The following is a 70457-nucleotide window of genomic DNA, read 5'->3' as shown; positions in this document are numbered from 1 at the left end:
AGAAACCTGCCCATATTCCTGCTCAGCTTTTGTTTTTTGTCAAAACAGGCCAAGCCTCTTTTTGTTTGCTGAGACTAGAAGGGCTTTTCAGCTTCCTCGTACAGGCTCAGCTTTTTTCTACACGCGCTCAGGTTTGAACTCCTCTTCCTTTAGGGTGTAGGAAAGTAACAGTACCCTAGCTGTGATTGGCAAACAGCGTTCCAGCTCCGCTAGAAACATTCCAACTCCCTCAGCGGTGGAACAACTTTTCTTTCCCCCCTGCTCTACTGATTACTGTACAAATAACCCAGATCCTTTTCCTCCCCTTTTCGCCGCGCCCGCCCCCGCTCCTCCGCTTCAGGCGGGCGGGGAGGGGGAGCCCGTTGGTCGCCTCAGCGCGGGGAGGCGGAGGCGGGGCGGCTGCGCGGCAATAAAGGGCGGGAGCGGGGGGGCAGGGAGGCGTGCGCGTGAGCGTGAGCGAGGCCGGTGAGGCGGCGGCGCGGTGTGCGCGGCTGTGGCTGAGCTGACCGGTGAGCGGGGCGAGGCGGGCCGGGCGGGTTTGACGTCTCCTGAGGGAGCGCGTCGGAGATGGGATGGTTAACGATCATTTTGGGGAACAGCCGCTCGGAGCCGCGTATGGCTCGCTGCTCGTGGTTATCTAATTGGCTGGCTGCGGTCCCCGGGTGCGTTCTGAAGGAAGCTGCGTCCCTCAGCATTTCGGTTCCTGTTAAAGTTGACGCTGTGGTGTCGGAGAGGTGTCTGCCACGGCTCTGAGCTGAGTTCTCTAGGTGTTGCGTCCTGTTACACGCTGTTGCAGGGTGCTGTATCCCTCATCGCGACAGAAACGAGTCTCGCTTTCACTTCTCCCGCCTGTGACTTGGGCATTGCATGTGACTGGAGCTATGGTACACTTGAAGCTGGATAGCAAAAATATGTAGGGCTTATCCCGGCTGTCTTTCCAGTGGACGAGCACCTCCAGGTGTCTGACCTTGCGGTGGCAGACAGTGGTAATGAAACACAAGCATGCAAGCCTCTAGTGTTCCAGATGTGTTAATCACTAAGGTCCTGCTGTCATGAACTTAAATCTTGCAGAGCAGGCGACGCACGAGTGATTTAAGGGTGAGATGCTTCGTCAGCTGGCAGCCCAGGAATTAAACTCTCCCCTGAATGGAGGAGGAGAAATAGTTGATCTTCTTTTCCAGCAGGTGCTGGCAGAGAGAGCATGTGCGCTGTACCTCAGCCCAAAGATCCTCAAGCAGAACCAAGTACGCATGATGAGGTGGAAAGCTCTGCTCAAGTCCTCTCTGGTTGCCTGGAGCGCTGTATGTGTTGTCTTGGCTGCTAAGGAGCCCGCAAATGGAAAGGAGGAGCTTAGACACTTGCAGCTTGAAGTCAGGGGAATCTTGTGTTCTCTAGTGATCTGAAGGATTTAATGGAAGTAGTATTTTTGGGGTGAAAGTGTACTTAATGTCTCTGAGGGCAACTCCTGTCAGCTGTGATACCAACTGGGATTATGCTCTGTTGGAGCCCCAAGGGTTGAGTTTAAAGAAGCTTCTGTTTTATCCTGAACTAGTTATTTTAAGAATCATGGGCTTGTTTTATGCCTACTGAAGCTGATGTGGTACACACAGCAGCAGAGCTTGTAATGCTGCAGCTTGTGCTCAGGGATGGAAATTGCATCCCTGGGAGTTTTGCTTGCTTCACCTTGCTGTGTGTCTGACCTAGTGTTCCTCTTCTCCTAGAGGAGGTGACAGTTCAAATGATCTATCTGTTCAGAAGCTGAAGCTAATAGACAACAAGCAAGAAATAACAATAGCTACTGTTTGTATCTTGCTTAAAAAGCGCTCCATACGCTATCCTGATGCATGCTAGAAAAATACATGATTGAGTTTTAAACAGTTCTTGGTAGGCAAGAGTTAAGTAAGCTAAATCTGAATAACCTGACCTTGGCAGCTGCAAATACAGCTTTCACAAGTGTTTGAGATGGATGAATATGAAATTTCAGTCCCCAGCTGTTAGGGAGCACCTGGCTATTACAGAAACCTGGAACAATTGAACAGGGAAGAGTGTATTAATACAATTTGGAGTTGCACAACTGTAGAATATACGTAAGTATCCACATACTTCAAAACAGGTCATTGAAGCGCAAGGGAATGAAGAGGTCAACTGTGACAAGATTCCTTCAAGTGCTCAAGCTTGAACTAGTTGAGGTTCTCAAGTCCTTACTGTAATGTTAACAAGTGTGCCTTAATCCCATCTGAATACATGCCAGCTCTTATGAACTTGTTTTTCCTTCATAAATGAACAAAAGGACAGGGAAAGTATGAGTATTTCCAAAAAGGTAGCTTAACTGTGTAATGTATCTGAAAAAGAAAAGGGTTGCTTACAGACTGGAAGTGCACATTGAAAAACTATGTTATCTGATTATTATTATTATTATTTTTTTTAATGGATGAAATTCTGTCCAGATGCTGAAGTTCTATCAGTTTTTGCAGAAGCAAGGTAGACTTGACTCTTATCCTGTCAGAGCTATATGCTGGGTGATTAAGAAAGGGAAAGGGGGGAAAACAAACAAACAAACAAACAAACTTCTATGAGAAGGAAGGTCTTTTCTCTCACGTAATCCACTGAAGGCACTAACTGGATCTCTAAGCTCTGAAACTAGTACCTGAATATCTTTTACCATCATGTTATTTCAGATAAGTGTTTGAGCTTCAACTATAACAAAGCAAGTTCAGCGTTAAGCACAAAACACTTCCAAATGCTATGATTGTCACTTGCTTTAGCTGGTACTGCAGATGATTTTGGAAACTTGTATGAGGTTTATGCATTATTCATTGAGGCTTTCCCTTTGAAACGAGCTACTTCTATCCAATTCTTAATGCTATCCCATGAAAAAGGACACTGACCACTAAATTTTGAGCCCATACTCATGGGGCAGTTGAGAACCACTTCAGGTGGAAGGCTTGCTGACGACAGTCCGTAAAGTTATTTCTCTCTTGTTTGTGTATGTAGACAGAAAGCAGAGCTAGGCAGTGCAAACTGAAAGTCTGACTTGTTTTTTGTTTTTGTTTTGTTTTTTCTCCCACTTCCTTACAGTTTCTTTGGAGAAGAAAAACCTTAACATGGCAAGCAAAGGAAGTAATACAGACTGCATGTCATGCAGTGTGCTGAACTGGGAGCAGGTCAGCCGCCTGCATGAAGTTCTTACAGAGGTGGTTCCAATCCATGGACGGGGTAACTTCCCAACACTGAAGATAACTCTGAAGGACATAGTTCAGACAGTTCGAAGTAGGCTGAATGAAGCAGGCATTGCAGTACATGATGTCCGTCTGAACGGCTCTGCAGCTGGCCATGTCCTGGTCAAAGATAATGGTCTGGGCTGCAAGGACTTGGATCTCATTTTTCAAGTTTCTCTTCCAAGCGAGGCAGAGTTTCAGTTGGTTCGAGATGTGGTGTTGCGTTCCCTCTTGAATTTCTTACCGGAAGGAGTAAGCAAACTGAAGATCAGTCCAGTAACACTGAAGGAAGCCTACATCCAGAAGCTAGTTAAAGTGTCTACAGAGTCTGATCGTTGGAGTTTGATATCGCTTTCCAATAAACATGGCAGGAATGTGGAGCTGAAGTTTGTAGACTGCATAAGACGCCAGTTTGAGTTCAGTGTAGACTCTTTCCAAATCATACTGGATTCCCTGCTCTTTTACTACGACTACTCAGAAAACCCCATGTCGGAGCACTTCCATCCAACTGTGATTGGGGAGAGTATGTATGGAGATTTTGAAGCAGCTTTTGATCACCTCCAGAACAAGCTGATAGCTACCAAAAATCCTGAAGAGATCCGAGGTGGTGGGCTTCTGAAATACAGTAACCTCTTAGTGCGAGACTTCCGGCCCATGGATAAAGATGAGATCAAAACATTAGAGCGCTACATGTGCTCCCGGTTCTTCATAGACTTCCCAGACATCCTGGATCAGCAGCGCAAGCTAGAGACCTACCTCCAGAACCACTTCTCCAAAGAAGAAAGGAGCAAATATGACTACCTCATGATTCTGCGCAGGGTGGTGAATGAGAGCACTGTGTGTCTCATGGGACACGAGCGAAGACAGACTCTCAACTTGATTTCTCTTCTGGCGCTCAAAGTGCTGGCAGAACAGAACATCATCCCTAACACCACTACTGTTACCTGTTACTACCAGCCAGCACCTTATGTTAGTGATGTAAACTTCAGCAATTACTATCTTGCAAATCCTCCGGTGCCATATAGCCAGTCCTACCCCACTTGGTTGCCTTGCAATTGATTGCTTCACTTGAGCGTTCTTCAGCGGAGGCTTCTAAAAGCTGAATGTACATAGACAAGTGATGGACATTTGTAGGTTTTCTAATAAGTAAGATTGTTGGACTAATTACTTCCTGGAATGCAGTAGTAATATGCGACCAGGCAACCCGTGAGGAACCTTTTCAGTTTATCTCTACGAATGCCGAGAAGCCTTATTACCTCTTCACTGGGAGAAGAGAACCAGCAACCAAATATTAGAGGAATAGTTACAGGACTAGGTACTTGTCTTGGAAGTGGCTGTTAACTTGTCATCTAAGTGGAGTATTCAGTGAACTGTGTTAGTTAATAGAGCTAAGACTGGGAAATATATTGAGCAGAAGCTGATTTAAAACCAAAACTTTCTATTAACAAACTTCATTACTTTATACATCTTCTGTTCAGATTCTAGCCAGCCTTCAATTGAATTGTTGTGTAAGAGTGGTCTTGTCATGCTCGGGCTGCTTCTACTTTTTGGCTGTGTGGAACTGGTAACTGTGTGGATAATGTCCCTCTTGTAGAGGGTCTATTGGCTGTTTCCTGTAGCGCATGGGCGTATGTGGTCCTGCTTCAAGTTCAAGGTTTCTTGGAAGTTGGAGGTGGATTAATGAGCCTGTCTCTAAAGCACGAGTTGGCTAGATTCTTCTGGAGTATGGAAATATGGAAGCTGACTTCTCTAAACATGCAGCAGAACATGATCTAAACAATTGCTAATGTGAAGTCCTTGAAATGAGGAAATAAAGCCTTTAATAGAATTGAAACCACTGCTTGAATAGGATGGGAAGAATGCTATTAAGAAGAGGCTCAAGATAAAGCCTTTTTGACTACATCTTCTAAACAGTTATTGGCACAGCTGAGAAATAGTGCAGCTCTTCCACTGAAGTTTTGAGTTTCTTTGTTGTGGGTCCACAGCAAGCAAAAAAATCCACCAGCCTGTAGGCTGATGTGCACTCCTGTCAGTGTGAATTTCTAAAGTGCCGCCTTGTTTTTTCTTGTACAAATTCAGGCAGGTCCTGCAGGCTTGCCTTTGTCTCCACTTAAGAGTCAAGCTTTTTGGTTTATCGTTATCCCTCGGTCATTGTGTAGTATGGTCTTTTGGGAGGTTAAATTCTTGGTCTATTGTGGTCTTAAACTTCACTTGATGAGGTGTATAAACCCTAAGCAGAGCTCTACACAGACTGTATATGAGGAAAGTCTGCCCCTAGTTTCAGAATAACCTCTGGGAGAGTATCTACTTGGAGGCGTAGGGGGCTGAACTTCTTAAAGGGTATGTGTTGAACTGCCTGCTTTGACGCTTCTGTGCTTTGTAAGGATGGTTCTGTATATAGCAGTACTAGAAACAAGGTAATTGCCTTGACTGGTAACTTTCACTCAATTGCAGTAGTAAAATTCATAATGTAAATGATTTTGTTTCTTTGCTTAATCAGAAGTAGACTAGAAAGGCAAAAGTTAGAGCTATTTAATGTACTGGTGCAATGGTTAAGGATACTTAAATACTTGTTAAATCTTGTCATCTTGCTGTCTCCCTGAGTTATGAGACCAAAGTGCTGGATCAAACAAATGATTTAAGTGTAGGAAGAAAAGCAGATGAAATAAAACTATACGGTTGCTGTTAGATGTGAAGAACGATAGCAGAGCAGCATTTACTTGACAGTGGAAAAGCTGCCTGTTCTTGGTAGGACCAAAAGCTTCTTGTTATGTTACAAACTCTCCGACTTTTTTGTAACTAATGCATGATGGCCACCTTAGTATAGCAGCAAGGCTACTTTACTTTTTTTTTTTTTTTTTTTTTTTTTTTTTTTTTTTTTTTCAGGCTTCATTTAGCTTGGGAAAGCAGGGAGGGATAGGATTGAGAAAGCAGGCTGCAGCCAGGTATGCTTGATGTCAGTATCTTATACAGTTTTATAAGCATCTTCAGTAGCAAACATTTTTTTTATTAAAGACTCTTGAATAGTCAAAGTATTACTTCCAAGTTTTTCTAGGAATTGAAGCTTGGACTTGATGCAGTTTACAGCAAAGCACTCCTCATCTGGAATACTGACTACTTGGAAGGCTTATCTTAAAACTGATGTGATGTCATCTGTGTCAAATGTAATGCAAGCTTACTGATGGAATGAGTAACTTCTGCATGCAGAGCAATAATTGGCCTATTAAAGAGCATTGCTAGAAGGAAGTCCTTTTGTTTAAGAACTTGTAATTGCTTTCATCCCTTAAATAGCTTCAGCTGACTCGGGGGGGGGGGGGGTGGGGAGGGAAAGCTATGCCTGTTCCAGAAGTAAACCAAAACCATTGCTTAGAGGTACAAGTTTGATTTGTGTATCAGCTTAGACCCAAGTCTTGTGGGATTGCATAGCTGGACTTCAGAAACTGTGTGTATCAGCTCATGAAGAAGAAGCAGTCAATACTCAAGAGGAGTCCTTAAGTTTGAAGAAATTCTTTTTCCTTACTAGCCTTTGAATGCCTTGGCTGCTGAGTGTCAGGCCACATGTACCTACTGGGAAACAAAGTGCTAGAATAAAGCTCTCCTGTGGTCCTACTGAGGCAGAGCTATGGACACCTAACTCCTCTCAATAAATATTTGTGCTCTTGCTGATGTAACTTATTGCTGAGGCCTCTAAGGAAACTCTGTGTTGAATGCCTGCTCTCTGAACAGCTGACTCTCTGGTATAAGCTTTGTAGGACTACTGGGTCTAAAATTGTTCTGGCATATTACATTACTAATGCTTTTCAGCTTGGATGTTAAGTTCTTGAGTAGTTAGACTGTAGCCTGAAGTTGCTTATTACCTAGTGCCTTGGCACTAAATAAAAGTAAATGTTACTGGGACAATGTTCTGTTTTTGGGCATGTGAAGAATCCTAGTTTGGCAATTCAGATAGAGCAGAAATACTGAGTAGGTTTGTCAGGGTGCTACCTGCAGTCTACCCCTTTCTGGTTTCAAATTGTTTTGGCGGCCTGATGTCCCAGGTGGCAGCAGTTCAATCTGGTGTGCGCTAGTTGGTTTGCGATCAGGTTTACAAGGACCCTGCAGCTGGGAGTAATATGAGAATGAGTGCTAAGGCAATGACCCATGGCCAAGTTCAGGCTGCCTGCTTGATTCAGTCTCCTGTGGTGCTGAATGGTGCAAACTTCTCTGCTTGCTTCTGTATCAAGTAGAAGTTTGAGAGAGGCTGCTAAACTTCAGGCTATTACCTTAATGCATTCTTTCTAGGCAGTGGCATCATAGCAGAACTGCAGAAATACTGGACTGCAAGATTTGTGTCAGCACATCATTCCTGAGGACTAGGCTTCTAGGAAACTAGACTAGTTTAAAATAGCAATTTTCTTCCTGTTGCTTAATCTCTGCAGGGCTAAACCAGTCTGAAGCTAAGCATCTGTTTGTGAATATTTCTCACCAAGTTGCCTTTAACTTACAGTTTATTGATATTACTTCCTCATCATAATAGATAAAATCTTTTAATTTGATAAAGATGCTACTAAAGAAACCTGCTAGTAAAGAGCGTTTCAGTCACTTTTGTGAAATCCCTGTGCTAACCACCAAAATTCTGAAAAGTGATAAGGTAAAGCATACTTTATGCTCCTCAGCTCAAGATGTAACACTGTGTTTGTTTTCAGCTTGTTTGCTATGCCACTAAGCTGGACATTGCTTCTGAGCAACCATTTTTCACAATCTTTTGTTTTAACGTGAGTAGTCTGTCTACAGAGCAGAAGGTTTAAACCAGGTCTCAATTAGAACTTGAAGTATTTGAACTATAGATATCCATATTGTTGGACTGAATTATGGGGTTAAGCATGTAGGTGTCATGGGATTCTGATAGAATAATGCTGATTTTAGTAGTGATCTCTGCGTATCGCTACATGAGAAGTTCAAGTCATTTCTAAGAGGCTTTCTCCAAACAAGCTACTTCAGTTTTAAACTGCTGGTGTGCTGATAGTGCTTGTGTAATGAGAGGTATAGAAAACTGATTGAATTGGGTGCCAAAATTGTTAGACACAGGAATAAGCAATAAGCCAGTCATTGTTAGTAGCAAATGTGTGATTTGGGCATTGGGAGCCAAATGCATACTTCTAGCCTTTGCGCCTAAGTCTTGCTCAAACCATTACTGTCAAATGTTAAATATGGTGAACTGTATTTCATATGGGCTATTTAATTTCAGTGGAACTTGTTCAGAGGTGGATTACTGGGCTGTAGTTATAGAAGCTTTGGGAGTGGTTGGAACGCTCCAGCTTTTCTTCTTCACCGGAGGAGGCCACTCACTGAAGTGTTTGCATTGGGCTTGTCTCTCTTTCTGGTTAAAACTGCACTTTTTGTTGAAATGTAAAGGCTTTTTTTCCTGTTTATTTTCTAAATTTTACTATTAGAAGTCAGCTCTTGAAAAATCTATCTTGTACTTGTTTTGGAAAAGTGATTTTTTTTTTTTTTTTTTAAGCTGGCAGAACAAGATACTAGAAAGATTTCAATTTGTGCTGAGCCCAAATGTGAGATTAGTTACAGTAACTACCTACTGTCCTGCACTGTGGTGTTCACTTGTCACCCTTGGAAATTGGGTTTTGGAGCTTAATGATTCTGAAATACTTGTACAAATAAACTTGTGCGAAACACTGTTTGCCTCAAGTTGTTTTTGCATCTAAGTAGTGTTGACTGGAAGTATTCATGGAGCTTATTGTCTGTTCACAGTACTGTAGGGGTTGGGAGGGCCCCCTGGAGACCTTCTAGCTCAACTCCCTGCTAAAGCAGATTCCTTAGAAGAGAAGCATGTAAACACACTGAGAGGGGAAGAAGTAGTGATGAATTCATACATTTATACAGTAATGTTTTCCTTCTAGGCCTTCCTCAGGCAAGGAAGACTTCTTATCATGAGCATATTCATCTGCCTCTTGACTGACTGAAGATTAGTCAGTTAAGCAGAATACGGTTAATCTTTGACTTAGTTTATAGTGATGGTTTGTAGAGAAGCACTCGGTCAATGTGGGTTGAACGGGTCAGTGCTAAATAAAAGTTAGGGGCATGTGGCAGTCTATTTGTTGCTCTAGATTCAAAAATAAATGTTCTATTAAAAGCATACTTGACATGATGTCTTTGCTCAGGCAACATCTATCCTATTAGTTAAGTAACACTAGAGAAATTCCAGCCTTCAGGAGTTTGTAATGGCTGTCAGTGGAAGCTTCTCCAGAGACTAGCAGGGAGTGCTGTAGTACTATGAAGACAGTTATGAAGCCTGTGCAGTTGCAATTTCTTTCCCAGACTTAATTGGTGAGCTGATAATCCAGCTGTATAGAAGCTGGATGGCACAGACCACTAGTTTGTCATTTGAAACTCTCTTACCTCAGCTCCTCAGTTTATCTTGTGATAAAAGCTTCAGAGGCTTTTTTCTTTTTGGTGGGAGAATGCCATCCTTGGGTTTCTAGAACACCAGGCTTAAATTTGCAGTCAGATACTGAAACAGCAAGACAGCATGCATAGCAAGTGGCTGTATGGATGCTCTCATCTCTGAAAAGTGAGAATTAGGAGAGTAGATGTGTACGTTGTTCTTTTATCTTGCTATTGCAAGTAAATGCATATTTCCAAGCATCCAGTTTCTTTGCTCTGCCAGAACCTAGTGTTATCTATGCTGTGCAAATGATCTTAATTTTGTGTTGGTGAGGCATTAGAGGACTAGTACTCTGAACTGTTCCACAGTTCTGGCAGCTGCAATTATTGCTTACTTTTCTTTTGTGTTAGTAGTTCCTGTCTGAAGTTAGTGTTCAGTGTATCCTTTCAGGCAGGTCAGATGCTTGTGTAAAAGACTGTATGCTTGCTTATTTTGAACACTGCCCACTATGCTTTTAGCATATTTAGTGTACTAATATACAAAGTATGTATAGCTGTTACCTTCCTTAGTAAAATATTTTGCATTTATCCAGCCACTAGAAAGTGAGGTATATCGAAGGATGCAAAACACCACTGGAGCATGGGTATTAGAAGCACCAGTTATGTTCTGCTATAGTGGCACTACTGTAATCTTCTGCTTTGGCTCAATGATTAAAAAAAAAAAGCCCTGTATCCTGTAGGCGAGGTTGCCCAGTGGAAGTAGTAGTCAACCTGCCAAACCTTAGTAATTTTCCTAGTAGGAAGGAGTTGAGTCATCGTGCTGGAAAAATAGTCTTGCCAAGACCCATATGCAAAACAGCTGCTAGATGTGAACTATCAGCTTCAGTTCTGAAAACTAAGGAAAGTTGCACTATCTGCAGTAGATGTTACCACGTTATTTGACTAGGGGCTTCAGTGAACCAGTAAGAACCAGTTGCCTAGTCTGGCTTATCCAGCAAAATGCTGTATGGAGTTCCCACTGCTGCTAACTGGTGTCTGGGACCCAGCATTTTTCCTGTCATTCTGTGGCACGTTGGGTGCTTCTGCTTGCTTAGTTATTTGCAGTGAGTTCAGAGTCCATCTGCTTTTCAAAGCTGCCTCTTCAATCTGGTATTGACAACATCTGTGTTCCTGGCTTCCAGATGTAGTGTTTTGCATCTGGCAGTATTGAAAAAAAACATTTTGTCTGAATCCCACAGTTGAATGCACACAAAATAAATGGACAAAATGTTGTGTGATGGCTGGAAATGGCAAACACTCACAATTCTGCATTGCCCTTGCATGTGGTAGAATATATGGTAGGTGGTTGTGGGTACTTTGTTTTCAACCCACCTGCAGGTTTCAATGTCAGCACAGAGGTGCAGGGTGCAAGTTATTTTAGTCTTTCTTTGTGGATTCAAGGTACAGACAGCAGACAAAGCCTGTGTTCTCTCACTGTACTTTACAGCAGCTCTTCAGTCCTTTCCTCTGAAAGCTCTTAAAATATTTTTACATCTGTAAGTCATCACAACATCTGCCTGTCTTTTTTACTGTTCATGTGGGGCTCCCCTAATGTTGTATACTGCTGAATAATTGCCAGGGCTGATGGAGGTTTATAGACCTCATGAGCTGCCTTCTGCTCACTCCTCCTGGGCAGCTTTTCCCAAGACCAGGGGGAAGCAAGGCTATTTTTGGAGAGAGAGGCTGCTGCCAACCCCATGTCCCAGTTCTCTGTGACACCAGAAGGCTTGAGTCATCAAAAAAGGAGGCTGGATCTGCTCACAGATCAGTGTGTTCAGGGCTCTTGGCTTGCCAACAGGCTGTGCTGGGATGCATTGCTGTCCAAAAAGGTTGAAGCCTTTGGGCTTAAATTCATGGAGTTGATCCAGGCAAACAGTCATCTGTCTGTGTTTAAGAATAAATAAATATACATATATATATATATACATATATAGACTATATATACATATGGTGTGTTTGGGATGGAAGGAAACTAAACAGAGAGCAGTGTTCTAGCTGAGTGTATAGGCACGTTGCGTGGGTTGTTAGCCTCCCTCACCACAGCACTTCTTTGACAGCAGGATTCCTGTTTGCTACCATTCTGTGGATCAAAAAAGCAAGCCCTGAGGAAAAGCAGCACTGTTAGGTAACTCAGTGACATGCTGACAGAGCTGGGAGTGAATATTTTGGAAGCCCTCCATATTGACTGGATTGGGAGAGAAGAGTGGGGGTACTGGGGCATCTATTTCACTTCAGAAACAGGATACTCCATCATAGTATAACAATGGTATGTTAATCACTATGACTATACCACATGTTACAAACCTGCCTGTCCTCACCAGCTCTGAGTTTTGGTACTCTCAGCTCTTTGGTGTCTGGTTAGGTGTAAGAGAGAACCCTCTGAATAGAACTGCTTGTATGACTAAGAGTCCCAACTGACCATCCCTGAGCTTTTTGTTGAAAATCAAGCTTCACTGGAATATCAGTTAAAAATATACATTTAGTTAAAAAAAAAAAAAAAAATAAATAAAGGAAATATATTTCATAAATAATATGGGCAATATGGTATTTAACAGAAATCTTGCCTTTAACTGCAAAACTGCTTGCAAAGTTATGATCTTTAGTTCCAGAGTTACTCCTATTACTCTGTAGGCCCATACTACCTGATTAGGGATTTTACTTATTGAAAACAAAGGAGTAGTAAAAGAATGTACAATTGATTTCAGGAATCATTTCATTTTTCTTGCCATATTATATAACCCGTCTTATTAAAGAGTGTATATCCATTGCTGACAAAGCCTGCAGATCAGAGACTTCATTGAAAAGTAGTAGTACTGCTGTCATTCCTTATATCAGTCTGTACATGAATAGAAGAAAATCACAGAAAAACAGTTTAGTTTCCTTATGGTGGTTGCTCTTGAGGCTGTGTGAGGCACATTTAATAAATCACCATGTATAATTTCTGATGGGGTTATCTTAGAGGGGGTCTTTCACCTTTGCTGTTGTAGTAAATAAAAAACAGGCTGCAATATAATGGTACTGCTGTGTGTAGATGTTTGAAGCAGCCTGAACTGAATGTCTAAGCCTGTAAGATTGTTAAAGGTCCAGGTGCCCAGTGCTACCTAGAATCTGATAGCTAGCAATGGGAAGGGAACCTGTATACCTGGATGTTTTCGGAGAGGACTTGGTGCTTTAAGGCACAGGGCCCTTGATTTTCCTGCCTTGTCTACTGCGCAATGAAATAAATTAGGCATAAAGTAAAATTTTCCTTCCAAATTTCATTGCTCTTGTTAATCAGGATTCATAGCAACCTAACATACTTCTTTTATTTTCTAGTTCTTTAATTTCCTTTTTTATTTCCGTAGACGTGGATTCTTGAGAATCCAGACATGCCAGAATGCAATTAGACTTCAACCAAATCTTCATTCTCACAATATGAAGCAGCAGAGAACTCAAGCACTTAAAAATAAAATGCAAATGCCACATAAATATTACAAACTTAAACAAACAAACAAACAAACAAAAAACAACAAATATACTCACAACCCAAAACTGTTTTTAAAGCTCAGAGAAATCTATTACTGAAAACATTTTGAAAAACTAAAATCCCACATTTATGAGGTAGTTGTCATTTTAGTTTTTTCTCCCTCCCATTTCTGTTTGTGTGCCAGGAAGCCCTGCTGTGATGACAGGAGCAGAGTGTTCAGGAACAAAGTTTTTAACTCAGAGACTAGAGCTTTGTCAGAGAGAGAGATTCATATCTTTCATGTACGTTTAGCCCATTCTCTTAGCCATTTCCTCCTACTGACTTTGGTCCAAAGATGGATGAAGTCATTGTCAGTCCTGTGAACTTCAAGGATTGCTAATTCCCAAGGTAGAGAAGATGGCTTCAGAACATCTCAGACCAAGCAGGAGAAAACCAGTCCTGGGAAGTGCTGGTGACTGTGCAAACAAGACTGATTCAGACAGGATGGAAACTGTGTGACCAGCAGGGAGGTGATGTGAGATAGCCAAGGAGCTTAATTTTCATGTTTTCCTGAAAGATAGTAGGAAAGTGTTTAATTTTTGGAACAAAAATTTATTTTTCTTAGGGTACTTTTTTGGAGGTAATGCTACTAATACATATTAAAAACAATGGAAGTGTTTAATACTTCTTTTTTTTCTGGTTAAATATTTTCGCAAACTGCCGAACTACTCTTGAGCTCATTAGCTGTGAGAGAAAATTATGAGAGATCAGCCACTTGTGATAGGAGCTGGCCAAAGGGCAGTTTGGTTTGCTGATGGTGGCGTTCAGTCTTGGATTACTGAGTAAATTCTGTGAGAATTAAAGCATATGGCCTCTGTTTCAGTACTGTAAGAAGGAACCTAGAAAGAATCACATAAATCCTCATTTCTGACTCCAGTTCTAAAGGTTAGTCCAATAAGTGCCTTGTCCTTGTGGTCTTGGCATGTGAGAGGATGCATCCAATGAGAATCACCATACTGACAATGAAATATATATTTTTCTGGACATGAATCTGAAAGTGAGCTAAGGAGAGACAACACAAGGTATCCCTTTCATTTTGTGGCACCAGCATAAGGAGTCTAATAGCTACAACTGGTTTTCTTTAGAGGAGCTAGAAAATGTGTAAGCCCCCATCCAGCCTCAGCACTTGTGGACAATCCTGTCAGCACACCCAAATTTGAGGTCACACATTTCGTGTTGGAGACAGCAGGAAGCCTGGTGTCAGCTCTGAGAGCCCTTCTGCAATTTTTTTTTGCCATAGGGGTTCTCCACACTTACTCTTGTCCCACTCGGTAGTGGCAGTGAGGATGCATACAATAGTGAGCCAGCCTCATCAGTCGCAGCACTTGTCACAGTGTGCACAGTGACTCTGTTGAGTGCAAGGCAGATTTTTCCTTCCTCAGAGACATCCTGAGTGCAACAGGCCTTTACAGTGTCAAAAAAAAAATATTTTTCTCTGGCAGTCTTTAATGTACACCAGGAATCTTCAGTAGCTCAGCCTCCTGACCTCGGGGAGAGAAGAAGGGGGGCCAAACCCGCGGAGCATCTCAGCACCGCGGACAGCGCCAGACCCGGCTCCCGACGGCGGTGGGAAAAGGGGGATCGGTGCGGGGCAGCCACCGCCATCTTGCTGGGAAGTTCCCTCAGGGAGAGCTGCCACACGAAGACCCAGCCTAACAGCTGTGCCAAAGCAGCTTCCCTTCGGAGCTGAGAATAGGGCAGGTCAGTAGCAAGCAGCAGAGCCCGGTGCTGTGCTTGCACTAGCCTGCAACCAATGGAAGGAATGAAGCTGGAGACTTGCCTTTCAAAGTGTGTCTGAGGAGAAGAAAGTTCTCATGGGCTTGCGGGTTGTGCCTCATGTTCTCGTGTGATTATGAAGAGTATTTTTATATGATACGAAAGGAAGCTGAGGGCTCATTTCCAGCTTTCTCAGGGTCTTTCTAGTACCCGTTGCCTGGACATGTCCTGTGCCCTGACTTACCTGCAGCTATGGTATGTGTATACCAGTCCCTCAGCCTCAGTTGATCAATATTGTTTCATATGGTTCATTTCCCTGTGAGAGTCTTATAAGGATCCATTAATTTACCTTCCAGCATGAGAGAAGAAAATATTTTCATTCAAATTTTCATTGGTGGAGACTTGTGAACATAAGGAAAGAGATAAGAATTGAAGCAGTCACAAGGAGTTATATCCCTTCAGGCTCACCTCTACAATACAATCCTCCCTGCAACTTGGAACAGCAAGGGTTCCTGTGCTCCTTCATCAAAAATCACAAAGTCTCATGGCAAGTCATTTATAGGAGATGCCTGCACAGAACAGGTAACTCAGGACAAATATGAGAACAGCTTATCCTACTACTCCTACCTAATGCTCAGTGTGTGCTGGTCCAAAGTCCCTAGAGAGTTCATAATATCATAGAATGACTCCAGGCTGGAAGGGACCTTAAAACCCATCCACTTTCAACCCCCTGCCATGGACAGTGTTGCCACCCACTAGATCAAGCTGCCTAGGATCCTGTCCAACTTGGCCTTGAATACCTCCGGGGATGAGGTATTCACAGCTTCTCCAGGCAGCTTCTTCCAGTGCCTCACATTCTCTTAGAAAATTTCCTCCTACTATCTAACCTAAACCTCCTCTCTTTTAGTTTAAAACCATTTCCCCTTGTCATATCACTATCAGACCACATAAAAAAGTTGGTCCCCCTCCTATTTATAAGCTCCTTTTAAGTCCTTGAAGGCCACAATGTGATCTCCCTGGTGTCTTTTCTATCCTAAGCAAGCCCAGATCCCTCAACCTTTCTTCATAAGGGAGGTACTGCAGCCCTCTGATCATCTTCATGGCCTTCCTCTGGACTCACTCCAACAGCTTCATGCCTTGTGCTGGGGGCACCTAGGCCTGGTTGCAGTACTCCAGGTAGGGCCTCATGATAGTAGAGTAGAGGAGGACAATCATCTCCCTTGCCCTGGCCACTTCTCTTTTGATGCAGCCCAGAATACTACTGGCCTTTTGGGCTGCCAGAGCACACTGCTGGCTCATATCCATCAGGACCCTTAAATCTTTCTTGGCAGGTCTGTTCTCAATTAGCTATTTTCCCAGTATTAGTTATTTTCCCAGATGCATATCTCCGACTGCTTTGACCCTAGTGCAGCATCTTGCACTTGGCCTTACTGAATCTCCAGGAGTTTTATCCAAACAGTTGAGAGCATGTAAAAAGCCATACTTACTTGACTGCTGGGTTTGCATAGCAGATTATTTCTTTTCTTCTGATGTCATGGTGGGTGATCATGATGTTGTTTCAGCCCACTCACTCTCTGGGCCAGAAACCACATGTTAGAAGCATTTAAGCAGCAGTTTAACATACAGCTCCTAATCCCTTTGACATTTATTAGAGATAACAGGCAGGCCATGCAGTATGAGTTCTTACGGAGGCCTCTGTATTGAAGAGTGTGATTCTCAAGTGTGAAGGACAGAAAATGTCAGAAAGGAGAATGTGTAACTAAGGATAGTGAAAACAGGAGTAGGTCAACCTGACACAGAAATGTCAATAGGAGGAAGGAGCCCAACACAAAATGGTTCTTTCTTCTGCTGCTTATAAAAACTCCATCTGGGACACATGCCTTAATGTATTGATCACCTAGTCCAAGAGGACTCAGTTATCCACCCAGGCTGCATCCCTCCAGTGTGTCCCTCTTGACTAGGGAGAAAAAGGGTGAGGGGACTCGGGGCTGGCTTGGGAATCCAACACGTGTGGGTGAACACCCTGCTCTGAGCATCCCTGCTTTACCAGGTGCTGGACCAGATATCCTCCAGAGGTCCCAGCCAACCTCAGTCATTCTGTGAGAAATCTTTGATTTCTGAGGTTACCAATGGTCCCTTTCAGTAGTAAAAACAAACAACAAAACAAGATGAAAAGGTGCTCAGTGGTATGCTACTGAAGGTGGGGGACTTTCTTCTCCATCCTCTTCCATAGGACTTAGCCCTTACTTCCCCTGCTTACAATTCCAAGTCTTCTTCTGTCAGCCTTCCCTCCACATCCCTTTACAGGAGCAGAGGAGTTGCGGCCAAGTACCATATCTATGCCCAGCCTATGCTTCCAGCAGCTCCTTTCCAGCTTCATTATGTGATTGCATTTTGGTGCTGCAGAGCCTGGGGTCTGCATCTGTCTTGCAGGCCTCCTGACCAGGAGCATGTACTCTGGCATGGGATGGGAGCCTAGCCAGGTGTGCAACTGTCCCAGCAGCCTTGGGCAGTGCTTTGTGTACGCAGGAGTGTGTGAATTCAGTCAAATTTCACAAACAAGGATAAGGACAAATGCAGGACATAATCAGCGCTCAAATTTAGAAACTCAAGGTTTCCTGAGAGAGAGAAGAGAAACAGAGAGGCAGAACAGGTGTCGCAGTCCCTTTGGGTTTCACTTCCTCCTACCTTGGATTCTCAGTAATGAATTATGTCCTGGTTAAGGGCCCAATTTAGATGATCTGCAAGAAAACAGTGCACCAGGGGCAGCCTTATTGCTGTATGGGGATGCCCCATGTGGAGGCACATCTGGTTGCCTCTGGCAGAGACCCTGCAATAAGAGGACTCTGCGGGCTTGGGCATGGCTTGGAGTGAGGTGGACATGTCCTGAGTAAATGAGAAGAGAGTCTGAAAGTTGCAGCAGGCTTGGGGCTCTCCCAGGGCTGGATTTAGACAACAGTTGGTTGTTGTTCAGGTCAGGACCTCCAGAGCATCAGCAGCTTCAGAATACAGTCCCAGCTTACACACAGCATGCCACTCTGATTTCATTTTCTCCCCTTTACTGTTTGTATCACTGAATTTCATGGGATGTCTGTGAGTTGCAAGTCCTTTCTATTTGAGGGACTGCGTCTGCTGAGCTTTCCTACCAGCACCACAGCTGCATGGCTGGTGGGTGCTAGGGTCAATATGGCCATGCCACTGCCCTGAAAGAGAGGCCAGGACTCTTGAAGAGCTGGATCTAAAAGGGTAAACATTTAAAAACAGGCCTTTTGGTTTTGCTGAAGCTGGGATTCTTTGAGGCTGCCAGTGCCAAAGGATGCCAGGCACCATTCTGCAAAGCTCATACTTTTCTGAGCAGCTTGATTCTGGTTTTGTCTGGGGTGGAAGACAGCTGGCTGTTCCTGACCTGTGATGGCACAATAAGTCTGGTGGCTGGAAATAGCTTTCCTCTCAATGCCCTTTCTGACTGAGAACAGCAATCGTGAAAGAGCACACAGAGACTAAAATGGGATGAAGCCAGAAGGCCAGGTGCAGCCTACACAGAACCTTTATTAGCATCCCAGGTGGCGATGACATGCTGAACAGAGGAGGGGGAAAAAGAGAGAGAAACCAGCCACGTTCTGTTGCACTCAAGATGCTTGGGCTTCCAGACTCCAAGCCAGGTGTCTGTGGGCTGCAAGAGCACTTTTTTGTGAGCTACTTCTGACCCCATCCTCCTTCTCTTCTCTCCTTCATACCTCTGTGATCTTGAGATGTTCTGGGAGAGGCAAAGCAGCAGTTCAGCATCAGCTGGTGAAAGCCATCATGGAAAGCTTGTTGGTATGACTGTGCTGCTTAGTGACTGCAGGTGTTCTCTGCCTTCGTGCTTGGGAAGAGCTCTGTGCATGATGAGCAGGAGCCTTTCAAAAGAATCAACACAAATCACTCAAGTTAGCTCATTCCATCTACAACATGAAACCTTCCCATTTCTCTAAAATTAGCATTAAAACAGAAAGGAGAGCTGGTTTTCTGTTCCTGCTTGTGAAAGGAGTCAGGGAGAACTGCTTTGTTTGAGGACTTCACTTATTTGTTTCCTTATGTGCAGACATAAATATCTGCAATGTTGTCTGGCTTTGTTTTCCATTTTTGTTTTTTTGTTTTTTTTTTTTTGACAGGAAACTAGTCTCACTGCTCTTCTTCCTGGAAGACTTTGTCCAGAAGCAGCCATGTAGAGCATGGATTTGACATGGCCTAACAAAAAGGGGAAAACAAGGGCTACTAGGAGGCAAAAATGTTTCAGTAAGTCTTATTATTCAAAACATATGTGTTCTGTGTTCCTCATAGCAGCTGTTTGCCTCCAGATGTCTGACAAGTTGTCGGAAGGTGGTGTTTTATGTGAAAATTCAGTTTGTTTGCTGTTTTGGTTAGAAAAGGATAGTTTCCATCTCTATCTTATCTAACCATCTTCCAGCAGAAAACGGGGGAGGATTGAAACATTAGGAAAGCAGGTCATGGAAAGAGAACCCAGTTCAAGACTAAAAAACAGAAAAGCATGAGAAAAAAAAGACCCTAAAAATAAAAATAAACATAGCACAATAATAAGACTCTTCTTGGCTATCTTTGCTTTTTTTTTTTTTTTTTTTTTTTTTTTTTTTTTTTAAATGGAGAAGAAAGCAAAAGCCCAACAGCAAATAGGAATAAAATCAACTTCAGGAACCTTGCACACTTAGCAGTATCTCCCCGTTCACTATGCTGCTGCTGTCTGTAAATGGTGTCCTTGTAGAGCAATGAGTAAACAGATAGTTTAGAGACAATTTCTTGGCATAGCAGTAGTGACCCTGGGCTTTTTAGCTCATTTTCTCAGTGGATTTAATCAGCTGCCCGTGACCCATCCAGGGGTAGGCAGATGTACCTCATGGGACAAGCTGAGTTTGCCTGCCCAGGGCAGTGGGCACAGCCCTGAGTGCTGGAGTACAAGGAGCATTTGGACACCACTCTCAGACATAGGGTTTACATTTTGGTTGGTACTCTGTGGAGCCAGGAAATGAAATTGATGTGGGTCCTTTCCAACTCAGGACATTCTGTGATTCCAAAATGACCCCCCAGCTTCTACATGCTGCACTCCTGACCATTCCTTCAGCCTGCAGAGCGCTGTACCCTTCTGCACATTATGACAATAAACTGAGTTCATGAAGATTTTAACCTGCAACCAGGTTAAAACTAGGTTTTGGGACCCCGGGAAATGGACCACTCCGTCCCCTCATCCCTGCCCTGCTCCCACATCTTCCCTAAGGAATGGAGGCCGCCCTTGGGCACTCCAGGTTCCATGTTGCACTGCCTGGTTCTGGGGGAGCAGTCCAAGCACTGCCTCTGCCCTCCCCTCCCAGCAACCACACATGAGGTTACACAACTGTGTGTTTGAAAATTACTCATATACTCTGGCTTATTATTTTTCCTAAGCGGCTGAGCTGGTTGGAGGCTGATCAGAGCAGAGGAGTCTCCTGGTGCATTTGTTCTTCGAACGCTTGGGTGGGCTGCTTCTTGTTACGGCTTGTTCCAGTGCCAAGAGACTTTCACTCTGGCTTGGTGTGCACATGCTGTCACTGTCCTCGAGCTGCCACAGCTGCTCTTCTCCTGGGATTTGCCAGACACAGCAAATCTGTTGCTGTTTAGACTGTGCAGGATGCTGGCAGCTGGAAAAGGAGGACTTGGAACAGTGTGAGCTCAAAATCATGGCATGGTTTCATTGATCCCACAGTGTCACGGTGCAGGCATGCACCCAGTCTCGGACCCTGCAGCACATCAGAGAGTGATGGATAAGTTCAGGTGCTTCTAAACAGCTTTGTCTTTTTCCACAAAAAATAAGCAATCCAGAAACAAGGCCAAACCCTAAGCCTCCAGAAGCATCCAGAGTCAATGTACTTAATGATAACGGATTAAATTTGTGTCAAGATGTGCTGTGGGATGGCAGGGGTTTGCTGCCTGTATTGGTTGGTTGCTCTGGGATTGAAGTGCATTTCCATGCGACAGCATTGCTTCAGGGGTGTGTCCAGGCTCACCAAGGCTCATCAGAAAGCCTTACTGCTGGCTCTGCAGTGCATTATATCCACAGGTCTAAAGACTGTTTTTAGTTCTACAGCTTGCTGTCTGCATGGATCAGTAATATAACTTGCATCCAACTGTAACAGAAGTTGCATCCAACAGCAAGTACCAAAGAATACCTTTCCAACCCAGCTGTTCTACTGCACTTTGAGGTTCCTTGGAAATGTGCCCCAGGAGGATGGGGTAGGAGGGGAGGTTGCAGCGGACAGCCCCAGTTTATTTTTAGTGACATTTATCTTTGAAAGTTCCCTGCTAATTGTGAAATATTACTTCACTCTTCCTTCTGTAATGACTGTGTAACTGGTTTTGCTTGCTAATGATAACAGCGATGATCACAGAGTGTAGAGTGAAACATTTAAATGCAATTCAGCTGAGGAAAATTTGCCTAACTGCATCAGTGGCTCCAGAAATATCTGAAAGTATCTGAAAGGGCAGTTTGCTCGCTGCACAAACACCACACCACCATCTTCTCTGGGTCTTGGTATGCTCTCATGCCAGCTACCTATCCTACACCCCTTGGATTATCTGTCCCCAGTCAGCACATGAGCAGATGTCACTGGTGGCTGCTACTGCACCAGTCAGACTGCAGAACATCTCTGTGTATTTTCCTTTGGGGTTGTAAATTACCAGGTTGTAAATTTTATTTAAATTCCTGGTCAGTCCCTCAAAAGTGCTTCTGTGTCCTATGCCACTATAACAGAATTTTGTTCAAAAAGATTCTCAAGTGCAAACAACGTTGCTCGGACAGGACATGTCTCAACACTGGCTGATGATACAATTGCTAAGTGACCCTGGGGTCTGAGTTTTTTTCCTCTGCTCTGCTGTGCTTGGATCAGAACCTGCCATGCTGATTCAGTGAGTCTCTTTTGGAATCTCCTGTAACTGGCTTATCTCTAGGCCCTCATCTCTTGCTGATGTATCACAAAGACTTTTAGGAACCCTTGAGACTGCACAGGAAGTATGAGGCTGAGAGTAGCATTTGGTTATGCTTAGCTTGTTACTACTGATAGCAGATAATGAGAAGAGTAGATCCATTTGCTATGAATCCACCTGCCCCAGACATAACTTTTGCCATTTCCTGTGTTCAATCCAGCAGGCCATCAGTTAGACCAGCTCACTGTTCCAGCACAAACCCAGCTCAGCAAGAGCCAGTGAAGAGTCTGTCACTGGATCAGTGAGTCAGAGAATATGTAGAACTAACAAATGCCAGGCAAGCATTCCCTTTTCTTGCACCACTAAGGGGCCACAATGCATCTTCCCTGTTCTTGCAGAGTGTTGGTTAGCCTTCAATATGCAAAGACACCTTTGAAATGCCCTTCCTGGGCAGACAGGGTAACATCTTGCTTGCAGACCTATTCAGATGATGTAAATACAGCTTCTTCTGCCAAAGTATTAGCAATGCCTCAGTGCATCCAAGTAGTTACATGAGCTAACTGCTGCTTTTAACCTTTTAAATCATGTAAGTTACAACCTCCTCCTTGCGCAAATATTCTGGTGAGAATGTGAAATTGAGTTGGAAACCTGGTCTTTCCAGGAAATAAGCACAGTTGACCAAATGGACAACGCTTGGTGTGTTCCGTATGATGTGCACCTAGTCCCAGTGCAGGACACCATACTGATTCGCCCATCTCATTTTGTGCAGTATTGCTTTACAGTACATGAGTTTGTCACCATTCTCAGTGCCACAACAGAAATCAAAGCAGTCTTGTGAACAAGACACAGTTGTGAACAATCCTGTCAATAAAGTCATTCAGCTCAGCACTATAGCCATACTTGTGAATGTCACCTCCGTACCTTTTGTAACGTGAAAGGCCTGGCTGCAGTCTGAGCGCACCAAATCTAATTGACCAAGCAGATACTGATCTGTCAGGGCATACGCAACTCAGGCTGATGGCAACTATGCAGGCCCTCCCTGCCAAAGCATTCCAGTCTCACAGGAACCTCTTTTCCTGAAGGTGCCAGGCACATGTGTCTGTGGGGAAAAGCTGCACAGTGCAGGGTATCTGCTGCCAGGGGTATACAGAGCATATAACATACAGCTTTGTGACATGATCAGTCCCAGCAGAAATGCTAAGCATATCACTCCAGGATTTTATTAAAAGGTCAATGATTATATTAGCCATTTTTAAAGCCTGCTTTTGATTGGTTTCCAGAAAAAAAAAAACAAAAAAAAAAAACACCCCAAAACAATGAAACTAGCAAGAGCAAAATGATCATGCTCACTCTTTCTTTTGAGCATTTGCTGTCCATATTCTCAGTGAGCTACAGGACCTTCCTAAAGGACTGAGATCGAGCTCTTCACTTTCCTGCAGCAAACTTGATCAGTGATCTGAAAAATCACATAAGCAGATAGCAGCTCCCTGCAGGCAGCGTGAGTCAGGGCTGTGATTACTAATGTGAACACAATGCAGATTGGGTATGGATGCTGTCTCTCGTCCAGGTGTAGTCCCTTTTCCTCAGACTTAGTCAGACAGTCTCTCTAAGACCTGGCCCAGGCTTCATGTACCATTAGTGACTTCTTGGTTGCGAAGCAGATCTCATTCCTACAAACAGCCCCACCCAGAAGCATCACTGTTAGAAGACATTGAAGCACAATGCCTCAGATGTTCCTCCTTTCACAACACAGGGATGGGCATTTATTACTTTTTGTCTTCACATCCCTGATAGACTGGAGGAGTGGTGAATCTGCTGTCTACATTTCAGCTAGATTAAGGGGTTCCCATAAAATTTGGGTGAAAGTGTTGAGCACGCAGTACAATTTAAGCTTTACTGCTCTTGTTTCAACTGCACTGAAATCTCAAACAGTCCTACATCATCTGGATGAGGAATCTGGTTTTCAAGGGAAGCACAGCTGAGAAAGGCTTAAAACAGGATCTGATTAGCCAATTAAAAACAGATGTTATGCTGGCAGGCAGGCTGCTGTGGATCATCCAATACAATCCCCTTCCCCTCGTTTTTGTACATAATGTCCTTCCAAGCACAGCCACCTCCCCTATAGCTATGTCTAAATTATATTAGGAATCTTGGCAATTTTGCCACTTATACATGTTGTGAATGGTTTTGTCATTTGAAATATTTTAGAGAGGTTCTAGAATCAAGTAGTCAAAGGTTTATCAGAAAGGTATCTGGTAGTCAAAGGAGTCAGACTCAGTGCAAAAGGCCTAGGGTTGCAGTATTTTGATCTCTGCCATCCTTCACCTTTGCAAAGCATTCCACCCTTCTCCCACAGGAAGAACTCCATGAGACAGAACACTCACCCACCACCCCATACTTTGCTTTTGTTTAAAGCATACAAACTCAGAGGGCTCTGTATCCTAGCACTGAAGCATAAAACATCTTTCTTTTTTTTTTTCTTTTTCAGCTTAGAAAGGAAATAGCTTTTTGCAGCAGGTTTGCTTGTTTCTCATTGCTTCACTGCAGTTCAGGGCTGCTTTAGCTCATCCATGTCCTCATCTGATCTTAATGCAGAGGCTTTTGGTTTGGGTACTCAGTCATTTATCTAACTTGGGGCCAATCTCTGTTCCATGGGAGACTGAAAAAAACATTCACTGGGGCAGCTGCTACATACTAAGGTTTGAATTCCTTGGCCCTGGAGGATCACTCATTGAGCTGTTTCAGGTAGATAGCTTCCTACACTACTCCCTCAAATGTAGCTGAATAGTGCCCCTTCCTCTCCCAAGCCTGTACTTGTAACAGAATTCACTACGATTCCTTTAGCCAGAATCAACATCATCAGGAATGTCTGTAATATACTTAGAGGTGCAAACAATTTTCAAATGAGGACTATTGCTTCTGTTGCTTGGTCACAGATTTAATAGGATTCATCCCAGAGAGGCCAAAGAAAGGGGAAAAACAAGATTTTCTCTTGTTTTTCACTTTGACAAAGGAGAAAGGCTGATATCAGCTTGCTGAATAGCGGAGCCATCTAAATTAATTTCACATGGAGTGTCTGGTCTCAGTAGTTGGATGCTAATCCTTTGCAGCACTGCAGCCACATAAGTGCTCAGGGATAGACTAGAGAGAAGGTCTAATTCAGGACAAAGACAAGGCAACAGAGACATTTACGACAAAAAAAACCAACAAGGTTTTAGGCTACTATGAGGGAAGCAAAGTTGCCAGAAAAACTCAGCAGCTCTGTTTTCATTCTAAGAAAGCAGGAGAATGAAGGAAAAGAGCAGCTCAATTTCAAGCATACGTGACTAATTCATGCCACCTCAATCTCCTGCACAAACCTGACATTCTGACTTCGCCTTCAACTCTTTGCCACCTCCTATTCCCAACAGCAGCTGCTTAAGAAGAAAGCGCAAAACGCAACAGGAAGAACAGAGGCAGCTACCAAATGCTTTACCTTTCACAGCCTTGGTAATTGCTTTAAAATTCAGTATGGCCAATGTCAGCAAGTAATCAGAAAGACTTTGATTGAATCACCTGACTCTAGTAAGGCATCAGCTTGACACAACCTGGCCCCAAAGACATCTAAAAACAGCATAAGTAATTTCAGAAGCTTTCAGAAGAGGTATAGCTAATAACAAATAAGTGCCTAAGTGCTCCATGTGAGTTTCACTGACAGTAACTGTGTCAGTCTAATGTCAACATCACAGGGAGTTACAGCAGCAAAAACAATGCTCACATAATTATAGTAATATGCTTCCCTATGGTGACTCCCTCTGTGAGCCTACAGATGGTTCGAAATAGTCTAAGCAAGGCACAAGACTTTCATCAGGAGTTTTAATTCTGCAGTGGGTAGGGTTGTTAAAACACTAAGAGTTAAGATGTGCAGAGAGTGTCCTCTTGGGCCTCTCTAAGATGAGCACATTGTATCCACCCTTAATTATGGTATGCCAGTGTTTATCTCAGCCTAAAACAAATGCAGTTTGTATACTAGGATAATTTTAATTATACTGAATAACCTGAGATCCTCAATGATTTGATCTCCTTCCCCATTCACCCCCCCATAATACATTACTTCTAATAGGCTCCAGTAAATATACAAGTGGTAAATCATCACAAATGCAGATCCACTGAAAAAAGCATGATTTTCACAGCACAGTGCTGGTCTGTCCTGCCGCTCAGATATATGACTTGCATTAAAAAAAATAAAAATTAAAGCAAAGTCCTTCAAGGGAAAAATATACACAATAAGATACACAGTGCCAAGATCTCCTTTTTCACTTTGCAAATGCACCAGAGACAGTTTTGCACTTCATTGAGCCAAATAATTTCTTAAAAAGACTGGGCTCGGGTCTGAAAAACGTGCAGACAGAGTCCTAAGAAAAAGCATTCAGGTCTTATGACTCTGAGCCATCTGTGAGCTAAAGGCATGGGGACGGCCTCAACTGATGAAGCTGAGAGCTCTGTTTTCGCAATATACTTTGAATCACCTTTAATGTGCCTATTAAGTGGGCACTAGCTATTTTGCAAATGTCCTGGTGGAAATGCCATGGGTGTGAAAAACAGCAGATGGTTAATGGGGGTGGAAAGCTATACAAATCGTTAGAGAGGCATGGAAAATTCACCGCTGGCTGTAAACCAGTTAGGAGACAAGGGCAGCTGTAAACGGCTAGGTGAAAGGAGGTTAGGGACATGTGGTAGCTGTTCCAGCTTGACTGCTGCTATTTCCCTCTCTCAGAAAACAACAGACAAGCATCAAAAGAAGCATCTGTAATCCACGTATTAACAGCAAGGTGGTTTCCACTGTGCTACAGTTTCCAGCCTTCAGCAGCACCTTAGATCTGATAATGGAATTGCATAAAGATCCTGCTAGCCACTTAGAGAAGCACTATTAAGTTGTACGTGCATGACTGTTAAATCCCAGCCAAGTTTTCATCTGTAACTGACATACCAACACGCTGAGGGTATAGGGAGCCTAAACACAACATCAAGCCAAAAGGAGGCCAGGGTGGGAGAGAAAGGAAACTCAGTGTAGTTCCCTCTTCCACTGTACTCCTAATACAAGAAAGCCAAAACCCTCAAAGTGCAAACAAGTTGTGACACTTCAATTACACATCAAAATCAAGGGAGAATTATTTTCCTATTTATCCAAACAACATACAGTGCTTTGGGAGAAAGAGATGTTTTCAGACTAACCAAACTCACAAGATCTCATGATGACATTTCATACTCAGAACTTTTGTGACATTCTTCCTACAGTGGACTCCATCATCCCTGATGATATTTTTTTTTAAAGAGAGCCTCCTCCCTATTCTTTTTGTTGGCAGCTGAAAGACTTTTAAATGTCCAATTCCATAAATATCACTGCTGCACTCTTGTATACAGTGTCTGTCAAAATCAGATGTCATACAGTATAATACGTAAAACAGCATATCAACAAGTAAAAGGGTCACTGATATCTCTAAGAAACCACTTGGCCTCTCCACCAATTCAGAAAGATGTATTCATGTATCACAGAAACACATCCGGCATTTCAAAGCAGATATGAAGAACTCTAGAAGAGTATAAAGGAAGTGTAAACGCTTTTCAACTTTATTCTTGCTGGGAGGGTAGTGGCATCCTGACGTGTCACATCATTCACTGAAGATGGACTGGGACTGTATCAGGCTCCTAGCTCAGTCAGCTTTTCTGGTACTAAGTGCTGCAGTAATCTTTGCTTGGCTGCAGTGTTCTGTTCAGCCTGCAAACACGGTATTCCCAATTTCAGGTACTTTTGCTGCATCAAAACCAAAGTAATCATCACTAACCAATAGGGAAAGTGACCAGATACGAAAGCATAGAAACCATATAATGAGCAATACGTCAGGCTGGTACTGCACAATATTTGTACAAACCAGTCAAAAACAGGTACAAACACAAATGGATGTGGAAAACTATAATAGTTGTAAACACAATCGAATGTTTTTGATGGATCTCCCTGAAAAGAGAAAGTCTGTTCAGGAATAAATGTAACAGCTTCAAAAAAGAAGAAAATAAAATACTGATCCCAAAAAAATCAACTTTACCATTGGATAAATATATTTGAAATAGTTGTACAGTTCACAGTGGCATAAAGTGTTCTGATTGCTTGAGTGCTTGAAAATATCTCATCAGTAAAAAAATACCAGAGCTGGGGAAGGAAAACCCTCTCTCTGAATTCTGTGGGCAAATGCACAGGTTTTGGCAGACATCAGGTCATTGGATCCATGGGAAACCAACAGCATTGCAGGACTGCAGATCACAAGTCAGGGGATGGAGGATACGAAGAATAGTAAGGCCCATTTTCCTGAAATGAGAATAGAATAAGTAGTTGAACAAAAACCTTCTCCAATACACCTCAGTGTAATGGATGCTAATACAGAGACAAAAACAAAGAGGTACTCCTGACTGCTTCTTCTGTAATACAGTGACCACAATTCACCCAGGACAGGACTGTGTTGATGATCAGAAAAAAACAGGCCTTAGTTTTGCCTCTGTTTTAAACAAGCAACAACAACAAGTCAAAAATTCAGCCTACTACTATGATGTAAGGAAGCCAAAAATGCCAGGAGAGCAAGTTATTCAGTTCAAGACAAAGTTGCCTATGCAGCTCTGGCTGTTGCTTTGTAGTTAGAACACAACCTGTTTGAATTGACTTGGGCAGTGGAAATCATATTCATTCCACCATTTGGATAGAGACCCGGGATGGGGAAGAAAGGAGGAAGAACCAATGCTGTGGCAAGGTTCCCTACTTGATTTCCACTTTTCTTTGCTGCTTCCCCACTCACCCCTGCCATGTACTCCATACATGGCATAGGAAAGAAAAAAAGACAGTTTTTTTTTTTTAAAAAAAACATAGGTGTAAATTATATAGCGTATGCATGACAAGTTATATATTGTAGACAGGCTCTTAGCATGTTAAGGTACAGTTCTTGGCTGAAGAAACAGAGTCTCTCTCATGCATACAGGAGGCTGAAACCACTGGGAACGAAGTCTGCTTCTTGGTCAAGCCCACTCCTTGGAGTACATACAAAATACTGAACAACTAGACATTCTCTTTGCTTTCCTCATTCTTAAGATGTGGAAATCAAGCCTTTAAAAGCTTTTGCTGACCAGAACAAGAGACACACAATAAGTACACTTGAGAGCACAGACAGATATTTGCCACATGAAGTCACTCACCCTGGCATCATACTCAAGAACAAAAGGAGGGAGATCAATCTGTTCTGGAGGTATGGCTCTGAATAACTGCTGAAGGCTTTCCACATAGTGGATCTTGTCCTTTAGCCCTGAGACAGTAAAGGTAGTGAAAAACCATGTTGAGACCTGAAGATAAACCCCAAACAAAAACTAATTAAGATGGTGCTGTTTCAAAGCCTTACCATTCAACATAATATTTTTAAAATAGGCTTGAGTTAAAACTGAGGCACTGATATAATTGCAATAACACGACAAGGTCAAACAGTACACACCATTGTTTCCCAGCAAGCTTTAGAGCTTTAAAGCTAGTGTGTCCAACTCCATACCAGCTCCTCCCTAGCTGCCAATTTAAGTTCCCTATTTTCTACTGTAGAAAACCACAGGGTTAAAAGTATCAACTCTTTTTTTTCCTTCCAGAAAACAGCATAGAACAAATAAAATATGCTATCTCTCAGTTGGGTCATAACCTTAAGAGAAACTTATTACAATAGGAAAGTTTCATTACAAGAAAAAGGATCTTGTGTGGAAAAAGCTGCAAGTAGTCTGCAACAACTTTTGTATACATTTCTGACTGCCAGAAATGGCTTTTATAATCATTACAGAAAAACAAGAAAAATGGCTCATAATGAAAATGGAGATGAGGATTATGAATATTAATTTGTGTTTCAATTTTAAAACATTCCAAAATCACAATCAAGTTACTAAACTTATGTAAACAATTTCTCTGGGTACAGTTATTCAACATCCACCTACTAATGCTTCACTCATAACACACCAGATTCTAGTAAGCTTTGTTGCGATGAATGGAGAGGTGAGAGAACTCACAAAAAAGATGCCCAAAGAGCCCTTTATTCACATGTAGACAGCTAGAGCAATAACTTTTATGTACAAGAGTAAAGTGTATAGTATTTCAAGGGTATCTTAACACAAGTTGTCACTCAGCCACAATTGTGATAACCTAAAAACGAAACATAACAAAATACCCCCCCCCCCCCCCCCCAAAACAAACAAACAAACAAACTGGGAATTGGTCCACTCCATTTGCCCTTCATGAATGAAGGAAAGCTTCTCATGATGAAAGTTAGGAACCCTTCTAGTTAGATGAAGTGACATTTGTTACTGTGGCCAGTTGTGTGATTTCACAGTAAAAATTGTTACTTTCCAAAACCACTCAAGAGAATTGAGTTCCTCACAGACCATAAAAACACTCACATCAAAGCATAAGCAAAAGGCAGAATTAACCTACAAAAATTGACTGTGTAGGGAATATCCTTCTTCATGTTTTTGAGAAATTGCTAAACCCTGCATACTTAAAACCATGTGTTATAGATAAGCAGTCAGCCTTGGAATATATGTAATTTAAAAGTTTCATATCTAGAAACCAAACAATGTTTCTTGGCATCATGAAGTATGTAAGTACATTCATAACAATGCTTGTTTTCTAGGGATATGTGAATTTCCAAGTCTCTCTTATCTGTTTTAGCACAGAAATAAACACTGCAACTGTAAAAGACAGCAGCCACTCATTGTTCCAGGATTCAATAGCAGTCACCATCTCCACCAGGACTTTCTGCTGCATATCCTATAGCATATTTCATAAGCAGGCTGTCTCTGCAACAGCCAGCAGCAATCCTTCTTCCTTTCAGTTGAAGAAAATGGCTTGTCAGGATAACACTGACATATCCTTTTATCTCCAGCTGTGTTGCTAGAATTGGGTACAAACCAATTACATTTCCAGCAAGTCAGAGTTCTGTCTTTCTCATCCTCCCTGCTTTCTGCCAACTATCTGCTTCTCCTGTAGATCTGCCGAGTTCCTCCAACACAAAACATTTCCCAGTCAAATAGAGTTGCATAGGAAGAGAAGAGGGGGGTAAAGTACTGCTGGGAACCTGGAACACCAGCATTTCCCAGCTTCAGCTTTTCCACTCAATTCTGTGAACTTTAGTAATGCTGTTTGTCTGCTCATTCATTTTCTGAAGCATCAGAGCTGGAAGCTCTAATTCTGTACGTATCTGAAGTCTGAGTGATAGGGGGAAAACAAACAATAATCCTGACAGAAAATGGAAAATACACTGCTGGGAGGCTGCAATCTCATCTGTGTAAAGACAAGAAGCTCCAAGTCTCACAGTGTCCCAGCTGTACACGCAGAAAAAGAATCTTCAGAAATTCAGCAGTTGAGAACTCCCTGCTGAACGTGTAGAAACATATAGTTTTATCACATTTTCATCAGTGTTAGCAAAAAAAAAAAAAAAAAAAAAAAGTAGAACAAATACACTTGATGTGAACATGGAGGATCATATTTCTAATCTTTTAATAGGACAAAAATTTTTAGGAAGGGCTGCTGCCTGACATTGAGATCATTTGAAGTAGTCACACAGATGCAAAATACAGAAGAAAGAGCGCCATCTTTTGTTGCCCCACACAGGTCATAGCAAAGGACAGCAACTTACAGTTTGACCAGTTTTTCATCTCCTAAAGCACAGACAGGATTTTTCAGTACTCCATATGACAAAAGTATTATTCCCACTTGCCTTTGCTACTCCACACTCTATAATCCTAAGTAATCTCATTGCTGCTTGACACATTTCTCTGTTAAGGATATACACAGCAAAACAGGAACAAGACAACTGCACTGCACTGTAGGCTGGAAGACTACAACTAGATCAAAGGCAGAAATGGATTTCAAATTCTCTTCATGGAGCCAGAAGATACTGTCTAATTTTGAAAGCCTCTATATAACTTATGTTCCTTACACTACAGTTTTACATGCTACTCTGCCAGTATCCAAAATGTTGTTTTTGTTTGTTATTTTTTTTCTTTTCTTTTTACTATATACCTCACCTTTGAACGAAATGTTGGGTGGACAAAATATAATGCCTTCAAATTCCTCTTGTACCTGGTTTAAAAAAAAGAAAAACAGCTCTTTAAAAGTGACATCTAATTATGTTCACCGAGACAGCAACTGTCAAAACACAGATCATTTTGCTTAAGTGCCTGTGCTGACATTTTAAAAAGCTAGATCCTGTATAAGCAAGGGCACATACTAGGACTAAATGCAAAGAGAAAAAATAGAATTATTAGTGTTTATTATCATAGCCTGTTATCTTTTATGTGGACAGTGAAAGTTACGGACAACTTACGACTGCCAATGTTACCCAAGCCTCTTCCCTCACAACTAGAAACATACTTCTAACGATGTCAGGCTCCAAAAGCTCCACTTCTGGAGAGACAATAAACTCCATACATTTATTTCTGTAACAGCTACAGACAGGAGATGGCAGAGAACAGAGCTTCTTGATTTCAAATATCGTTCTGAGTTGAAAAGTTTAAATATTCCTTCTTCTTGCTTTTGTTACTTAGATCTTTGCCCCAGCTCAACAACTAAATGGGAAAACAGATAAAAGGAATGGCAAACATTTTCACAGAACAGAAGGGTTATTCTCATATTGACACTTACTTGGCATCAACAATATCATAGAGTTTCTTCAAGAAATTAGAATCTAGTTGATTGTAATCATTTGTAAGTGTATGGAAATACACTAGCACATATTCCTTAACTGCAATATGATCCATGACGTGGATGAAATACAGAAGAGCCTGAGATGAAAAAAAAAAAAAAGATGGAATTTATTTCTTTGAAAATAATTCCTTCACAGTTGCACTGTATTTTGATATGCTTCTTCTAATTCATTCACAGATGAGAAATTATGAAACTGCATGGCATTCTGTTTGAGCTACAAAAGCAAGGTGAATATTCCAAATCTTTAACTTGACTGCAGTCATTTGAAAGTCTTTTTTGGTCTACCTGACTTCACAGATGGAGATAAATTCCTGCTGTTTTCATGAAAAACTATTTTGACTTGTTATATTTGTGTTTTCCAGTTACAGAAGCAAGGTGAGTCTCTTTGAGAAGAAAAATGAGTTCATGTAAGGCATGTCTCTCTGCATACAGTCCAGTTCCTTCTCCAGAAAAGCCATCCCAAAATACACAAAATTATATAGGGCATAAGTTTTGATCTGTTTAGGTAAATATTTTTCAGTTACTTTTTAGGGGTAAGCACTGATCTACACTCTTTCTGGTGACCAGCAATAGAACCCTAGGGAATGACATGAATATATCAGGAAAAGGCTCTTTGCCAGGAGAGCGGTCAAACATAGGAACAGGCTCCCCAGGGAAGTAAGGTGGTCATGGCCCTGAGCCTGCCAGAATTCAAGAAGCCTCTGTATGATGCTCTCAGATGTAGGTCTGATTTTTAGGTAGTCCTGTGTGGAGCCAGGAGTTGGACTTGATGATCCTTCTGTGTCCCTTCCAACTTGGAGCATTCTGTGATTCATTTAAGCCATTTACACATAACACTTCTAGTATTAACTCCAAGTTGCTCTTGTAATCTAACTCTCAAAAGTCACATTCAATCTACACAACTTTAGTTTTACAAAGTCTTACTTTTTCCATGTCTATCAATGTTACAGGGATATTTCTTCCAACAACTACCATCACTGTGCGACCGCAGTTATCCACACCTACAAGAAAAAAATAACATGATGAAAGATCTCCCAGCCATGTCAGATTCCTAAGCTGTTCCTTTTTTAAACCAGGGAAACACAACTCAGAATTTTCACAATGCCTCCAGTTTCTATCTCAGAAATCAGAAGAACTATCCTAGAGTTATTTCTCACTATGCCAATCTATGCTGGTCTAGAAAAGGCAGTTGCATCATACCCCAGAAACTTAAGTATCAAGGAATATAATTTTACATCAGTTGTGCACATGACATTTACCTAAATCAAGAAATACCAACCCAAAGCACGCCTTGTCTACGACAAAATAATTAAAAATTAAACAAAGTGAAAGGTATCACACAGCCTTGGTATTTGTGTAAAGATGATGGTAAGCATCTGGAGTTTCAGGAGGCAAAAGTTCTGAGTACATTTTCTCTGCAGAGCCACTGGCTATGTAAACACAACTATGATTTTAAAAGCTTGACTACTTGCTTCTTTCTGTCATGATGCAAAGCAGTACTAAGCCACTAGGACCAGCAAGTTTCACCTTCAAATGTGACACCACCTAAAGAAAAAGAACGAGAACGTACTTCTGCTTCCCGTGCTGCAAGGATCTAGCAGCTAATACTTTCCACCAAACTCATCAGGATGTTCATTCTCTCCCTAATTTCCATATCTACCAAACTCAAGGTTATAAGATATACTTCTCAGGTTACTACACCAGTAGTGCTGTAAGGAGGATGCAGGGAAGAGTGACTCAAATTCAAACTGAGGGAAAAGGAATAAGACTCTTTCTTCAGAGAAACTGCATCAAAATCTGCTTTGGTTACTGTTCATTCTCTGCATTAATCACTTGAAAGCAACATTCATTTATTTGCAAGAAAATAGGTTATTCAGATCAGGCAACGAATTACCTCACACAGAGCACCTTCTAATTGGCTTAATCTAATGGTACTTATTACATAAAAACTGCTAGCAAGAAAGCATAACTGCAACTCTCTATAATTGTTGCTGAACACAGAACATTTCTTTTTTTTTGTTTGTTCTTCATATTCCCATTCCCACTGAGTTCATTGTTCCTTTCAGAATGTTACTGGTTACATTCTGCAGGTAAATCTAGAATATGCAAGTATCCTCAGCCTGTTAAAGAGAAGCTTTTTGGGAGTTTACCACACAGAGTTCTAAAGTCAATTAAGAGAGAACGCCTGCTTTACTACAGAGGCACTGACCTAGCTCGATGATACTATATGTTGTACTCATACAGAAAATGTTACATTTTTATTCTGTACTTTTATCCTATGGCAATATACATCAGTCATCAGTACCCTGAATTTACCTGTCTGGTACAAGGCTTTAAGGGAAGCAATGTCAGAGAGGTCTTCAGCTCTTGCTTGACACAGCCAACGATTGTAACTAGAAAAAAAAAAAAAAAAAGACATCTGGTCAAATTTAGTCCTCCCCCTTTGGCATTAAAAGCCTGAAGTAATATATGGAGGGAAGGACAAAACAAACTCTCTTAACATGGATTTCTGACCAATGGAGCTTCTTTCAAATTGCAAAAGTAGTGTCAGGGAGGGAGGGAAAAAAAAAAAAAGTGCTCACAGACTCATCTAAAGAGTTTTATTGGGGCACTGAATACGCAACTGCTGGTACACAATACAATTCTTGAAAAGGAGTCTAGAAGTTGTACCCAGCAACCAGAGTCATATATGGGTATTACTTTAGTTTTTGAGTGGTGAACAATTTGACTAGGAATGGCAAACATAATTCCTCAACAGCCTCTAATATTGGATTGGCTTCTTTGAAAGTGGTCAGGTACATTAAGTTTAATGGCAGAAGAAAAAGAAAACAAAAAAACAAGAAGAGAAATAAATGGATACTGCAGCTTTTTCATCTTTCTACTTTGAGACAAAGAGGTAAACTTCTGCTAGCTGCCCAGAGCCTCTGAAGCAAGCAGGCAATACTAAAGCCAGTGACCCCACCACATCCAGTGGTGACAAAGCAGTGACATCATGTGGCAAAAAGCCAAGCCAGCTGTTCCAGTGCACTGGGCATGCCAGTGGATTCAATGGCTTTCCTTTTGCTACCCATTCCATTCAGAACAAAGAAGCTGCTACTGAGACCGAGGGTGAAACCAGACTTAACAGGTAATGAAATGAACATGAAGGTTGGTCCTGTGAACAACTAGCTAACCCAAAACATTCACACAGACAAGGAAATTCTCACTTCCTCTGGTGCTGTTTTTGCAGTGCTGCCTCTGACAGCTGTCCCTGAAGGATGAGGCGTCTCTGTTTATCAACATCTCCCTCCATGCGGGCAAAAGCATGGGAACCAATGAAAGACAAATCTGCCTCCAGCCCCTCTTCATCTGAAGCATCTGCAGTAGAAACAAAGGTAGCATAAAATGTTCAAGCAGCATATGAAACAGCAGTGCTGCTTCTGAATTGCTGTACCTCAGTGAGCCAACCCATTCATCATGATACACAAAGAACACAATGTACCATGATTATAACACATACTTGAGAACTGCAGACTTAACCTTAAGATGTTGGTTTGTCTGTAAAATAACTTTGCAGGTTGTAATTATCCCCTTGTAACAAAGGGAATGACAGATAACTCTCTCAGAAGGACTCTAAAAATAAGGTCTAGAGAGAGTGATTTAGGTTTACAATTGTCTTAGCTGTCAAAAGTGGAAAAGTAAGCATGCAGAATGACATGTGCTGCAGTTTTATTCAGTTTAGAAGCTCTACTGCGGGAAAGGCTCAGGTCTTCTTTTGCACTGACACTGCTGTAACAGAGGCTGTGGACAAGTTGATAACCTGAGTTTGATTATCTGCTACCTGGCTGTGAGATGAAGTACAACAGCACAGGCTCACTCGCTGCTAACAATATGAGAATGCTTCACTGAACTTGACATCCTCAAGGAAAACTGCTGAGGCTTCTGGTACTGCCTCTCTGGGCAGTTCAGATAATAACTGAGTTTCATAGCTCTAGTACGACATGCTATACTAACAATGGGAAAAAGGCCACAAGATTCCACCACACATTTGCCCCTATATGTGTTAAATCAAACATTTCATAAGTTGTTAGCCAGTGGTTGAATGTCTCACAGCAATCAGTCAAAGGAGCAAACATCACTAGCCAGAGGTTTAGGTAGAGAGGGGAAAAGAAAACAAACAAGAAACTGCAGTCTGAACAGCAGTAGCTACATTATAACTCGTACCACAAACAGGAAAATTAAGTTACTGGTATCCTTTTTGCATACTCAGCTTTATTGCTACCAGCCATGCAAAAGCATAAAACCTTTTAAACTTACTCTGAATTCTCTGCTTTTCATAGCTTAAGGCCTCACTTGAAGTGCAAACTTTTCACAGGACTACTTAATGGGGAAGACATCTAAGTCCATTCACAGTTTTAATTTTCATCTCTCAACATCCAATCCTGAAACTCAGGCAACCTCTTTACAACTTGAATTCATTCCCTAAGCGTTTGACAATCACTTCTCAAACACCCGGAATTATTTAGTTCCTCTACCTTTTAGAGTTTCTGCTAATTTTCATTAAGTACCAGCGACAACAAAAATCAGATCAAGATGCAGACAACATTTCAAGACATGGTGTGTGAAAATCCATTTACAACAATGCTTGTATCAGTCAAGGACTGGCACAATTCTGAAGGGGAAAAAACAGTCCTAACCAACTCAGGAGAAAAACTGCAGAAGGAATGAACACCCTATCTCTCCCTCCAAAAAAATAAAACAAAACAACAGATTTACCACATCCTCCAGACACCCTCCACAGCGAAGCAGAAAGCAGAAGTTGCTGCTGTGGAACATGCGAAGCTTACAAGGCAGCTTGACAATTCTCTTTGTTACAGCTTGTCTTGGATGAGGTGCTCTGGGAAGACATCTCTTTGCTTGCTATGCGCTTTTTCCTCTTTTTCCCTGACTTTCACACAGAGACCTTATTCCAAAATTCAGTTAAAAACTCACCATCTGGAACACCTGGCTTTTCAGTAATCCTGATCTGCCGTTCTGGTACTACAGGCTCCCCTTCTGCATTACCAATATCTGCAGGGAGGTAAGGCAAGGATTGTATCTCTTCTTCCAAAGATCTTGGAAAATACAGAGGCATCAACTTCTGGTAAGTGGCCTACAAATAAGAAAAATGGGTGAAGGTCCACCACGCATCCTTACTCTTCAGACATGCAACACCTGCCCTTATAGCAGGGAGCTTCTCTGAGGTCTGGAGGCAAACCACTGCTTCCCTGGATAGCTTAATTTGGGCTGCTACTTGGCAATAAAAGCAGATAGCCTTTCTTAAAGTTAGTTTTTCTTTTTTCTTGTTCTTTTTTTTTTTGCCACACTGAGAAGATCCTGCTTTGAAGTCATGAACTCAGGTAGGAAGTAGGTAATTCAGTTTTGTAATGAATCTACATGGATGACAGAGTCAAAGAATGCTTAGATTAAAGTTGGTCGCTACAAATCCCCATTAAGTTATTTATTTTCTTCATCCAGAGGAAACATAATATGAATGGTGCTGGTGTTCTCCACAGGAACAACCACTAGCAAGGCTGATATATATTGAGAAATCAATATTCAAAGTGTTATCACCTATCTGAAAACAAGTCAAGAAATATCAAGGTTGTTACTTCAACAAGCCAGCAAGCAATGTTTAAGGTGTTTGTATGTGATTTGTGGGTGAGTTATACTGGAAACCAGGGCAATCTTTTAAAAGCACAAGACAAAAACACTGTATAAGGAGCAAGCCTTGCACAAGAAATCTGTGTTCTAGCTGCTGGAACACATTCAACACAAGTATGTACTATAAACTCTAATACTGACTCCTGTTCATAGCTCAGGAACAGGCAAGCCAGAAATGGAGAGACTGAACATGGTGACTTCTAGAAATACAAGCAGTGCTGGATAAGATGCTATGCTGGCAGGAAACAGAAGGATGCTGTACAACCAGAGTCTAAGTGAGACAGGATGATTTGTAGTGGGAGTCCCAGTCCAAAACCGTGTGGGAGTTGATTCTGCTGCAGAGAAGATCACACATGCCTATGAATTTTGATGGAATGAACTTCAAGAAAATACCTCTTCAAGCTCAGAGACTGCAAACACAACCTTCTCCAGAGTCTCCCCGTGAACCTCCAGGAACCTTCTAACTGTGCCTGCAAGGAAGAATGAATGTAGTTAGAAGAACACACACATATGACCACAAGCAAGGGAAATCAGTGGAGTGCAGAATAGAGAGAGACATCTCCCCTCTTATACAAAGTAGCATCACGGGCAGCACACAAACATGGATTAAGAGGTGGTTTAACAAGAAATGGGGCATATCGCAAATTCCATCCTCATTCTCTCCTGCTTCTCACTTTAGAAATGGATATGAAAATTTAAGAATCTGTGATTTTAGCTTACTAGGTACACTTCAATTTGTTGAACACGAACCAAGCACCCTGCAAAAACCAAGCCAAATCCTTCCTTTGGAGAAGGACTTTTGAGTTCTAAGCAAGTTGCCAAAAACAGACGTCCCTAGAACAAGTCATGGTTCCCTCAGTTACCATAGAAGCAGCTTGACAGCAAGCCATATAGAAGTTGGTACAAAGTGAAATCAGACACACAAAAACTCAAGGGTCAGCTATGCTAAAGCAGCATACAAAGGTTATAAATGGAATGCAGACAGAAGGAGCAGGCCAATAGAAATCAAAAAGGCAGAAAAGTAAGAACTAAGCAAATACATAATATTCTTCTCAAAGAATGCAAAAACACACAAAGTCATTTCAGCCAAGGACTTTTTGTTTGTTTGTTTCTAGTAACCTTCATTTTTAAATTTCATATTGATATACTTGAATCCAAACTTGAATTTTTTTTAATCCACAAAAATTTATTCTAATAAGTTCCATACAACAAATGATGCAATTATAAAACAAAAACATTTCTCCTTGTTTTTTTCTCAATATGGTTCATATTAGCATCCTTTTAGAGTTCCTAGTTCTCAGTTTGAGAGACAGCAAACAGCTGATTCCTATGCACCGTTTTCATTCCACTTGTGAGCTTACAGATACACCCATCAGTTTCAATGTATTGCAGACTGAAGATGACTAGCCTTTGCTATTCCTTGCCTTTGCCTACTCTTGTTGACCTCTTCTGAACTTGTAGTTTTTCCTCCAACACACAACTTCAGAAGTGGATAAACCACACATTTCTAGCATAACGTCCTTTGTTTTGTTCTGCCTTGCTTAGCTTGTTCCTTTGAACTCTGTTAAGCTGATGTTTTCAGAAACCACTACAGTCTCAAGGTTTAGCTCTCCTGCATTAGCCCATCGTGTGAAGGCAGAACCATACAAGGATAGACAGTGGACAATTTTTTTTTTTTTTTTAAATTACAAGCAAGCTCATCTTAGTCTTCAGCATCTTTTCCAGCTCAGTAATGAACACATCGAACAGTAGAAGTTCCAACAAGAATTCTCACAGATGCTTACTGACAACCTCTCAGAGAAAGCTCATTTGATTTTATCCTCCATTTCTGTTCACCCATCTAAAGCTTGCCTCTTTATATCCTCCTCTAACACATCACAGTCCCCTAAAAAAGAACCTTTCCTGTATCAACACCAGGCTGCAGAGATGAGCAATCTATTGAATACTACCAGTGAATTTATGTCACTTCCCAACAGACTTACGCAGTGCTATGTGGGTGGCATCCTCCAAGGGGTAGCATCTTTTCAATGAATTAATGACACAAAATCCTACAGAGCACATTGCCTGTTCCCTGAAATCCAGAAAGAGAAATAAATAAATAGAAGCATCATCTACGGTCAGATGGAAACAAAGCTTCACCAATCTAGTAGATAACACCAGTATTTATCCCCTGCCTCTGTGTAGTAGTAATGTCCTTTAGGTTTGCTCAGAAGAATTTTTTACCTGGAAAGACACATGCCTACCATCATTAAGCAGAAACTGAGAGAACCATTAATGATTCCACACCATTTTCCCTCATGTTTGTTCTCAGTTTCTTCTTCTACCTCAGCTACACTGTTTCTGCATTTTCTCACATCCTGAATGAGAAAGTTCTTCCATCAGCTTCCCTGTAATCTTTTCCAAAACTTTCCTTCCTGCATAGGATTGACAGTAAGGGAAAGAAAGGAGAAAAAAACAAAAACAAAAAACAACAAAACCAGTGCTCTTCACTGCAAATACCCTATTCCCTAACCTGACCTTGTATGTATTTTTTTGGGGGGTCAGTAATCCAGACTCTGACTGAAATGGCTTACTTGGTCATAGCTATGATTTGACAATCATTGGCATGGAGTGACATATACATTAAGAAAAGCAAGAACAGGAAAGTGCCACATTGTTAGAAAAGGAAAGCAAAGGTGCAGTCAACAGTCAGAGGAGTTTGAACTAGCTCAGAGCTGGTAGACAACAATTCCATAAACGTCAGAAGTTACTCTAGATAATAGAAGGACTAAAAGGCACTCAAATTAGTAAGCAGAATTATCAATACTTCTTCATTATTCATAGAATGCTCAAATCCAGTTCTGACTTTGCTCATCAATTTTAAGGCAAAGACAAGCAAACAAAACCCAATAATAACAATATGCACTAGAAACTTTAGCTGCAATCTGGATTACAAAACACTTACTACTGCACTGTAACACACAAGTCAGACTTGGGTGAACTGATCTTCCCAACCTTACATAGATATAAAGTATATTTCCTGACACTGCTTTTGTTCAAGTTTTGTTCTTTTCTTTTAAATGATGGCTATCATTACAACAGCCATCATGGGAGAAGAACAGAACACAGAAAAGCAGAAAACATAAAGATGAACTGTTAGGTAAGAGGAAGTAGAAAACACCATAGATGAAAGAGAGGAAGAATTACAAACTCACCTGCAGCAAATATTGATTTAGAAATAACCTTGCACCCTGACACAGAATTGCAGCTACAGTACGAAAGCAGACAGGCCAAACATACGCACTGTTGAAGCAGTCAGATGTGCCTGTGGGTATGTTCACATGGCTGCACAAAGACACAAGAAGCTGCTGCCTGACCAAATTCTTTTAAACCTTTTTGGCAGCACGGAGCCCAGCACAATTATTTACTTCTCCTCAGAATGGAGGAACACCGCACAGCTCTAACTACACGGCTTCAAGACCTGAACCAGCTCAGATCTCTGTGCAGACCAAAGCATAAGGAGAAAAAGATGTGCCATGGATGGCTGCTGCTATATGCTTACTTTGCAAGTTGCAGGACATTCCGGTAGCAGCTGTACAGAGAACTCTCAGCTGCTGTACGATAACGACTTTTGTATTTGGGTCCAACTGTGTGAATGATGAAGCGTGCAGCCAAATTAAATCCTTTGGTGAGTTTAGCTTCTCCTGTCCTGCATCCTGGGAAAAAACAAACGAACAAGGATTTGCACCAATGTCATGAAAAGAAAGAAGTATTCAAGCTCTTGACTTTCTCTAGAATCAGACAAGTTTCATCTTCACATGTAAAAATCAGTACTTTTTGCTATCGAATATTAAGGATAGTGCTCTCTCTATCTCCCAAAGCAGCTGCTTAAAGCTACCTAGTCATGCTGAATAGGTAAGAGCTCTGCTGATTCCTCCTGATTTTCAAAACTATACATATAAAGACAAACCATAAATTGCTGGAAGTGCTGTCTTGAGTGCTTACTATGCTACGTAGAGAACACCAACACAAGTATCCTTCAGAATTTAACTATTTGGATTTCGGAGACTGCTTTAAGGAGCTTTGCAGTCTTTTTATCCAAAATAAATCTTTACAGCTGCTGGCAAATCTTCCTGAAAACAGAAAAAGATCGAGCTCACATTTCACCTATGCTCCCAGAACAAGGTTCCATTCATTGTTTTGCTAATTTCTTAGTGTCCACAAGGCAAAAGTATGATTCTCAAAGGAGATCATACCTTTCTTGACAGACCAGATGTCTAACCTGAAGGCAACCAAGTTAAAACAACACATTTAATCTACTTCCCGCACCCTCCAGTTACATACTCTAGTAGCATTTTCCACATGCTAGCACACACCTTTACCTCACTTTAGTTTACATTTCTCTTTGGCAGGTCTCTGCAAGTTAGTCCTATGTAACTCCTGCAGTCTTTTGTTAGGAAATCAGTTTATCAGAATCCTTAAAGACATCCACAGGCCCTTGCTCTTTATTCACTCTGTCAAGACATTTTGGGTAAAAAAAATAATAATAATAAAAAAAAAATCCAGGAACTGCTGTGGTGCTTGAAGTCTGTCTTTCCTTTAAGAAAGGCACATGGAAGAATAGTCTGCTAACTTTCCCCCTTCTTCAACTAAGTCACTTCACATGAAATCAAGTCTACTGTGGTTCTGAACAGATGAAGTACTCCTTTCAGTCCTCCTTCCCTGCCCTCAAGGGGGAGCATTTCCCACCTTCTTTCTTTTTCTTGTACAGCTGCACTGAGCCACTTAAGCTTTCAGGCCTGACTGAAAATTAATCTTTTCACTGGAATAGTTTTTAACCTGATCTTATAGATTGCTATTGCCCATGAAAAGGAATGAAATATGAACAAGTGGCTAGGACAACCCTTCTTTTAGTAGAACTGCTACAACTTGGCTCAAGTCAATTATGAAGCTTCATGCTGAACAAGAATGCTTACCTCTTCTCCCTCTCCACTGTATTTGTTATGGTGCTCAGGCTGTATCACAGCATTTAAAAGCATATTTTATGGCAAGATGTGTTTCAGATTGAGAATCTTACTGAAGACTTACAGCACACCTTCTTAACAGCGACAACACATTTCCTTTACGCTAACTCTTCATAAACTTTTTTTAATCTTACAAATCATGTCATTATTTTTACAGATGTCCACTTTGTTTCTTCTGGATTAAGAAGGAAGAACACAACAGCATACCAAGCATATATTTCAAACTACTGCACATCCTTTGAAATGCTTCAACTCAGGAGAGCGCAACTAGATACATTCAAGGTGGGATAATTAGTAGATACATTTACTCTTTTGATTTTATCAAATATCAAGCTATTTTCTCCTACGAAGATAGGTTGAGGGAGCTCCAATTGTTCATCCTGAAGAAAATAATGTTCCAGGGAAACCTTACAGAAGTGTTTCAGTTCCTAAGAAGGCCTATAAGAAAACTGGAGACTCTATCAAGTGATAGGACAAAGGGTTAATTGGCTTTAAACTAAAAAAGGGAAGACTTCAGTTAGTTGTTATGCTAAAATTCTTCACAACAAAGATGATGAGGAACTGGAACAGGCTGCCTGGAAAAGCCAACCCTGGAGGTGTTCAAGGCCAGACGGGTTTCTGGGTGGCCTGGTCTAGAGAGAGGTGTCCCCGTCCATGGCAGGGGGATGGAATCAGATCATCTTTAAAGGTCCCTTCCAACCCAAAATATTTTGTGATTCTATTCCTTCTCTTTGGTCCATTGAAGTCACACAAACTCAAAGGAGCAACCCAAGACCTGTAATAAAAATAATTTTAAGTATTTTCTCTTTTAGAAAAGAATGAAGCAAGCCTGAGGTACAGCTCTGAACTCTGGAGGGAAACTAATACATTCAGACAACTAGATGCAGAATCAGTTATTTCTAACTACACTGACATTACACTTAGTGTTTCCCAATGCTTTCTATGTAGAGAGCTCTACAAAATTTATAAAACTAAATTAAGCAGCAAGTATAATTCCTGTTTTAACACATGGAGAGAGGTGAGCCAGTAGTGACTTGCGCAAGATCAAGGTTTGGGAAATCTTATTGTTTACCTGGTGATATTTCAAACACTACAGCAGCCTCTTGTACTTTGGAATGTTAGAGTGGAGAAAATGCATGCAGTGGAAAAAAAGCCACACTGGAATTGGAAGATTACTAGGATTTGCTATTACAGAAGGTCTTTATTTGACTGCAACAAGCATGTGTGGTTTAGGAAAGCATATATCAATAGCAGTTCACATGCAAGTCTGAGCCCTTGGCTATAGTATTTCTTTGTTAATTGAAACTACACTGTTCCCAGGAACACAGAAGTTTTAAAGAAAGCACAATTCTTCAAAAGTCAGCATATCACATGCTTTAAAAATCATGACTTTCCTTGGACTGTATGAAATATATATATATATGCATATGAAAGAGAGAGAATTAGGAATAACTGAGCTGAAAATCACCACTACACTCATTCTACAGCTTTAGACTAAAACCCATGCATTTTCACTTCTCATCAGGAACAATCTATGGAAGAAAAAAAAAAAAGAAAGAAAGAAAAAAAGAGCACAAAAAGAAAGTTGAGTTGATGAATGATTAACTAGTTTCTTATCCAATGCCCCTTCTGTTTCTGCTACTGTTAAACTCATATTAAAGAGTCCACAACAGTCAAAGTCATAATCTAGCTTCTCTTTCTTCTCCCACACCACATGCCAATCAGTATACAGTCAGAAAAGAATTCATTTCTGAAAGGATCCCATCTCAAGACTGAAGGAAAACTATCAAAAACAGAGAAATAAATCTGTAGCATGCATTAAAGAGTGCAGACACTTTTTAAATCTAAACCGCATATGGTTCAGGATGGCAAAAGGAATTTAAGGAACTAAGCCCAATTTTTACAGAGAACTTCCTATAGAGCTGAAAGTCCTTGAATTTTAAGGCCTCTTTGAAACCTTGTCCCTCCCATCCCACTTCATAATGAACTGAAAGAAGCACAAGTTTATTTCAGAAGAATGAATATATGTAGCAGGATCCTAATTAACATCTGCTGTTTTTTAACAGCTGAACAAGCTGAATGAGCAGAATAGGATATCTATTCTATTGCAGTCTAAGCCACTGAGAACTTGTACACAAAATACTATGCCCTTCTATCCATTTTGTTACTACATGACAAAGAGTTATAGCTGCTATCCAATAGAGTAATCAGTATCACTCAGGAATCAGTCTGGTCTCAAAATCCAGCTCAGTACCATACTTCTGAGCAACCTTAATTTTAACTGCAACCTGATTAACTGCAAAGACTCTGGTATGACCTTGGATAACTATAAACTCTTGATTCCTCACACAAAACAAAACCAAAACCCAAACACTCATTTTTATTTACAGGCATTGAGAATAAATTACTTCCTGAAAGATAGGAAGAGAAAGGATACACTTGTCTGTTTTGAAACTCACTCAATTCCTGCAATGGCAAACTTAAATTTATTTCTTCCACTCACCAAGCAGGGCAAGAACAAAACCTGAAGCTATATAAGACAGGTCCCTACTACAGTAAAAGCTCAGATGAGCAAGCCATTCTAAGTAGCTTCAAATAATAATGGGAATTCTTGTAACACAAAGTATGTGCTCAGCAACTTGCAGGCCTGTCAAAAGTTTTCAATGATCTGTAATTTGAATGACAAAAGTGGAGGAGTATACGTGAGCCTATCTTCCTCTCTTTATTTCACCTTAATAACAGACACCAGGGAAAAAAAGGAAAAAGCTGCATCCTGATTTTAGTTCATGCCCAAATAGCGATTCCTCAAACTATGCAAGGACTGCAGATTTCAGAAGAAAAACCATCTTCTGCTACTTACCCTTGAGCTTCTGAAGTTCATCCTTCAGGTCAGGCCCAGCATGCATGAAAATACTTTCAGATACTGGATTCTTATCGGTGAGAGACTCGTTACTTGTATTCACTATGGCTGTACAGTTCAGTAACGCTACGTCTCCTTTCCTGAGGAAACAGTTCATTGCAGGTTACATGTGAGATTAAGCAGCATATTCTCAAATGAGCATTTCCTTGTTTGTCTGTGATATGTTAAAGCATTAGCAATATCTCAGTTCCCACAGAGTGTAGTGTACCCTGATGTGCTCACCGTGCAGAATCATCCTTTGTCACTGATAGAGACTGACTGCACATGATCCTTCATTTCCTTGAAAATTCTTAACTTTAACAGTAAACTTAGGGATATACACATAAAACAGTGCTGTAGTTGTGTGTAGGGTGGTTTAGTCAGCAGAACATGCAAAGCAGCATAGAATGTAACGTGTTCCAAAAGTGGGACATATTGTCTCATATCTTAGAGATAAGATGACAGTCCACATGGTGTATTATTTCCTAAGTGTTAACAAATATTTCTATCTGCTTTTTTTGTTGGTCTGCAGGAACATTATCCAGGGCACCTCACTGCTGGTCTTCCTCAGTGAAGATCTCATGTAACGCTGCAACTAGAAAAGTCTTCATTGCTTTTGTTCCAAAATTGTGAACTCACTGTTTGATCATGTTGACACTGCTGAATAAGGGTCAGACAAGCAGAAGATAAACAATGCAGAGATCCATGCAAGAAGATGGAACAGCAGAACTCTGACCTGCCTTTTGTCACAGAAATAGTCATTACAGATTTTGGAATCAAAGAGCATAGGAAGGGAAACAATCCCCAAGCACAGAAAGAGATTCAAAAGACAGTTCAAAGTGCACAAGCTTATTTTACCCAAATCCAAGTCACAGCAGATGTTTAGCTTTTAGTTTTTCTTATTTCTTTGATTGGTTCAGGAAATCCACAAACAGCCTTATGTCCTGCATGCATGAGCCGGGAAAGAGACTGATCCCTGAATCTGCACCCTGAAAACTCCTCCTCTGTTTATACTGCTTAACAGAGTTACTCATCTAGAGAGTAGGTTTGAGTATCTGATACAGAGGAAAGAAAAACTGATGGAGTAGGTTCACCTTAGCACACGAAGGTGAATAGATTTCGGTAGAAAACGCATGGAGACAGGAAGATAGAGAATGGAGAGAGGAAGGAAAACAAAAAAATGGACCAAGCAAACCACATAAAAGAACCACATTAAAAATACTGATAAAGCCAGCAAAGGAAAGGAAAAAAACAGGTAGACAACAAGTGTACATATTTTAAATAAATTTTAAAAAGTATCAGCACCTGGCCAGGTTTCATTATTAAAAACCCAGTATGGCAGCAAGAAGTATAATTTTGGTCTGTTGCATCAAGGAATGCCTATGAATGTGTTATTTACAACATATAGCATAGCAAACATCAGATTTGCAGATTTCCCGTGAACAAAAAAAATATTTTCCTCTCAGATCCGTAATGCTTGTTTCAAGAAAAGAGGGCTTGAAAGCTTTTTTTCTATAGCATTGTAGGAAGCAGTAAATGGAGAAGTGATGACAGACACTAGAGCCATATGGAACTTACCACAAGACAATTTTTGCATTGAGGTCTTTCCTGTATGGAAAAGGTGACCTAACATCGACTTGAGATTTTTCAACAGGATTTTGGTAAGAATCCACCTGGGTAGCCTCACGGACATTACTCCAGCTTGGCAGACTGTCAATATCCACAAACTGGGAAGGAGCACCCAAAGGATCCATGGAATGGAAGGAACAACTTCTTTTCTCCTGTTAACTTGTCACACTCCAATTCTCAATGGAGTCTTCCGGATGCTTAAGGGAAGGAAACCAAACCAGGTCACCAGCTGTTAACAAAACGCAATTCCCGTGCAGCCAGACCTTTCACAAGACCACAACACAACTACAACTGACAGAATTATCTCCAACTCAGCTTCTCTTCCTTACTAGTTTGGTGATCTGTATTGCAAAGGACAAGGCAAATACTTTTTTTTTTTTAAGCAATGCATGACAAAAAACACCTTCTCTATTAACCTGGTCCAACTGATTCGCGATCTCTTATTCTGAAAACTCAGAAAGCAAACTCCCAAGCCTAGAAAGGACTATTTATTCCTATAAAGAAGCAAATTTACTGCAGGGCGTGCATGATTATTCCTTAGAACAGGCTTAGGGTTATGCTTAAAAACAAGCACAAAAGAATACAAGTGCCTGCTCCCTCCACCTCTGCCCAACCATCAAGAAAACTCCATCAAACCCCAAACACCTGTAACAAGAAAAAAAGAAATCTAGCATCAAAACGCAATAGGAAAGGCCATCTGACCTTTTTTTTTTTTTTGGAAGGTCAGAAATAACCGGGGATGCTGGATGAAGACCCGAGCTCTGCCCAGCTACTAGCAGGTAACACCGGGCTGCTACACTTCTGCAGAACCTGGCTAGCGAATGAAACCCGCCCCGACACTCAGCTTCATCTGCCGCACAGGCACCTCTTATTCACGATCTTCCATCCGTAACAGCTTTGGCAGAGCAGCACCCGCATAACGGCAGTTCCGAAACAGGAACAAGAGAATATATTTCAATAAGAAATAAAAGAAATAAAAAATAATAATAATAAAAAAAAACCCCTAGAAGCAGCAGACCCCACCTCCAACCCGAACGCAGGCTGTAAGCAGCAAAGACAAGCCAATCACGCCGCCGACTCACCCGCGGGCCGCGCCGCGCCCGCACGGCCTGAGCCTGCAATCCACCGCCGCTTCGCCGACATCACCCAGAAAAGCGGAGCGGCCGCCCAGCGCTTCCGCTTCCGTCCGCCGCGCCCCGCCTGGCTCTGACGCACCTCCGGTGCCGGCCGTGGGGCGCGGGCACGTGCGGCCATGGGGCTGACCAAGCAGTACCTGCGCTACGCGCCCGCCGCGCTCTTCGGGGTGGTGGGCAGCGCCAAGGGCAACGCCGCCTTCGTGACGCTGCGAGGCGAGCGGGGCCGCTGCGTGGCCGTGCCGGCCTGCGAGCACGTCTTCGTGTGGGACGCGCGGAAAGGAGAGAAGGTGAGCGGGTGCGGGGCGGACGGCACGGCCTTAAGAATATTGAAAGTGCTTGTTTGGGAGTTCAGTGCGAGAGCAGAATGTATTCCTTTGGTTTGTTTGTCTCGTGTGCGCTCAGCGCAGAGCAGAGGAGCTGAGGGGAGGCCTGATGGCGGCTGCAGCTCCTCACAGGGAGCGGAGGGGCAGCGCTGAGCTCTGCTCTGTGTGACAGCGACAGGGCTGAGGGAACGGCATGGAGCTGTCAGGGGAGGGCAGCTGGGGGTCAGGGTCTTCACCATAGGGCACTGGGCATGGAATGGGCTGCTCGGGGTAGTGGGCACAGTACTGAGTGTCAGAGTGCAAGGAGCGTTTGGACACCATTCTCAGACAGGGTTTAAATTTTGGTTGGTACTCTGTGGAGCCAGGATTTGAGCTCCCTTATCAGACCATTAACAGACCCTTCCAACTTGGGACATTCTCTTGTTCTGTTTTTTCTTTTGTGTATATGGCTCTGATGTATCATTTACCAACGTTTTTTTTTTTTTTTGTCTCCTAAAAATCACAGGTCCTTATCCTTAAAGGTTCCAAGCATGAAGTCAGTTTCCTCCGCCCTTCTCCTGATGGGTTGCACCTGGCTGTTGGCTATGAAGATGGCTCGATCCGTATCTTCAGCCTCCTGAGCGGGGAAGCGAGCGTCGCTTTCAATGGGCACAAGGCTGCGGTCACAGCACTGCAGTATGACCAGCTGGGGGGCCGGCTGGTGTCCGGCTCAAAGGTGAGCTCTGCACATCAGGAGGACAAGCCCTCTCACAAAAGGCAAAAGAGGTGATCTGTTGGGAAAGTTGACCTGGGCTAAAATGTTTGGTATTTTAAGGGCGTGATGTGGCATCTGCCTGTAGCAGGGGATGGCCCTGGGTAATCTGACCTAGTACCAGATCTGGGGGTTGGTGGCCCTGCTGGAACTTGATGATCTTTGGGGTCTCTTCCAACCCAAGCCATTATATAATTCTACGATGCTGTGATGGCACTGAATGGATTTGGAGCTGCAGTAGTGTTAGGGAGTTTGAGGCTGGGAGAATCTTGGGCTCAGAAGAAGGGAGGGTACTAGCAGAGCTACTGAAGGTGAAGAAGATTGTGAGGTCAGGAGTAGTGAAAGTGACCCAAGCCAGGACAGAGGTGCATTTATTGGTCTGAATGCTCATCGATGGAGGAGCTGTTGTTTATGTTCATCATCCTTAACATTCCAGTTCAGAGTGAGAAAGCTTGATTTTAAGTAGTCTCTTCAGTCTCATAGCAGATGTAGGCATTTTGTAGAGAGAAATCAGTTCCTTGGTGACACTTTATCTGTTCCAGGATACAGATGTCATTGTGTGGGATGTCATCAATGAGAGTGGTTTGTACCGGCTGAAAGGGCACAAGGATGCTGTCACTCAAGTCCTTTTCTTGAAGGAGAAGAACCTGCTGGTCACCAGGTAAGTCAGGCTGAGTGTAGCAGTAAATTAGAAGAATAATCACTTTTACTTGCTATTCATATGTTCTAGGTGCTGTAGCCATTTGTATTTGTTTTCTAGAAACACAGCTTTTTCTGTGCTTTTACTGCTCAAAAAAGATGAGATTGTTTGCATCATAGAATGGTTTGGGTTAGATGGAACTTCAAAGACCACCTAGTTAAACCTCCTGCCATAGGCAGGAACACTTTGTACTAGATCAGGTTACTCAAAGTCCCACCCATACGTATGAGACCTGTATGAGTACCTGGTGTAGGGAACCTGCTTTGGCAGGGGGGTTGGACTCGATGATCTCTGGAGGTCCCTTCCAACCCCTACAATTCTGTGATTCTGTGATTATATTGTGATGAAGAAATGAGTTCACAAACATTCCAGCATGTCCACGCATTTTGTGAATCTGATGCCTGAATTCCAGGTATGTTAAGCAGAAGACAAATGGCAGATTCTGGAAAGTAACATTTGAAAAAGGTTTTAACTTACTTAGAATTATCATAACAATGAATAGTAATAATGTGTTCATTTTGCATACCACCATTTGTTGATAAATAAGTAATTAAGTAGTCTTATGTTCTGTATGTGTAACTTGTGCAGCAGCGTCACAGAAAAATGGCTTCCTAATAGGTAATAATTAAATGGATTAATTAAACTCAGTGTTTTACTGAGTTGGTTTTTAGTTAAACATCAGCAAAATGATTGTGTGCCTTCAGTAATAATCAGTTGACAAAATATATTTTTGCTCAAATATCAGTCACTAATGTTTGTATTTACTGTCACCTAATAGGTGCACTCAATCAGTTCAGTGTAAAATTAGAACAAGTTTCTTGTGTGTCCTTTTTTTGCTTTTTTGCCAAAGAAATATATTTTGTTATTTTAGCAGATGATGCTGGTTTCCTGATACAATTTCGAATCTTGTCTTTGAGGATGCAAAAATAGTTACTTTTTTTTTGTTTGTTAATCTTTTAGCATAAGAAGCTTACTACAGTTCTCTATATGCAGAAGGTTTTGTTGGATTTTCACCTGTACAATTTACCTTAGACTGCTGTGTAGCAAAAGGCACGGATTGACAATAAGTATCACCTGTAGTGATTTTTCTTTTTTCCCAAGTAAGCTTAGTAATGGGAAAAAAAAATTGTATTTTAATTTATTAGCAAAAAAATTGGCTCTAGCAAAGTTATGAAAAATAGAAAAGTATTAATTGCTGTAGGGTGAAGAGAAGCTGTATACATAAATGTTCAAATTACTTTTCTCTGGTGCACTTCTAGCATTATTGTAGCATAATGTAGCCACAAGCGAGAGCTTTCAAGGCCGCTTAATCATACAGGAGCCCTGAGGAACTAAAACAGCTGTAATTCTCCATTGGGAAAAGCAACTCAAAGTGAAGGCGGCTGCTTTTGTTGTAGGCTGGTCAGTGATACATTGCAACATGTTTAAGGTTTTGTATTTCTTCAGCTTTTCTCAGCTTATGTAATACCACGCGCTCTAGCAATCTTTCTTCCTGACCTGGGGTTTTTGTTTTTGTTCCAGTGGCAAAGACACGTTTGTGAAATGGTGGGACCTGGATACCCAGCATTGCTTCAAAACTCTAGTTGGACACCGTACTGAGGTAAAGAGGAAGTGCAGAGAACCATAGGGATGGAAGGATTTTGCATTGCAAGTCATGGCTCACCTTGTGCATTTTTTTGCTCTAAGGGATTGTAAACTGGAACTCTGATATATTTTTGGTGGTTATTCAGCTTTAGGGAAAAGGAAATGAGAGACTTCCAAACTATCTGAGAACTGTTATCAACATACAGGGGTGACAGTTCAAATATGGGTATCCCTACAGAGGAGATCCCAGTTAGATCCAGACTTCTCTGGGTTCCCATTTAAATAAATCAATTAAGGATGCTCTGGTATTGTTATGATAGTCAAAGAAGTCACAAACCAGCTCTTCTCATTGTGCTTTTGAGCAGATTTGGGGGATGGCTTTGCTATCTGAAGAGAAACGTCTGATCACTGGGAGTGCTGACAGTGAACTGAGAGTTTGGGATATCACTTACATCCAGGAGGTAAGATATCCTCTCTGTAGCCCCTCGCGCCCTTGCCCAGGTGCTTATCTTTGGACAAAAACGGGTCTGAAACGTGTTAAATCTGGTTGCTGTTTTGGGAAACAGAACTGAAGTGGTGTCTTTGTTGTCTGAGGGGTCCAGAAGCTGCTCTTGAGTTAGACTTTTGATGTCTTCTGTATTTTGAGTTTGCATGTGATGCTGCAAGAACTTCTAGAACAAACTTTCTAGAGTGTGATCTTCTGGCCTTCTGGATTACAGCTGGAGAAGACAGTTTAGTGGGATGAGGAGGGCAGGACGTGGAGCATTGTGTGCTTACAGGCATACTGTAGGCCACTGTTGTTGCCCTGTATACTAACTACTTGTTGCTCCAGGGAGATGAAGCATGAATAAATTCAGAGATGGGAACTGATACGCCTTAGTTCTTGTGGTTTAAGTTATTTCTTATGGATTTTGTCTGTGAACAGCTAGAAGACCGTGGTGAGCCAGAGTCCAAGAAAAGCAAAGGATCTTCACCAGAAACAGGAAAAGACAGTGAAGAGGATGAGACACTAGAGCTGGATGAGAGTCCTGAGGAGGTAAGCTCATTTTTTCATGCTGTCTAGGTTGGTGTATATAGTATTCACATGGTGCTGCTTGCAGGGCCAACAGGAGTTTGAGAAATGCTGATAGGTTGGTTGTCTGTGTTGAGTTTATACACCAAGTGCCATATTTAGCCTGTTAGGGAAAATGTGTGAATTCTTGTATCACTTGGTAATTTCTTCTCCAGCAGTAGTTGCTGCCCTCATCTACTTGCAGAACATGAGAAGTGTTTGTGTCAAAGCTCATACCAATTTCTTTGCCCTCTGTTTGGAGAAGGAGGGATTAGCAAGTGTTTGAAGGCTCAGTGCTAACAGCTCTTTCATTTAACAGCATGGGAATGAAATAGTTAGTAGGTACTTGGCAGCTGCTGAGCTTAGTGCTCTCATTCAGTTTTGCATGTCAGTACGTAGAAGCATAGAAACATGGGGTCAGAGTGGCACGATCACAAACTAGCATCAGATGGCATTGTTCAAAGCCATGCCCACTTGTGCTGGTGGAGACTTTGAGTCTCTTTCTGGGGGAGGTTTGTGGGATTTTTCTCTGACTTCAGACTGCTTGTGGTTATAGTTGGTAGTGAGCCTTGTTAAAGGCTTCTTCCTCTTCTCAAAAGACTTTTCTCCTTTTAATCACCAATTTTAGAGTCCTTTGCCTGTCCTTTGTCTCTTTTGCATCTTCTGGCGGAGAAGCTGTGCTCTGCTGCCTTTGCAGCATGGAAATTCAGCTTAATTTCTTAAATGACTCTGGTTTGTCAGTGAAATCAAGTTATTCTTCTGCTGAGGTTGTCAACTTTATTCTTCTGCTGAGGTTGCATTTTACTTGAAAATAAAGGAGATAATCTGCAACTCACACGTGTTTTTGTCTCTGGATTATCCTTGCTATGTTGTTCTACCAGGACCTTGTAGGTTCATTCCCCTGTCTCTGTCTCCTGATGTCCCTTGGAAGCAGTTTTCTCAGTGTGCCTGGGATGATCACGTGGCCTTCCAGACCAGGGTTCTTTTTCTTTTCCTGTAGCGTCTCCTAAAGTGCAGTAAAGCTGGATCCATCATGCGGGAAGGGAGAGATCGAGTAGTTACTCTTGCCACGGACCGAATGGGCAAGATTTTGGCCTGCCATGTAAGTAATGGGGAAGCTCTGCTACTGAGTTACAGAGGAGGCTCTTGCAGCCCTTGGACCTTGTAAGTGCCAGCTAAGGCTTTGCATGTGTGTGACTGTTTGCTCTATCTCTAGGGGACTGATGCTGTTCTAGAAGTATTCTCTGTCCTTTCTGAAGAGGAAATAAAGAAAAAATTGGAAAAGAAAATGAAGAAAGCAAAGAAAAAAGCCAAGTAAGCAATCTTCTGGGTGTATGAGGGTACTGTCTGTGTCCAGAAAACTGTTATCCCCTCAAGTAGCATGACACAATGGTTGAACTCCAAGCTACTGGTCGTTCTGTCTGTGCCAGCTGTTGCATTTTAGGGGCACTGTTCTTGTGAATTCTTGGCACTTGTCTAAGCAACATTTATTTACTACCAGAGACTTTCCTTCTGAGTATTTCCCCTCCAAAAAAAGGTAATGTGTGGAAGGAAATAGGCAGAAAATGTTGTTTTCTCACTTTCACCTGACGTTCATGTTTGCACTGCTTACTGTGTCAAATAAAATGTCTGTTAGGATATACTGGAATGAGAGTTTCATATGAGAAGTCAGAGCGACCCTGATACCTCATCTCCTGTTGTACAGCAGGCAGAGATACAGATCAGAGCTTTATGAAAGGCTACTTTGTGTTAAATGTCTGAGTATCTTGGTGCTTAATGACTGCTTCACAGTAGCCATTGAGGGAGCTCTGGCTCCACTATAGAAGCTGAAGCACAGAGCAGATAGATATGTTTGAAGTTACTTTTTGGCAATGAACATGGACTTTCTGGAAATGGTATGAAATGAGCAGAAACTGATGTCAGTCAAAAATAGCTTGCTGTTGTCTGTTTTGTATCCATCTTTGTAATGTGCCTCGTTAAGTGTTTTGGCTGTATCCCAGAGGATGCTGCCTTCTTTGGTACAGTTTGTCTTCTTAGCACGTGTAACAGCCTGAACTTAGCTGTCTTGCTCTGTTCTTAAAAAAACAATTAATGCTACTGGATAACAGGGCAGTTGTTTTCAGTGAGCTTAGTGGTTTCCTTGCACTATTCTCAGTCCCTTTGTCTTAGTTTGGCTTGTCTGTGCTGAGTTACCTGACTCCCCCTCCATTATTTGATGTTTCTAGGCAGAAATCTGAAGAAGATGAGCGTAAAGGAAATGTGGAGCTGAGCCTGCAGGAGGAGATCCAGCGGGTCACTAACATCAGAGCTTCTGCAAAAATCAAGTAACTTGAAAATCTTGCTGACAAGGCTGGGCTGTGGTTGTAAAGCTGCTTGGGAAGAGCTTTGCACAGCTCATCATGGAGGAGGTGGGAGAAGCTTCCCCCTCATTATCTGTTCAACTTGGAGCTAAGTGGAGGGCTACCATGGTCTGCCAGTCCATTCGCACTGACCCAAATGGTGACCTCCTTGCAGTCTTCTGTTGCTTAGCTTGCACTTGTTCATAGCATGCACTCTGTCCACATTCTTCTTTCTCAGTTCTTGATACTTGATTCCTCCTACATGTTTTATGGCTCCTGTGTACATCTGTGTGTACATCTAATTTGTCTTATCAAACAGGTCATTTGACATGATTCTCTCTCCAAAAGAAGAGCTGAAGATTGTGTTGCTGCTCCAGAACAACATCATTGAGTTACACACCGTGAACCTGTCAGCACAGGTCCCGCAGGCTGTCCGTGCATCCAGGATAACCATTGGAGGCCATCGCAGTGATGTCAGGACATTAGCTTTTAGCTCTGATAATATTGCTGTTCTTTCAGGAGCTGCAGAGTCTGTAAAGATTTGGAATAGGTATGCTGTGCAATCGTTTTCAGTCCCCTCTACCCTGTGCATGTTAGTCTCGTGGAACCTATGAATGCTGGGTTTGGAGATCCAGTGATAAGGAAGAGGGAATGATGGAGAAATATAAAATAGAGTATTGCTTCCTTTATTAAGTAAAAGAAGTAGACGGAATAGCATGGTAATACAGTATCTCCTGGGCCCAGCCAAAAAGAAGGGTATTGGGAGAGGCAGCTCTGGAGCATGTCTCACTCAGCAGACCAGATTTTGTGTGAAAAGAGCTTTTGAACTCTTTGTCCACAGATCAACTTTGCAGTGTATCCGAACGATGGACTGTGAGTACGCGCTGTGCTCGCTCTTTGTCCCGGGAGATCGGCAGGTCATCGTTGGCACCAAGGTAAATAGTGTCCCCTCTGCACTCCTGATTCAGCCCAAGTCTGGGAGTATGTTCTGAAAATGTCATTAAGGCAGCCTTAATGAAAATGTATAACATTTTCTGGAGTGTTCTGTTTTAGATGTAAAAACCCTTGTGGCAGTTAGTCTGTTCTGTTCCCTGAGTCTATGTAGTTCCTATGGCTTGAGCTGGGCAGCTGAGGAGAGTTTTGGGAACTCCCTGATCTCCATCAGGAGTTATGCTATCCGTGTGTAACAGTGATGTGATGAAGTTCAGGAGATGGGTAGCAGATGTGTTAGGAGCTATTGTAGCCTGTTCAGAAGTGACTGCATAGCTCAGAGAGCTCAAATGCAGCAAGAACTCTTTTGCCAGTAAGGTGCTACTGTGACTCCTCCTGTGTGTTGTGGAGCCTGGGAATATTTGCTCTGAGCTCTCCTCTACCTTTGGAGCCTTGTTTTTCCATTAATACATGGCTGTTTTGTCACTGCTGGAGTCTCACCTCTGGTAGCTCAGACCTTTTGTCTCTGCTTTGAGCAGTTTTAATCTTTTCCATTTCTGGAGAACTCTCTAAGAGGTCAGGCTCAGGACTTTTTGCAGATCTGATTAATGCTCTGTAAGTTGTTCCTGAGGTATATCGTGAAGTTGGAGGGTCTGATTTGTCCTCTGTGATGTGTCTTTATCCCCAGACAGGGAAGCTGCAGCTGTATGACCTGGCTTCTGGGAGTCTGATGGAGACGCTCAATGCCCATGGTGGGGCTGTGTGGTCCATTGCTCTTTCACCAGACCAGGTAACTCAGCCTGCCTTGTAAGCATCATCTGTTCCATGCCTTTTTCTGTAGCTCCTTCCTGTAGTGTTATATTTATGCTACTGGTGTGAGCATGGGAATGTCATGGGAGGTGAAGGATGCAGCTGGTACCATCTAAGAACTTGAACTGCAGATATAGATGAAGTTTGAAATATCTCTCTGGTCTTGAGTGGCACATCATGGCAAGTCTTCATGGTGAGGTGGTCCATCCTCATTGCCTCACCTAGTTTGTGTATGATTGAGAACTTTGACTTCCCCAGTAAGGTGTGTGCAGCAGGGTGTGTGTTACTGATGTGTTCCAGCTGTGGAGAACTTCAACCCTTTGTATCTGCTGTGGGGGACTGTAAGAAAGAAGGGGATAGACTCTTCAGTAGGGTCTGTTGTCATGGAACAAGGGGAAATGGTTTCAAACTAAAGGTGGAGAGATTTAGACTGGATAAAAAGAAAAGCTGTTTTTCACTATTATCCTCTGTGTTAAACTTTCTGCTTCTTTGTAGTTTCTGCTTGCTGAGCTTTAACTCCCAGCTGTTGGACTTGCTAGCATATTCATTTGCTGTTTAAAATATCCTGTTAACACGGTGCTGTTTTTTCCTCTGTGTTGCACTCTTGCCAAGTGACCATATTACCCATTTATCTGATGATTCTTAGGCTAGACTTTTCCTGTCTGTTCCTGTAGGATGTGTTTTCCAGGCTTTTAATCATTCTTGTGGTACTTCTTATGCTCCTGCAATCTTTTCTGTGCTGGTGGCCCTAGGATCTGAATGCATGGTGTAGTAGAAAGTTACACCAGTGCCAAATGCACAAGTTAGCTCCTTATGAAGGACTGACTTAGCTCTTTTGACCTCTCAGCAGTGAGAATGTATTGTTAGGTAATAATCCACCATGTTCCTTAAAGCCAATTTGGGGCACTGCATTGCAGTAGATGTGTATGTTGAGTTTAGATCCTTGCTTCCCTACACGTATATCAGTGTCTGAAGGAAGGGTGCACAGAAGACAGAGGCAGGCTCTTCTAAGAGGCAGCGAATACAAACTGCAACACAGGAGGTTTTTTCTAAACATCAGGAAGCACTTCTTCATTGTTTTGGTGCCAAAGCTCTGGAAAAGGTTGCCCAGAGGGGTGTGGAGTCTCCTTGTTGGAAGTCTTCAAAAGCTGTTAGTGGTCTTGGGCAACCTGCTCTGGTGTTCCTGCTTGAGCACAGGAATGGAGCAGGTGGACCCAGAGGACCCTGCCAACTCAACCATGCTGTGATTCTATGAACTGCAGCATTAATCCCAAGGAAAAGGGTAATTTTCATCGTATTGTTTTTCCCTAAGCTTGTTTAAATTGAATTTGTTTTAATTTTAAAATTTAATTTTACTTCCTTTGTTTGCTGAAATTGCAAGTGCCTGTTACTTCTGTTGAATAAGCTCACAATTAACAGGCCTGCCTGCTTACTCTGTCTGAATTCTGATGTTTTATTGGTTTCTTCCTGAATCTTCCCTCATATTTCCAAACTTAGTGAGCATCAATATTGATGATTTAGAGAGTACCTAGTTCTGCTCCATAAAAATTTTAGATTTGGTGAATGTGAAACCATTGATTTATAATAATCTTACACAAGCTTTTTACAGTCTTGTGAGTTTTTGGAGTCTTGTACTATGATTATGGTGCATGGCTTTTCCCTGAGCACAACAGATGAAAAATATTAAGCAGCAAGGAGATCAAAAGGTGTGTGGCTTTAGTAAACATCTCTTACAGCCATCTCTAGAAATGGTCTCTGTGGTTTTGTTTTTTCTAGTATTTTTCTCTATTGCCAGAATTTGGGTTCATGTAGATTTGTACCAATTTTCACTTTTCTTCTCTTTGTTTATTATGCTTTTCTTCATATTCTTAAGCTAGAAGCTGCAGTGTTGCTTTTAGTGGAATCAAAACCACAGCAAGTAATGACCTGCCTGTGATTCATTTACTCAGCAAATTAAAACATATGGGACAGTTTTTACCCTTGTTTTTAATGTAAAAGTGTTTTCTTCTTCCTTGAGAAGGCTGTGCTTGTGATGATGATGAGGTGTTTGTGACTCGAGAACAGTGAGTGTCAGCTCATTCCCAAAATGCACTTCATTACCTACAGCTGAGATGACTTTCAGTTCCAAAGTTTTAGTCCATGTCTTGTTTTACATTTGCAGTTGTTGCCTCAGACCTGCCTGCCAGAGCTCCTGAAATTGTTCTTGCTCAGCCAGTTGTAATGAGTGCTCCAACCAGAGCAAGTGCTCCTGGTTGTGTCCTCTTAATCATAAAAGCTGTGGGAATGTGAGGCCTTTTTCAAAAACCTGATGTGTTGGCAGTTCATGTCTGTAGCATATCTGTGTTACAGCGGAACTGATTTCATAATAACTTTGTTTTTCCCCCGCAGCGTGGTTTTGTGACAGGAGGTGCTGATAAATGTGTCAAATTCTGGGATTTTGAGCTTGTGAAGGATGAGAGCAGCATTCAGAAAAGGTGAGAAAATAAACCATTGACCGAGTTAAACTGCAGTATTTATTCTCTTTGATGGATGGTTTGGCTTTTGCTGTGCACCACAAGAAGGGCCAATGACTTGTGCATGGAACATGTGGTGAAGAGTGTCAGAGCAGAGCTTTGTGGAGGTCTGAGTTTATGTGAGGTCCCCTGCTTGCATTCAGTGTAGCCTCTAATCACAAGTTGTACATCTAACAGTGAACTCTGTCAGCCTGCAACGTCGTGCTCATTTCCAATCCTGTCTTGTTCAAGTCCTAATGAGGAGCAAGATGCTTCGTGTTAGGCTTAGCCTGCTTTCCCAGGGTGCAATGTGGGAATTGTATCCATGCCTTTTCTCAACTTGTTCCTTTGGGTAAGAGTTTTTTGTTTTTTTTTTTTCTCCTCTTGTTGCCAGGCTGTCCATGAAACAGGTGCGCATCTTGCAGCTGGATGAAGATGTTCTGTGTGTGCGGTACAGCCCCAACCAGAAATTGCTAGCTGTGTCTTTGCTGGATTGCACTGTGAAAGTTTTCTACACTGACACGCTCAAGGTACGTGACTGTATGGGCTGTGAGACACCGATAATTGTAGCTTGGAAGATGAGGAGTATGTTGGAAAAATGCCCATTTATTGTAGGATCCCAGTAATGATCAAAGAGAGACTTTGCATCCCACTTCTTGTGCTTGCTGACAGAATACTGACAGAACTGTGGCTTTCTCGTGCTGGGGAGAAAATATGTTTTATCTGGAAAGGATTGTGAACCTGCATATGGCAAGGTCGCTCAAACTCTGCAGGCAGGATGGTATGCCAGAGCCATGTAGAATTGTAAGGATAGAGTGAATTGGTGTTGCACGTGGCTCTTCAGTTGAGCATAGCACAGGCAAAACCTGGGGAAGGAAAATCTTCCTTGTACAGTTTGAGGCAGTATGGCAGCTTTGTGACTTGTGTGTTAGCACATGAGCATGAGGGAAATGACGAAAGCAAAGACCAGCAATGATAGATATGCAAAGTGAAACAGATAAACTCCACAGGTGGTGTTGGTCAGAACCAGTTAGCTCAGCTTGGTTGGGTTCTTTTATCTTCATCATCACAGTTCTGGCAGCGTGGCCATGCTGCTACCTGTACTCAGGGCAAGAGTGGTGCTGGATGGGCTTCCTGAGGAAGAGCAGAGCTAGCCTGGAGCCTGGCATTTTCACATGCATGCACCCAGCATGTCTAACTAAGACATCCTTTTTTTTCTTCAGTTTTTCCTGTCTTTGTATGGACACAAGCTGCCAGTGCTGTGCATGGACATCTCCTATGTAAGTATCATTACAGTTGTGCATCTGCTGCAAGTGGGGTTGTGGTGATGACTGTGAGCCTCTGCTGGCAGCAGTGCCTCTGGGGCAATGCTCTCCTGATGGCTCTCTGCTCCTGACATAGTCAGCAGTTTCTTGATATGACACAGCAAGCTCCTCCTCATCATACAGTCTTATACACACTGAGGAAGGTGGAGCAGCAATTATTATAGAACTGAACAGAGCATTACATAAGGAGTAGAAACTAAAGTGCTGCTGTGATTCCCGAGGCTCATCTTAAGAGATACAACACACTCACTGCTGAAGTTACTAGCTGTCTTTGTGGGGTCTGAATTCTTTGATAGCTAGAACAGTGAAGAGTGCTGAGATGGAGCAACTTCTTCATGTCTGTTCATTCTTGGGCCATGGTAGCCTTGCAGTGAAGCTCTTTGAATTACAAAAATGCTAAGCTTTAGCTATGATCTTAAGTGTTTGTAAAGGTTCAGAAAAGAGGGTGCTTTCTGGGGTCTCTACTACAGGTATGCACCTTGCTAAGGAGAGAAGAGGTGGAGGGATCAGAATCACAGAATCACAGAATGGCCAGTATTGGAAGGGGACCTCAAGGATCATAAATCTCCAACCCCCCCACAGGCAGGGCCACCAACCTCCCCATTTAATACCAGACCAGGCTGCCCAGGGCCCCATCCAACTGGCCTTGAACACCTCCAGGGACGGGGCATCCACAACCTCTCTGTTCCAGCACCTCACCACTCTCGTAGTAAAGAACTTGATCAGGAGGGCATATTTCAGGAGCCAATGCCTTGGCACTGCTTAGTCCATTGATAATTCCTGATATGGCTGCCAGCCAGCTGCCCACACCATTCTCTGCATTTCTCTGTAGGATGGGACTCTGATTGCAACTGGGTCTGCGGACAGAAATGTGAAGATTTGGGGCATGGATTTTGGGGACTGTCACCGCTCTCTCTTTGCCCATGATGACAGGTTGGTCAAATTCCACAGCATCTTTGGGCTGTGGGCTGCTTTGTTGTTTGAGGGGCTGTGATCCAGAAGTGAGCTTTTAGTCCAGTGTAGTGAGGAGAAGCCACCAGAAGTGTCCCCCAAGTGGGTGAATTTGAGCCTTTACTAGGTTTGCTGCAAGGTCTGTTGTATTAGCACCAAATTTGTGAGCTCAGCTTCCCACGGAGAGTCCAAGGCAGTGGGACACAAGCACAAAGGTGGTTAGGGCTGTCTGGTAGCTGCTGAGATCACAGGGTTCTTGTGCCAAACCTCACTGGCTGCATTGGATGCTCTGCCCTCTGGCAGCAGATGGTGCTGTTTGTCCCAGGCCAGAATTTGTGTGGGCTGGTGTCAGAAGGCATTTCCCAGAGGTAAGTGGTGATGAGGGCTACAGGGTTTTGGGATACATTGCTGTCTGCTATACACGTGTGTTTTGAGATCCCTTTCTCTCCTGCTTTTTTACCTTCCCAGTGTGATGTATCTCCAGTTTGTGGCCAAATCCCATCTTTTCTTCACCGCTGGGAAGGATAACAAGATTAAGCAGTGGGATGCGGATAAATTTGAGCACATCCAGACACTGGAGGTAGGAAGTTTTGGAGGCTCTTGAAATGAAGCATTATCTTTGTGTGAGCGGCACTTTCCTCAGGAGCTGGGAGGTGTGTTGTTTGTGTCTTACCTTTTTTCTCTACTTGCAGGGGCATCACCAGGAGGTGTGGTGCTTGGCACTCAGTCCCAATGGAGACTATGTAGTGTCAGCATCCCATGACAAGTCCCTGCGCCTCTGGGAGAGGACGAGAGAGCCACTTATCTTGGAAGAGGAGAGGGAGATGGTGAGTTGCTTTCTTCCTCCCAAAGACAGCTCCCACATTTCTTTTTGGCCCATCAGACAGGTTCCTCATTTTTCACTGTGGCAGAGTCTGGCTCCACGCTTGGTAGGCTTCCTTATCACTAACCACAGCCTGGTGCTGAGATGCCTGGGTTGACTGCCATCTTCTGCATGACTGCACTGTTGCCTTAACCTGTCTGGAGACAGCACCACAGGTATTGTTAGTGCTCTTCTGCCTATACTGCATTGCAGATGCCTGGCTAATTTGCTCTCTATTCTGTGCTTCTGTCCCACTTCCCAGACTTCTATGGTTGTGGTTTTCTACAGTTTTGTTGGCTATAGTCAACAAGCTTCTCTTACTCTCTTGTGCTCACTTCTACTGAAGTGTTTTGGGCACAGTTCAGCAAGTGGCTGTTGTAGGGTGATGGAGAGCACCATTCTTGTTGAATGCAGCTTGTTTTCTTTTTCCCCTTTCCAAGCATGAGTAGTCCATTCTGTTTCGCTAGCGGGCCCTGGAGCTCAGGGATGCTGCAAGAAGCCCTTTCCATTCCTTTTGAACCTGTGTGAGGAGTCATGTTCACAGAAGGACTCTAGTTGGAGGGAAACTCTGGGCTCTGTAGTCCAACCCCCTGTTCACAGTGCGCAAACCCTAAAACTCTGTCATATTGCCCTGACACTTACTTGGGGACTCAAGAACATCTCCAAGGAAGGAAGTTTTCCAGATTGAGCACTTGTTCCAGTGTTGGACCACCGTGGGGCAGGGGAAACATTTTCACACATTTCTAGTGGGAAATTAGCCTGGGGCAGTTGGTAACTCTTATTTTTACTGTATCCCACAGAGGAGTCTGGCTCTGTATCCCACTCTTATAGAAGTTCTCAAGCCTCAGTGAGGGAAGGACGCAGATACAGAAGCAGAAATGTTTAAGAAATGTGCAATAAACTCTTCTTCTCCTGGCCTGTTTGCAAAGAGATTCGTAGACAGCATCTTAATGTGGTGACTGGCATGCTGTGAATGGTGGTTCTAACAGGAAAGACAGAGTTCCTTTTCTAGATAAGACAAGCATGTTGTGGGTCCAGTTTGAATAACAAAATGGAATATACCAGTAGTGAATTATATATTGATGGAGCCCTATGAACATGAGAGATGGTGGGCAGGAGACTCTTTCCTCTTGCAGGCTAGGACAACCCTGGAAATTTCCTGAGCATGTTTCTTTTGTGCTTCATGCCAAGTGGGAAGTCTGGTGTTGAATTGCTGGTGTCTTAGTCCCAGCCTGATGGGCTGTCTGCAGGCTGTTCCTGCATCTAATTTGGAGACCTTGATTTCTTTCAGTCTTTTCAACCCAAGTTCTCTGTCTGGTGGGAATGAGGGACAAGCGGATTTTGCACTGGCATTGTTGATCTCTGTGCATCAGTCCTGGTTTTTGCACAAGGCTGCAAGAAGCTGCAGGCTCTGTTGCACTACCAGTCTGGAAGAAACTTGTACACTTGCTAGCTACCTGCTCACCAGTGTTAATACAGTGTGTTCTCTTCACTGTAGCAACGAGAAGCTGAATATGAAGAAAGTGTGGCAAAAGAAGAGCAACCTGTGGTGAGTGTCAGTCTGTCTGACTGTACAGAGCTCCTTCCTAAGTCTAGAATTTCTGTAAGAGACACAGAAGAAATGTCCAGAGGACTGGTGATTCTGTTGCATTGAGAATTTGCATGCAGGAAAATTTCCTAGGACTCTGATACTGGCTCAGACAATTTCGGGAGTGTGTGGAGCTGGCCAAACTGCCATACAGGGCTGTGGATACTGAATATCTCCCCTGCTGTCATCCGCACAGGCCCCAGAGCAAGATTGGGCTGCCTTCAGGCAGCTACTTTCAGGTCTGCGTGATGCAGGGTGGGTGGAAAAGCCTGATTCCCTTCTGCACAGACATTGGGGTTGTGTTGTTGACAGTTCTGGCTCTGAGCAGATCACTCAGCCTCTGTTGGTCAGGTGAGACCTCCCAGTGTTCTGAGTTGGCACAGTGCCTTTGGTCCTGAGCAAAAGCTGTGCACTTGAAGACCTGTATTTCTTCAGACAAATGGCAAGCTTAAGGAATGGGGCTGATGTTTTGTGATAAGATGCAGGAGGTGCCTCTGTGTGTGTATCTGGTGCTCAGCAGCTGCAGGAGAGAACTGCAAACTCTGTTTTGTAGGTGGCTGGAGAGACACAAGAAGAGACGGGACTGGCAGGGAAGAAGACTATTGAAACCATCAAAGCGGTAAGACTGCATGGGTCACCCACCATTGCTTTGTGCCTTATCAGTTTCTTAGAGTGGGGGTGTCACAGGGTCAGAGGTGAGTGGGGGTGTCTGGAGGTGAGTAATCTATGCTGTTCCATAAGTGCAGCAGCTCTGAGGAGTTGTTCTGTGAGATATAAAGGTGCAGAATCATCTCTGCCTCTAAGACCAGTCTGTCCTCTGGAGAGCTGAAGCTGGAGCAGAGTGCACCTTGGGCAGCTGGGGAATGTGGATGGTTGCTTGACTCCTTCAGGGCATGACTGATGTGATCAGAGGAGTAGCATGGTATGGAATAGAAGTTACTTTCTGAGAAGGATGTCCTGGGATGCTTCAAGTTAGCCCCTTGGCTTCCCCCTGTGTTTGTCCAGTTGGACACGAACTGTGCTTTGTGACTGATGGTTCTGTTCCTGTGCTGCACAGGCTGAACGGATCATGGAAGCTATTGAGCTGTATAGAGAAGAGATGGCAAAATTGAAGGAGCACAAGGCCATATGTAAAGCTGCTGGAAAAGAGGTAAATGACTAAGAAAAGTACCATTCCCGAGGTGTGTGGGTGTATCTTTCCAACTTTAGCTTCTTGGTGGAAAGGCTCAGCATGCAGATAAAGGCAGGACAGCTGGAAGGAGCAGAGATTTGCTGAAATCTTATAGAGGACAGATGGCAGTGTACCCTGAGGCATGGTTAGTGGTGTGTTCTGAGGATTTTTATGTTGAAAGTCACAGTAGAATGTAAGTAAGATCTGTGCTGCTGACCATGCTCCCATTACACTTTGCCTTAATCTTAACACTTATGCTAAACAGGGGTCTGTTATGTATGTGACAATAAGAAGTGGAATAAAATTCGTACATATTTTGAGTTATTCATACATATCTGAGAACTAGCTTGTCCAGCAGTTGCAAGTGAGGCCTTCAGTGAGGTTCTGAAGAGGGAAGACATTGGATAAAAATTGTCTTCTACTGTGGGTTGTTTTTCACTGTGAATATGCGTTTTTTCACTCTGAATAACCTGCCTCATCCTAACCCGTTCTGTGTCTCCAGGTTCCCTTTCCTTCCAATCCCATTCTCCGTGCCTATGGAAATATTACAGTAAGTAGAAAGCTCTGGCCTTGGGTCATGTGCTACCATCAACTGGAATGAGGCTGTTTGATTTGCTGGCTGAGCCAGAACACTGGATTTATGCAAAGTGAACATAATATATGTTTTTACTTGCTTTCGTATGAGCATAATAAAAGTAAAGCAGCCAAACATAACCCTGATGGTAGTCTTGACCTTATCATGTAGAGTTACAGAAAGCTACAGGAAGCTAGTTGAAATCTTCCTATGCATGCTTCTGGCAAGAGGTTGTGGTTGCTATGCTATAGAATATTCAGGGGAGCTGTGCCATCAGATACAAAATACCTGAGCCTCCAGTGGAATGGGTAATTGAGAACTACTGTCATTGTGCACCCCTGGCCACTTGACATCTGTAAACACTTAGCCAGAACCATTCTCCCCCTTCCTCTGTAAATACAAGCATATTTAACTGCAAAGTAAATAGTTTTATATAATAGTAAATAGAGAGTCTATCATCATCTTTTTGGGACAGACTTTGCATGTGGGACGCTTGACCCACTGTATCAACTGTATTGCTTTGACTGAAGGAGCAGGAGGTGGAGGCACTTGGAAGCTTTCTGACCTGAAATCAATTAGGCAGGGCAATGCCGTGCAAGGCATTGTGTTGCAATTGACCGGGTTTATTTTTAGGGAACTGGTACAGCTTTTACTGAGCCCATTTCTTTCCATATAGAATTTACATTCTTTTACATCCTGTCCCTTTCTCTCTGACTATAGTTGTAGTCAATTATATGTTGCATACACTGAAAAGAAGTGAATGAGATCCTACGACCGAGTACTGAGACACTTCTCTTTGGCACTTGGCAGCTCTGCATTTGCTGAATACTTTAAGCAGGAGATGAGTTTGTGTAAAGTTTTGTATATATTGTCTGTTTTTATATAATTTTTTTCCCCAATGTATCTTCACCAGTTTGGTGTACTTCGAGAAGGTTGGGTTTCTCTTTTATGGTCAAGACTGGTAGTTGGTTGGAACTGAAGGGGTTTCTTTTTTGTTTGTTACGTTCAGATGGATCTATCCATCTCACAAGATGTGACTGCATGTTTTTAACTGGGCAAAATGAACCTCAAAGGCACATGTTTGTCTTGGAATGTTTCTTGATGTGCAGAGCTGTTGTCTTTCCTCTGTTCCAGCCTTCTGAGTATGTGCTAGAAGTTTTCAAGAAGGTCAAGTCAAGGTGAGTCCCAAAGCCTTATTGCTGAACAGGCTTGTGCTAAAGAATTGGATCTCTGAGTTGGTTGGGGTTCTGTGTTGGACTTCTGTGCTGAGTGGGTGGTGTTGAAGAGTGGAAGTTACTCTCTGGCAGCCTTTTTTTGGAACTGGGGAGTGGGAATTTGTCCATGAGGAGTATTCAGCAAAGCTTGTATATGGGTGTTGGCTGCCTGGAGATGTATGTGTATGTGAAGAGGAAATTGGGGATGCCGAGGATGGAATGCTGTGCCTCCTCTTTGTGTCAGAAGATGCCTGCTGCTGAGGCCCTGGGCTGTGCTTTGTGCTTTGTGGGCAGGCACAGACCAGCAGTGGGGAGCATTCAGCACAGCTTTTGTGTCAGAAGCTTCCCACATGGAAGCATTTCTTGCTCATCTATAGCTCTGCGGTAGCTGAGACTATTGTTACCATCCCTTTGCTTCTTAGTGAGCTGGAAGAGTCTCTCCTTGTGCTGCCCTTCTCCTATGTCCCTGACCTACTCAGACTCTTCAATGAACATATTCACTTGGGTGCAGAAATTGAACTCCTGTGCCGTGCTCTCCTCTTCCTGCTCAAGTAAGTCTTCCATTTGCCCAGACAGGGCTGCTGGTCTAAGTTCAGCTGTCATTACTGTCCAGATCATGAATGCTAGGAAGGCTCTGGTCAGCAGTGGGTCTGCCTGTTCCTCAGGGCCCGTCTATACTGTGTTGTCATGAACTCTCTTTGTGCCACTTACATGAAAAGAAAGGTGCTCATTCCTCTTGTGAGGCAGTGCCTTGGGACAGCACGAGAGCTGGGGAATATAATCTCTCTCTTGAAGCTGTAAAGACTATGTGATGCGCTGTGAACATGTGCAGCTTAAGTGTGGGGGGAAGATTTGGACTTTTAAAGTTTCTGGCTCTGAAGCTCCTGGAAAGCCACCTTAGGAATAAAGGTGTGGCCTCTGGGAATTAAGATGTGGGAAATGAGGAATTACTGCATCCCTCAGCTGCAGCTGATCATCTGGGAGTGGGCTAAACAGGATGCAGGGTGCTGACATGCCTCTGTTGATGTCAGTTGCTGGTCCTGTGTTTGTTCCCAGGATACATTTTGGGCAGATAACAAGCAACCAGATGCTGGTGACAGTGATAGAAAATTTGAAGAAAACCACCATCTCCAGAGTCAGTGAGGCCCGGGTGAGTGTTGCTACCTCTCCTCCAGAGTCTGGAATAGCAGTATTGGCCAATGTCTGGAAGCATTTGCAGTCAAGTAGGAAAGCTGCTTGGGGGTCTAGAGCCCATTTTCATCTTCTTCCTGTGAAAACAGGTTACGTTTTCCTGATGTGACACTATGCAGTAATGATCCTATGTGCACTCTTCCTCCCCCTTCCTTCTTTGTTTTTTTGTTGATGCATGTAATCGTGCTTCGGGTCTCTAGTATATGTGGGAAGTAAATAAACTCTATTTGTCTTCTTGTGGGCTACAAATCTTTTAAGTACCTTTCCCAGGAACGTCTTCAGATGGTTGTCAACAACTTGGTTTTTTTTAGGAAATAGTGGATTATAGCTATTTTTAACAAAAATGTTGGGAAAAGAGTGCAGGTTGTTCACCTGCTCAGATGAAATTTACATTTAAGTATTGCTGCCTTAATTAGCTGTGGGGGATTGTCTTGCTTTCATCATCCCTCAGTAGAGAGAGGCCAGAGTATCAGCAGTTTCCAGGCAGCTTGTAACTCCTAACAAGCTGGAGATGTGCCCAACAGCATGGTGCTTGTCTGTCTCAACAGGATGTGCTGGGATTCAACATGGCAGGGCTCCAGTACCTCAAGAGAGAGATTGAAGCCAAGGATGAGGTCATGTTTTTTGCTGATGCTACAGACCGTTTTGAGGAGAAGAAGAGGAAGAGGAAGAAGAAAGAGAAAATGATTCTTGCAGTGGTTTAGCATTTGCTGCCCGGAACAACGGGATGGCATCAAGTAACCTCTGTGCTGGCCATGGACCTATTCTTGTGGCTGAACATCTCTGTGATATTTGGTGACTGAAGCAAAGCCTGTCCCTTCTTCCTGTGGGATAGCCAGCCCTGCCTGGCTGGAGCAACCTGCCAGCACAGGTTGATTGTCTCTACCTAGAGAGATGAGCTGTCTGTGTTCTGCTCTGTATGTCTGCATTTCAGTTGTTTCTGAGGTGGCTGTCAAAGATCAATGCCTTTCCTCTACCAAAATGCCTGACAGAATTGGAGTTGGTTTCTTCTCCAAAAGAGATCAGCCTGCTGGCAATGTGCTAACTGAATGGGGTGAATCAGCACATGGGCTGCTTGTCAGACTTTGCCCTGTCCATAGGAGGCAGCTGGCAACATTCTGTGCTGCTTTGACACTTACTGATGGTTTGTGGAAGTGCCTAGAGGCTGTGGGCAAGGCTTTGAGACTTCAGAAGTCATCTCCAGCCATTAATTTTTCAATGGAATGGAGGAAACACTGTACTCTATTAAATAATGTTTATATATGCTTTATCAAACAACTTTGTCCATGGAATTTTGTCCTGATATTTTTCTAGTAAATCTTTGATTGTCTCATTCTGTTTTACTGGTTCTTAAATATATATAATATATTTATATATATATATATATTTCTCAGAAAGTAAAATTGTGGGAGAAAATTAAAGGGCTGCAGTGAAGGATTGTGCTCTTCTAAACAACTGGCAGATGAAGCATGAGAAGTGTGGGCTTATTTGTATTGTATCTGCTCCCATATATTGGAAATTGCACAGAATTGTTGCAGGACAAGTCATACTTGTCCTGTATCAGATAAAAATGATTTAAGTGGGCAGGCTTCTGCTCCTGTTGATCAGTAATCAGTTTTTCATGTATGCTGCCTTTTTATCCCAGTGATCAGGTTTGGTAGATGTAGGGGCTGCTTCTGGGGC

The 70457-nt window shown here is 42.5% G+C and overlaps 3 protein-coding genes across 6 annotated transcripts; 2 read left to right on the top strand and 1 right to left on the bottom strand.

The window, feature by feature from the left end:
• The first annotated feature begins 411 nt into the window (after nt 1-411).
• Nucleotides 412-8891, top strand: TENT5C (terminal nucleotidyltransferase 5C). Its single transcript, XM_052702997.1, has 2 exons — nt 412-509; nt 3079-8891. Exon 2 carries the CDS (start codon nt 3105-3107, stop codon nt 4275-4277), a length of 1173 nt encoding a protein of 390 aa, XP_052558957.1. The 5' UTR covers nt 412-509; nt 3079-3104; the 3' UTR covers nt 4278-8891.
• An 18510-nt stretch (nt 8892-27401) lies between these two features.
• GDAP2 (ganglioside induced differentiation associated protein 2) lies at nt 27402-48975 on the bottom strand. 4 transcript variants are annotated; one of them, XM_052702900.1, is made up of 14 exons: nt 48865-48974; nt 47732-47979; nt 46115-46254; nt 41793-41946; nt 40234-40322; nt 38645-38721; nt 37541-37700; nt 35776-35926; nt 34886-34962; nt 33494-33570; nt 32507-32646; nt 31891-31945; nt 29032-29175; nt 27402-28156 (listed from the first exon to the last, which is right to left on the bottom strand). In XM_052702900.1, exons 2-14 carry the CDS (start codon nt 47905-47907, stop codon nt 28109-28111), a joined length of 1488 nt encoding a protein of 495 aa, XP_052558860.1. In that variant the 5' UTR covers nt 47908-47979; nt 48865-48974; the 3' UTR covers nt 27402-28108. The 4 variants fall into 4 exon arrangements, with proteins under 4 accessions (XP_052558860.1, XP_052558877.1, XP_052558868.1 ...); XM_052702917.1 differs by lacking the exon at nt 48865-48974 and adding an exon at nt 48806-48827; XM_052702908.1 differs by lacking the exon at nt 48865-48974 and adding an exon at nt 48485-48737.
• On the top strand, nt 48963-70107 carry WDR3 (WD repeat domain 3). The gene is made up of 26 exons (XM_052702888.1): nt 48963-49205; nt 49747-49956; nt 50535-50653; nt 52214-52292; nt 52642-52737; nt 53202-53312; nt 54328-54429; nt 54544-54641; nt 55553-55651; nt 55986-56216; nt 56508-56601; nt 57285-57386; nt 59795-59880; nt 60293-60428; nt 61122-61178; nt 62056-62156; nt 62643-62754; nt 62867-63001; nt 64535-64585; nt 65178-65243; nt 65682-65774; nt 66298-66345; nt 67504-67547; nt 68006-68134; nt 68640-68733; nt 69323-70107. Exons 1-26 carry the CDS (start codon nt 49035-49037, stop codon nt 69476-69478), a joined length of 2820 nt encoding a protein of 939 aa, XP_052558848.1. The 5' UTR covers nt 48963-49034; the 3' UTR covers nt 69479-70107.
• Nucleotides 70108-70457: the final 350 nt, after the last annotated feature.

Source organism: Tympanuchus pallidicinctus, unplaced genomic scaffold, assembly GCF_026119805.1.
Source record: "Tympanuchus pallidicinctus isolate F22 unplaced genomic scaffold, pur_lepc_1.0 scaffold10, whole genome shotgun sequence".
Classification (NCBI taxonomy): Eukaryota; Metazoa; Chordata; class Aves; order Galliformes; family Phasianidae; genus Tympanuchus; species Tympanuchus pallidicinctus.
Note: the sequence above shows the minus strand (reverse complement) of the source record. Positions and strands in the feature narration are given on the sequence as shown.

Bases quoted from the DNA above. Each gene is read 5' to 3' on its own strand.
- WDR3 (XM_052702888.1), top strand. From the start codon at position 49,035: ATGGGGCTGACCAAGCAGTACCTGCGCTACGCGCCCGCCGCGCTCTTC. The intron at 53,313-54,327 runs GTAAGCTCATTT...CTTTTCCTGTAG, and splicing joins TGGATGAGAGTCCTGAGGAG to CGTCTCCTAAAGTGCAGTAA. The intron at 55,652-55,985 runs GTAACTTGAAAA...CTTATCAAACAG, and splicing joins AGAGCTTCTGCAAAAATCAA to GTCATTTGACATGATTCTCT.
- GDAP2 (XM_052702900.1), bottom strand. From the start codon at position 47,907: ATGGATCCTTTGGGTGCTCCTTCCCAGTTTGTGGATATTGACAGTCTG. The intron at 31,946-32,506 runs GTAAGTGTCAAT...TTTTTAAACCAG, and splicing joins TATGATATTGTTGATGCCAA to GTACAAGAGGAATTTGAAGG. The intron at 29,176-31,890 runs GTGAGGTATATA...GTTTATCTTCAG, and splicing joins ACCCAACATTTCGTTCAAAG to GTCTCAACATGGTTTTTCAC.
- TENT5C (XM_052702997.1), top strand. From the start codon at position 3,105: ATGGCAAGCAAAGGAAGTAATACAGACTGCATGTCATGCAGTGTGCTG.